This window comes from Bubalus kerabau, chromosome 11, assembly GCF_029407905.1.
Source record: "Bubalus kerabau isolate K-KA32 ecotype Philippines breed swamp buffalo chromosome 11, PCC_UOA_SB_1v2, whole genome shotgun sequence".
NCBI classification, from domain to species: domain Eukaryota; kingdom Metazoa; phylum Chordata; class Mammalia; order Artiodactyla; family Bovidae; genus Bubalus; species Bubalus kerabau.
Window position 1 is genome coordinate 3,700,076 of NC_073634.1, and position 70,697 is coordinate 3,770,772.

The 70,697-nt window shown below is 48.0% G+C and overlaps 1 protein-coding gene and 3 long non-coding RNA genes across 5 annotated transcripts; 3 read left to right on the top strand and 1 right to left on the bottom strand.

The window, feature by feature from the left end:
• The first annotated feature begins 1,414 nt into the window (after positions 1–1,414).
• LOC129622322 (uncharacterized) lies at positions 1,415–19,928 on the top strand. Its single transcript, XR_008699900.1, has 3 exons — positions 1,415–1,670; positions 17,558–17,601; positions 18,376–19,928. It is a non-coding gene; the product is annotated as an uncharacterized LOC129622322 (long non-coding RNA).
• A 12,029-nt stretch (positions 19,929–31,957) lies between these two features.
• Positions 31,958–32,859, bottom strand: LOC129622723 (uncharacterized). The gene is made up of 2 exons (XR_008700114.1): positions 32,703–32,859; positions 31,958–32,193 (listed from the first exon to the last, which is right to left on the bottom strand). It is a non-coding gene; the product is annotated as an uncharacterized LOC129622723 (long non-coding RNA).
• A 7-nt stretch (positions 32,860–32,866) lies between these two features.
• Positions 32,867–49,876, top strand: LOC129622722 (uncharacterized). Its single transcript, XR_008700113.1, has 2 exons — positions 32,867–32,996; positions 49,617–49,876. It is a non-coding gene; the product is annotated as an uncharacterized LOC129622722 (long non-coding RNA).
• Positions 49,877–60,680: 10,804 nt separating this feature from the next.
• Positions 60,681–67,246, top strand: LOC129622323 (CLAVATA3/ESR (CLE)-related protein 4A-1-like). 2 transcript variants are annotated; one of them, XR_008699901.1, is made up of 2 exons: positions 60,681–60,779; positions 64,174–64,294. XR_008699901.1 is itself a non-coding variant. In XM_055539053.1 (2 exons), the coding sequence occupies exons 1-2, from the start codon at positions 60,699–60,701 to the stop codon at positions 67,164–67,166; spliced, it is 786 nt and encodes a 261-aa protein (XP_055395028.1). In that variant the 5' UTR covers positions 60,686–60,698; the 3' UTR covers positions 67,167–67,246. The 2 variants fall into 2 exon arrangements, 1 of the variants encoding a protein (XP_055395028.1); XM_055539053.1 differs by lacking the exon at positions 64,174–64,294 and adding an exon at positions 66,462–67,246 and having other exon boundaries at positions 60,686–60,779.
• The last annotated feature ends 3,451 nt before the right edge of the window (positions 67,247–70,697 follow it).

Sequence of the window (70,697 nt, forward strand, 5' to 3'; positions counted from 1 at the left end):
ATTGGCTGATGCATGATGGGTTTGCAAATTCCTTAGACCTTAGCCAGGTGAGTATCAGGCGCCAATGGTGCTTAGGACGTGCTTAGGTTGACTTACAGTGCCCCCTGCTGAGAGGAAGCCTGAACAGCAACACAGAGCATCTTGGTTGCCGGGCAAAAGTTCTCCCGGCCAGTGTACTCAACCTCTTTAGTGGACATAAATGCTTAAGGGATTTAAAATTTAAATGTACTTTAAAATTTAAAATGTACTTTAAAATTATTGTGAAAAATCACCGTCTTAAATTGTTAATGTGCTCAGTTGCTAGGTCATGTCTGACGCTTAGCGACCCGCTGAACTGTGGCCCACCAGGCTCCTCTGTCCATCAGATTCTCCGAGGAAAGAATACAGGAGTGGGTAGCCATTTCCTCTCCAGGGGATCTTCCCTACCCAGGGATTGAGCCTGTGTCTCCTGCGTCTCCTGCATTGGCAGGCAGATTCTTACCACTTGAGCTACCTGGGAAGCCCTAAATTGCTAAGATGCAGGGATTGTGTTTATTATTTTGCACATGTCTCTTGAGGGGCTGCCATGGTAACTTATGGAGAGTGTCTTGAGAGTGGAAAGGTCACATGACTTGAGAAGTTTGTAACATTTTAATTTGAAATAATGTGCAGTGTTTATGGGATAACATTAGAAGCTCAAATGTATTTATGGATATTGATTAATCTAAATACCACTTCTGTTTGAGAGAAGTTGTTAAGTATTTTTTATCTTGTCGATAGAGATTGGGTCTATGCTAATGTTCCCTCTTCAGTGGGTTTTTAGGTTAAACGAAGCTGTGCTTCGGTCCTGGAGTGCGCTGGCTGGACCGTGCAGTCCAGTGTTCCTGTGTAGTGGATGCAGAAATGCAGGGGGTCTGTGAGGTACAGGGTCAGCGAGCAGGGCCAAAGAGAGGGCCACTGAAAGGCATGGTCATAGCTGTGGTCAGAAAGGACATCACTTCCTCAGATACAAAGTTGTTTCCTCTCTGACTACTGTTAAGCACTGATGGGGCAGGAAGACCAAGGTTTTAGTTGATTTGGCCCTTTATTTACTTAAACTAAGAAAACGTTTGTTTAAAGAGCTGACGTCAAGTGCCTGGGTTTATATCAGTTCACTTCAGTCGCTCAGTCGTGTCCGACTCTTTGCGACCCCATGGACAGCAGCACCCCAGGCTTCCCAGTCCATTACCAACTCCTGGAGCTTGCTCAAACTCATGTCCATCGAGTCGGTGATACCATCCAACCATCTCATCGTCTGTTGTCCCCTTCTCCTCCTGCCCTCAATCTTTCCCAGCATCAGCGTCTTTTCCAATGAGTCAGCTCTTCACATCAGGTGGGCAAAATATTTATATGCGTGAAATGAGTTCAGTTTCTACATGCAGGCTTCTTATAAAAGCTGTAGAGGAAGGAGGAGGAGATGGAGATGAAGAGGAAGAAGAAGAAAGAGGAGACGGAGGGAAAGGAAGAAGAAGGCCGGCACCCAGAAATCACCATAAAAGCGAATCACGGTCTCAAGATGGCATTTGGCAAGAGTTCCCACAAGGGGGCAGTGCGTCCATAGAGCAGAGAGGGAACAGGTAGTGAGCACGCATTCTGATAAACAAGGCAGCTGTGCAGACCTCTGGGGTCGACTGCAAGGACCCCGAGACTCGGTGAGTGTGGGCGAAAGAAGGGAATGTGGGAGGTAAAGGTGGAGGACACAGCCCAGAACGCAGTGGGTCTGCCAGAGGGGACGGGGGCTGGGTCAGGTTGTGGGGGCTGCAGGCAGCCACACGCGGTGGGCACATGGGAACCAGGCCGGGGCGCTGGGGTGCTGTGGTGGCTGTCCTCGTCCCCCCGACCTGGCTGTGGCGATGATCAAATGCTTTCACACATGGCTCTTGAGAAGGCAGGAAAGTGGCCGCTGGGCGGGCCTGGAGGAGGGGCAGAAAATGAGAGAAGAGCCCCCTGTCTTTCCCCTGCCTGCCTGCTTCTCCCTGAGTCTCCCTCCTCTGCAGCTGCCTCTGCGCCAGGCAGGTCTGTGCGGCCGGTGAAGGCCGGTGACTGCAGTGGCCCGATCACCTGTCTTTCTGGAGGCCAGAAGTCCCAGGGTCTTGCTGGATCTCAGGATATCAGCCCACCAGGATGATGGTGCCAGCAGAGTCCTATTTCAGGGCCTGGGCTCAGATCCCTCACACCCTCACTGCCCCTGGAAGCTGTTTTGCCCTGGGCTCCTGCCACCCAGCCACTCCCCCTGGTGGTCACCTAGGAGAACATGAAGTGAAGTGAAGTGAAGTTGCTCAGTCCTGTCTGACTCTTTGCCACCCCATGGACTGTAGCCTACCAGGCTCCTCCCTCCATGGGATTCTCCAGGCAAGAGTACTGGAGTGGGTTGCCATTTCCTTCTCCAGGGGATCTTCCCTACCCAGGGATCGAACCCAGGTCTCCCGCGTTCCAGGCAAATGCTTTAACCTCTGAGCCACCAGGGAAGCCCATGGAGAACATGATCTGCTTCCAATTCTTTGTGAACAGGCTTCAGAGCATGAATATCCTCTGAGTTGGCAAAGTTTCATTATTTAACATTAGTCTGTATTTGGGAAATAGCCAAACTTTTACTGGCCTCAAGAGTGCCCCCTATCATAAGGTCAGTGATGGAGTAGTTAGTAGTTGAACCCAGAAGAGGGTCAACCCGTGTTTGTTGACGTGAACCAAGAGATGGAATGGTGGTTACAAAGGTACAGATGCTTCATTTGCTTGTGGAACTTTCAAGTGAGATCTTCCAAGCTGTTAAGAGGATGCTCAGATATCATTATGTTGGTGTGTTTACTTGGGAAAATAGACGATGGATTACAATTGTGTTGTAGTTCAGCTTCCCAACAAGTACGCCAAGAATGCTTCACTTTTCTCTCTCTGTAACAGAAAGGTAATTAACCCAGTGATCAAACCCCTCTGTGCCCTGGTTTCCTCACTTCTAAAATAAGAACAAACCTGATGCGGCTGGGTTGAGGATTAGAAGAGGTACCTTTGTCAAATGCTGCTGGGGAAGATTGAAGGCAGGAGGAGAAGGGGACGACAGAGGATGTGATGGTTGGATGGCATCACCGACTCAATCAATGGACATGAGTTTGGGTGAATTCCAGGAGTTGGTGATGGACAAGGAAGCCTGGTGTGCTGCGGTTCATGGGGTCGCAAAGAGTCACAACTGAGCGACTGAACTGAACTGAAATGCACTGCTGGGCTCAGATGATTGCATAAAGAGGATGTGGTACATTTATACTGTGGATATTACTCAGCCATAAAAGGGAAAGAAAGTAGGTTCTTTGTAGAGATGTCGATGGACCTAGAGTCTGTCATACAGATTGAAGTAAGTCAGAAAAACAAATACTGTATATTAATGTACATTAATTGTAGAATCTAGAAAAATGGTACAGATGAACCTATCTGCAGGGCAGGAATAGAGACACAGATGTAGAGAGGGGACCTGTGGACGCGCTGAGGGAAGGAAAGGCTGGGATAAATGGAGAGAGTAGAACTGGCCTATTATATGCTGCCATGCGTAAAACAGAGGGCTGGCGGGGAAGCTGCCTACGGCACCGGGGGCGGCTGGGCGCTCTGCGGTGTCTGGACGGGCGGGATGGGGGTGGCAGGGAGGGACTTTCACGAGGGAAGGGATATGTGTGTATGTATAGCCGATTCACTTCATTGTACAGCAGAGACTAATACAACATCGTAAAGCAACTAGACCTCCCCCCACCAAAAAAGTTACCTGGCGAGTTGTATAAAGTTGCAGACCATAGTGGCGCGCACGCCCCTCATCCCCAAGTCTAAACATGCAGGTGTTGAGTCATGCTGTCTTGTGAGTTCCCCTTGTCCTGGAGTGCCCTTCAACTGGCAGCGGGAGACCCAAGGGGCTGCCTCTTAGACACTAGCTCAGGGGCTTGGAGCCCTTTGCTAGGGAGTACAGGTCTGGAAATCAGCTCCAGTGTGGGACAGCTGGTTGGTGGCATTTCCCAGTCCCCACTGTCCTGCCTACCCTGTCCATCCCGTGGGCAATTGCTATGTGATCCCAGCAGAGGCCAGCAGGTGGCAGAAGACACACACCATGGCCCCCACTCGGCCCCCCGTTCGGCTTTTCCCAGAAGGAAAGGTCTATTTCTAACCCAGCTTGGCTTTATGGCAGTGCCTAATGACATGGAAAGGAACATGCAATAACTACTGGTATTTCTGCAAATACACATGCCTAGAGCAGCTGCCCCTTCAGGGTGAGGACAGAGGGAACGCTCAGCGAGAGGGCTCCTGAGGACAGTCTATAAAAGGAAAACTTTGTGGGTTTTTAATTGAAGAGCCTCTCAGCTAACCTTTGTGACTCATCAAAAGAAATATTTTGAACCCGGAAGGAGAGTAATAATACACTTTTTGGGTTGTAACTTGGTCCTCCCTTGCCCTGCCCATCCTCCTGCCCCCCACCCCACCCCCCACCAACAAGGGCAGATTTCAGAAGGACCAGCCTGTGGGGCAGAGCCCGCACTTCCCGAACTGATGTTGCTTACTTTCCTGTCCTTTGGTCCTGGCAAGTTGCCTGCTTCTTGGGTTTGTCTTTTCTCTGCAAGACAGTCGATTTGAATCTCATTCTGCCATTAATAAAACGTATACTCAATGGATGTGAACCTGAAGAGGAGACACATCACAGCAAAGCAAAAAATGTCATTTGTCAATGAGGGAGCAGTGAGGATTGGACAGTTAGAACCTTACATGGAACAACGGACGGGTTCAAAACTGGGAAAGAAGTACGTCAAGGCTGTATCTTGTCACCTTGTTTATTTAACTTAATGGCACCCCACTCCAGTACTTTTGCCTAGAAAATCCCACGGACGGAGGAGCCTGGTAGGCTGCAATCCACGGGGTCGCTAGAGTCGGGCACGACTGAGCGACTTCACTTTCACGCATTGGAGAAGGAAATGGCAGCCCACTCCAGTGTTCTTGCCCAGAGAATCCCAGGGACGGGAAGCCTGGTGGGCTGCCGTGTATGGGGTCGCACAGAGTCGGATACGACTAAAGCGATGCAGCAGCAGCAGAGCACATCATGCGAAGTGCTGGGCTGGATGAATCCCAAGCTGGAATCAAGATTGCCGGGAGAAATATCAACAACCTCAGACATGCAGATAATGCTACTCTAATGATCACTTCATGGGAAATATATGGGGAAACAGTGGAAAGAGTGTCAGACTTCATTTTGGGGGGCTCCAAAATCACTGCAGATGGTGACTACAGCCATGAAATTAAAAGATGCTTACTCCTTGGAAGAAAAGTTATGACCAACCTAGATAGCATATTGAAAAGCAGAGACATTACTTTGCCAACAAAGGTCTGTCTAGTCAAGGCTATGGTTTTTCCAGTGGTCATGTATGAATGTGAGAGTTGGACTATAAAGAAAGCTGAGCACAGAAGAATTGATGCTTTTGAACTGTGGTGTTGGAGAACACTCTTGAGACTCCCTTGGACTGCAAGGAGATCCAACCAGTCCATCCTAAAGGAGATCAGCCTGGGTGATCATTGGAAGGACTGATGTTGAAGCTGAAACTCCAATATTTTGGCCACCTGATGCGAATACCCAGCTCATTGGAAAAGACCCTGATGCTGGGAAAGACTGAAGGCAAAAGAAGAGGGTAGCAGAGGATGAGGTGGTTCCATAGCATCGCCAACTCAGTGGACATGAATTTAGGCAAACACCAGGAGACAGTGAGGGACAGGGAAGCCTGGAGTGCTGCAGTCCACAGCGTCGCAGAGGTCAGACATTCCTTAGTGACTGAACGCCAACAATTTTAATATGTGTGGACACTTTAAAACACTGTAGTGAAATACACAGCAAAAAGTTGACCATCTTAAGCCTTTTAAGTGTATGTGTGTGTTACTTGGTCAGTCGTGTTGGACACTTTGTGATCCCATGGACTGTAGCCCACCAGGATCCTCTGTCCATGGGATTCTCCAGGCAAGGATACTGGGGAGTGGGTTGCCATGCCCTTCTCCAAGGGATCTTCTTGACCCAGGGATCGAACCTGTGTCTCCTGCATTACAGGCGGATTCTTTACTTTCTGAGCCACCAGGGAAGCCCTTTAAGTGTATAGTTTGGTGGCATTTAATACATTTTTAAAGCAACTGTTTATTTTTTTCAAAAATTAGTACTTTAAAATTTTTATTTATTTTTGGCTGCTCTTCAGTGTAACCATCTCTATCATCCATCTCCCCAGGTTTTCCTCTCGTAAAATAGAAACTCTGTATCCATTAAACCCTAAACTCGCCATTGTCCTCTCCCGTGAACCCTGGCAACCACCGCCCCACTTGCCGTCTCTGTGAGTCCGATTACTCTAAAAGCCTTGTGTAAGGGCAGTCACACAGGGCTTGTTCTTGTCTGGCTCCTTTCATTTAGCACAGTGTCCTCAGGGTTCATCCATCCTGTAGCAGGTGTCAGAACTTCCTTCCTTTTGGTGGGTGAGTGATACTCCACTGCACATGTAGACCACATTCTGTTTATCTATTCCTCTGCCGATGGATGCTTGGATGGTTCCCACATTTTGGCTATTGTGAATGAGGCTGCAATGAACACGGGTGGGCAGATACCTCTGCTGAGACCTGCTTTCAATTCTTTTGGGTCTATGCTCCCACGTGGGATGGCTGGACATGTGGTCGTTTTATTTTTAATCTTTTGAGCAGCTGCTCTACTGTGTTCCACAATGGCTGCCCCATTTTACGTTCCCAACAACAGTGCATATGCGTTCCAATTTCTCCACATCCTTCCCAACACGTGTTATTTCTGTTTCTTTTTTTCTGGATAGTAGCCATCCTAATGGGTGTGAGCTGGTGTGTAGACACTAGACACTGTTCTTTTTTTTTTTTTTTCCTAGTACTTGCTCCTGAGTTGGCTGTGTGTGCATGCTAAGTTGCTTCAGTTGTGTCTGACTCTTTGCAGCCCCACAGGCTGTATTCTGCCAGGCTCCTCTGTCCATGGGGTTCTCCAGGCAAGAATACTGGAGTGGGTTGCCATTTCCTCCTCCAGGGCATCTTCTTGGCCCAGGGATTGAACCCATGTCTCCTGCATCTCCTGCATTGGCAGGCGGATTCTTTACCACTAGCAGCACCTGGGCAGCCTAGGCAGATTGATATCTTCTTATGACGGTGGTCTTGCGATAGATAGCTCTCCCCCGTGCCACCTTCTGGAGCCTCCGCCCACAGAGCCCTTCGATTGTGGGTACTTCTAAGTCCGGCCTTGCTACCCCAGGGACCCACTTGAAAGCAGCTTCATTTGGCCCAATGTCAGGTCACTGGGATTTCGTGAGGTGCCCCCAGGCCACTGCTGAAGAGGACACAACTGCAGGCCCTCTAGGGACAGGAACAAGGCAGGCTGGTTTGTGAACTGCACAGTGTGACCCTCCTGCCACACACGGCTGGACGGTTCCAGGAGTTCTTTCCTTGCTGAGCCTCTCCCTGGGATGGGGCCGAAGAGGTCGGGAAACTTGAAGCTCTCTTCCTGGCCAGCACGCCTCAAGGCCTCGACAATAACATCCAGTAACACTGCCAGCAACTTGGCGCCTGCCCATTTGTCCAAAAGCAGCAGAAACACCAGAGGTGTTGGCCCACCGTGCCCTCAGTCACCCGCAGCATTCTCTGAGGGTCAACTGCCGTCTGTTGGTGGGTTAGTCTCTTATTTCTAGATTTGTTTACTTTTAAAACTTTCTTGCACATCCCCTAAGAGCTACACTGTGGCAGACACAAGTCAGGAAGAGGCAGTCTGCCCCCACAGAGCTGAGCTTGACGGAGGAGGGGGAGACCCCAGGGCACAGTGTGGCAAGCTTCTGCAGGAAGGATCGGGGTGCTGGCTGTGGTGGTGGATGACCTGGGTGGTGCCCTCGGGCTGGCCTGCACCCGAGTCCCAGGTTGGCCACTTATTTGCTCTGTGTCCTGGGCAAAAACAAAAGTGAGGATAGCTATCTTGGAGTTGGGGGAAGGTTTGGACAAGCTATTGATAAGTATGGGCTTTTCACGTGGCGCTATGGTGAAGCATTTGTCTGCCAATGCAGGAGACTTTGGTTGAATCCCTGGGTCAGGAAGATCCTCTGGAGAAGGAAATGGCACCCCACTCCAGTACTCTTGCCTGGGAAATCCAGTGGACAGATGAGCCTGGTGGGTCCTCTGGGGTTGCATGAGTTGGACACGACTGAAATGACTTAGCATGCAATGATGGATAGAGAAGGCCTCTGGGACAGAAGCAGAGGTGCTTGTCAGTGTTCTTGTTGCCAGGTCCAAGCTCACCCTGCTTGCCGCAGGCCAAGCCAATGAATCCAAGAGATGAGGGGTTGAGGCAAGGGAAACGACTTCAGTCGGGCAGCTGGCTGACCAAGAAGAGGGCAGGCTAGAGCCTCAAAATAACCATCTTATTGGGGTCTGGATGCCAGGTTCTTTTCTAGACCAGAGATGGGAGAAGGTGAAGAAGCAAAGTAAAAAGGCCATTAGTTCTAGGATGTCAAGCCTCAGGCGGGGGATGTGTTCATTTCTTCCTTCCTGCCATCCACAGGTGGACAAGTTCTGAAGAGAGGCTCTCTAACAGTCAGGCAGAGGGGCAGGGTCCTCTGAGGCAGGCCATTCTGTGTGACTGTAACAGCGAAAACAACGAAAAGCGAGTCAGAGAGTCTTCTCTGCACCCTTCTCACTCTTTCCCCTCTGGCTGTCTGCTTAGCACGAGATGGGAGAGAGAGGAGCAAGGTCAGGGTGTGAGACTGGGAGCCTCGGTCCTCTGGTGGAACCCAGCAGACAGACAACAGCAACTCCCTGGCAGACAGACAGGCAGACGTGCTCCCTGCAGTGGGGAGGGGAGAGGGAGGCAGCCCTCCCCGCTCGGGTCATCGATAAGTCCCCACACAGGAGCGGCCACTGTCTGACTCAACTGGTACTTGGACTTCGGAAGGGCTCAGCTTCCCAGCTGAAGGCTCTGCCCAGATTTCTGCTCTGTTCCTGCATTCAGCCAATGGCCAGGCTGCCCAGGGCAGGTACAATTCATTCAAGAGCAGGAGAGTTCCAGTTTTATTATGAAAACAAATCACAGCATTCATTAAGCGTTGTAAGGTTTAAGATGTTTGTTGGCTGATAATTAATGGGTTATTCATGAGTAATGGTTTTTATTAAGTGGAAGCTTATAACTTGGTTCTTAGTAGTCATCTTGGTTAACTGTTTATAGTTTGAAATACAGTAATTCCACTACATTTGAACCTTCAAGTTGCAAATTTTCAAAGGTGCGAATCACGTGAGTTAGTCCATGTTTCTGCTGTATGTTGTCGTGTGCTTGCATCCTCCTCTACAAGGGGTTGTGCTTTTGTGTACTTTACTGTACAGGACTGTATCAGTTCAGTTCAGTCGCTCGGTCGCGTCCGACTGTTTGTGACCCCACAGACTGCAGCATGCCACGGTGATCCCATGGCCTCCCTATCCATTACCAATTCCTGGGGTTTACTCAAACACAGGTCTACTGAGTCGGTGATGCCATCCAGCCATCTCATCCTCTCTTGTCCCCTTCTCCCGCCCTCAATCTTTTCCAGCATCAGGCTCTATTCAAATGAGTCAGTTCTTTGCATCAGGTGGACAAAGTATTAGAGTTTCAGCATCAGTCCTTCCAATGAATAGTCAGGGCTGATTTTCTTTAGGACGGACCGGTTGGATCTCCTTGCAGTCCAAGGGACTCTCAAGAGTCTTCTCCAACACCACAGTTCAAAAGCATCAATTCTTCACTGCTCAACTTTCTTCACAGTCCAACTCTCACATCCATACATGACTATTGGAAAAACCATAGCTTTGATTAGATGGATCTTTTGAAAAAGCATGCCTTTGATTAGATGGTCTTTGTTGGCATAGAGTACAGTCATGCAGTGCAGTCCTACAGTATTGGTTTAACCCCAGGATGTCTGGAAACATGAGGATAAGTAGCAGTGACATAGCTGGTACAACTGTTCTTTTCAAGGCACAGAACTGTAAGATTAAAAATGTTTTCTTATTTTTTGTGTTTTTTAAAAATAATCTTTACTTTTACTTATTTATTTGGCTGCGCTGGGTCTTAGTTGCAGCATGTGGGATCTAGCTCCCTGACCAGGGATCAAACCCTGGGCCCCTTCATTGGGAGCGCGGAGTCTTAGCCCATGGACCACCAGGGAAGCCCCTGTGTTGTTTTTTATGGATTATTTGTGCAAAAAGTATGATAAACCTATTACAGTACACTCCTATATAGCCGGTTGTGTTAGTTGGGTACCTAGGCTAACTTTGCTGGACTTAATGAAGAAGTTGGACTTATGAAGGAACTCAGAAAGGAACTCATGTGCACACAGGGGACTTAACTGTATCTAATAAACCCTGCCAGAGACATGGCGTATGCACGTTTATCCAAAGGGAGCAGGAGTATCCCGTTTGCTGACTTCATTCTTTTTTTGTGACACACCCATGTGACAGCACAGTGCCCGGATGATAGCCGGGGAGACAGGGCTGAGACTAAGGGTGCAGGGAGGCTGCAGGGGGCCGTGAGGGGCAGGCCCGGGGGCCGTGAGGGGCAGGCCCGGGGGCCGTGAGGACAGCTCATTTTGGTCATGGCTTCCCACAGCACATGCATCCCAAGTCCTGGTCAGTCGACCTCTGTTTTTGGCACTAGTTCTGTTGATCTGAAATAAACAAATGGCCAGATATTTCTCCAGCAAAAATGAGTTTATTGCAGAGAATTGCAATTTGGGGTTTGCAACCACGGTGAGCCACACATAGAAGTGAAGAGGCAGTTGGCATGGTTATAGTAAATAGGCGTCTGTGGCTTCTCACCGGCTATGCCGTGCCCAGGAACGAAGAGGAGTCCTTGTTCTCCCGTCAGGCTCTGCTGTGGCTGCAGGATGTGAGGGCGCTCTCTTCTGGTCTCCTGTCTCTACTTAATTCAGGTTTCTGTTTTTTTTTTTTTTTTTCCTCTTTACAGCTTTAAAAAGAAATCAGTTTCACGTCTTCTTTTTTTAATGGATTCTTCAGTCCAGTTCAGTTCAGTCGCTCAGTCATGTCCGACTCTTTGCAACCCCATGAATCGCAGCACGCCAGGCCTCCCTGTCCGTCACCAACTCCCGGAGTTCACTCAGGCTCACGTCCATCGAGTCAGTGATGCCATCCAGCCATCTCATCCTCTGTCATCCCCTTCTCCTCCTGCCCCCAATCCCTCCCAGCATCAGAGTCTTTTCCAATGAGTCAACTCTTCGCATGAGGTGGCCAAAGTACTGCAGTTTCAGCTTCCGCATCATTCCCTCCAAAGAAATCCCAGGGCTGATCTCCTTCAGAATGGACTGGTTGGATCTCCTTGCAGTCCAAGGGACTCTCAAGAGTCTTCTCCAACACCACAGTTCAAAAGCATCAATTCTTCAGCGCTCAGCCTTCTTCACAGTCCAACTCTCACATCCATACATGACCACAGGAAAAACCATAGCCTCGACTAGACATACCTTTGTTGGCAAAGTAATGTCTCTGCTTTTGAATATGCTATCTAGGTTGGTCATAACTTTCCTTCCAAGCAGTAAGCGTCTTTTAATTTCATGGCTGCAGTCACCATCTGCAGTGATTTTGGAACCCAGAAAAATAGTCTGACACTGTTTCCACTGTTTCCCTATCTATTTCCCATGAAGTTATAGGACCGGATGCCATGATCTTCGTTTTCTGAATGTTGAGCTTTAAGCCAACTTTTTCACTCTCCACTTTTACTTTCATCAAGAGGCTTTTTAGTTCATCTTCACTTTCTTTTATTTATTTTGAATGTTTGTTTATTTCACTGCACTCGGTCTCAGTTACAGCACGTAGGATGTTTAGTGCTAACTCTTAGCTGTGGCATGTGGGATCTCGTTCCTTGACTAGGTATCCAACTTGGGCCCCCTGCACTGGGAGCTCGGGTGTCTTAGCCACATGGACCACCAGGGAAGTCCTCATTTGTTCACAGTTCTGAGATACACTTGCTGGTGTTTGAGAAGCTCTTTTTGCCGGAGAGAAGTTCACCTTTGGGGCAGGTGATTTAAAATGCAAACTCGTTGTATCTATGGGTGTGGAAGGCAGGAGAGGATGACCAATGCTGATCCCATTTGGCCACTCATGAGCTAACGACTCTGCCCACTTTCCCCTGTAGGTTATGTCTTCCCCTTTGTCATGGCTCTTCTTCCAAACTCAGCACGGGCAGGGTCTGCCTGGCCTTTTCTTCTCCTGGAAGGGTTACTGAGTGTGGAGAACCCGCCTCCCTCCCAAAGATGAGAAGCACAACCCTTGGGAGGAAGAAGGACAGAAAGTGAGGTCAGCTTGTCTGACCGGGAGCCTGAGAAACTCGAAGGCTGTAGAATCTTTGCTGAGTCGGGGCATTAGCTAGCCTCCTCTATTTGTGCAAATTCCTTGGAGTTTGGTTGCAAACGGTCGGGCACCTTCTTGTGGCTTGTGAAATGGGGAATGTGGGCAGTGTTCAGCAGAGAGCGAGGGCCACGGCTGGGCGAGCCTCCGTGGTCCTTTCATGCCTGGCCGTTGCAACCTTTAATTTGGGGGCAGCTGTGGCATGGTTGGTGTTATTCGGGGTTTGGGCTTTAAGAGAATCTGGGCTGATGTCTTTGTTATTTCACAGAAACTGGCAGCCACGGCTGGCACGTCCGGGGGTGCTGATCATCCTGGGTTTGCCCACACCTTTCCAGGACAGTGGGGTCGGGGAAGGGAGTGTGGTCAGCTTGCTGACCTGCAAACACCAGCTGTGGGTGCCTCGCATGCCTGGTCAAGAATTTTCCCAGGCTCAGGGCATGTGTCCCTTTGACAGAATAACACAGGTGACCTTCACCGCTTGCCCCCTAAAGAAGCAGCTTCCTGGCCTGTTTTCTAGTGAGGAATAAAGAGAAATTTGGTCCTCTAGAATCTGGCTAGGCCCTGCAGGGTGACACACGTCTGTACTCACGTCTGCAGTGTCCCTTCCCTCTGACTCTGACAGACTCATCTGTCTCCATTGAATGACTGCTCATGGCTCATCAGGGGTCCTTCAACTTATTTCCGGGTAATCTCTAACCATCACGCTGGCCTTTCTTGGGCAGTCCGGGAACTCACAGGGTTGATCCTTGGGGCAATGTTTCCCCCTGGGGAACCTGTCCTCTGTGGGGTCCCCTCCTCTGTGGGGGGATGGAATGCATCTGTCTGGGGTGGAATGCTTTACGTCTGTCTGTTTCTCCAGGGATGTCCCAGAGTCCAGGTTATGGGTCCCATTCCGGCTTTTTGATGGTGTGTCCTGATACAGACCCCCTTGTTCTAGAAGTGATGGGATACCAGGGAATCCCTCCTGGCCTCTGATTCCATGTAACCACAATCTTCTGCCGGAACAGAGGTGCAGACAACATGTTCAATAAAGAAGGACAGGGACTGAGATGTAGACACAATTTTTTATAGAACAGAGGTGAAGAACTTTTAAAGGTATTTAGATAAAATTTGTGTGAAAGATAAGGTGGCCTTAATGAATTTTGGTAATTGTGTGTAGTTATGTGGCTTTCCAGGTGGCCCTAGTGGTAAAGAAACCACCTGCCAGTGCAGGAGATGTAAGAGACACAGCTTCGATCTCTGGGTGGGCATCGAGGAGGGCCTGGCAGCCCACTCCAGCATTCTTACTTGGAGAATCCCATGGACAGAGGAGCCTGGTGGGCTAGGTCTGTGGGGTCGCACAGAGTCGGACACGCCTGAGTGACGACATGTTGCACATACGTGGCTGTGTGATCACCACCCAAAGCCTCCCTTTCCATCTCTTTGCAGCCACCCCCACCCCTTGGCCCCGGAACCCCGTGATCTGTTTTCTATCACGATGGTTTTGCCTTTTCTAGAACTTCAGATAGGGGCTTCCCTGATGGCTCTGGTTAAGAATCTGCCTGCAACGCAGGAGACCTGGGTTCAATCCCTGGGTCAGAAAGATGCCCTGGAGAAGAGAATGGCTAGCCACTCCAGTATTCTTGCCTGGAGAATCCCACAGACAGAGGAGCCTGGCAGGCTACTGTCCGTGGAGTCGAAAAGAGTCGCTCATGACTGAGTGACTAACAGCAGCACTGGGGCCCACTGAAACAAGAGAAGCCGTCACAAAGGGAAGCTCTCGCTGCACAGCAACAAGGGCCCAGCACAGCCAGAAATAAAATACATACACAGGATCAAACAGTGTGCAGTCTCTGCATCTGGCTTCCTTCCTTTAGCAGAATCTGTTTGGGTCTTGTCCCTGTCCTTGATGCTTTTGAACTGTGGTGTTGGAGAAGACTCTTGAGAGTCCCTTGGACTGCAAGGAGATCCAACCAGTCCATTCTGAAGGAGATCAGCCCTGGGATTTCTTTGGAGGGAAAGATGCGGAAGCTGAAACTCCAGTACTTTGGCCACCTCATGCGAAGAGCTGACTCATTGGAAAAGACTCTGATGCTAGGAGGGATTGGGGGCAGGAGGAGAAGGGGACGACAGAGGATGAGATGGCTGGATGGCATCACTGACTCGATGGACGTGAGTCTGAGTGAACTCCGGGAGTTGATGATGGACAGGGAGGCCCGGCGTGCTGCGATTCATGGGGTCGCAAAGAGTCGGACACGACTGAGCGACTGAACTGAACTGAACCTGTCCTCGTGGGTGTCAGCAGTGGGTCCTCGTTATTGCTGGGTGGCTTTGCCCTGTATGAATGTACCACCACTCGCCTTCTTTACTCACCAGATAATGGACGTTAAAGGTGTTTCCAGTTTGGGGTGATTGGGAATAAAGCTGTTGAGGGCATTCACGTACAGGTCTTTGTGAGGACTTCTCTCTTCATTTTTCTCGGGTCTGCTGGATCCCAGGGTAGATGTTATGTTTAATTTTGTAAGATAATGCCTAACTGTTTTCCAAGGTGACTGGAACAATTTGTTTCCCAAATGGGTACTTATAGTCCAGGACATGTAACTGGTCTTCCTGACATCCACGGGTTTCTATCTGTGCAATGATTTGCGAGAAGTTTATCGGATCCCACATGTAATTAAGTATGTGGCTTTTAGGGAAAAGATGATTACATATCTCTGGATGTCTTGAACTCTGAGTGTTGAACTCTGAGTGCTGTACGAATGTCTGTGTTGTCCTCCCAAGGGAACCAAAGACTTCTCGCCACAGTCCGAGTATGAGTCAGGCCTTATGAGGATCCTTCCAGCACTCACGTGTCCGCTTTGTGTGTGTGCCTCAAATGAGAGTTTCAAGTTCATCCTTGTTGAGATCATGCCTGCGGGCGAGAGGGAAAAATATCTGAGGCTGTCAAATCAGGTGGGAAGTGATGTCTTGCTGAACTGTTTTGTTTCCTGACCTTTATCTCATGTGAGGTGGGGGCAGGCTGGGTCAAGTTTAAATCCAAGATGACAAGTGTCTGAGGCTAAGCAAGGTTTCTGCTAAGTGCTTGCTTGGGGTCAATGACTCTGTGTCTCACACCTGGTGAAAACTGACTCCCAGTTGAAAAAAAGAGCTATGGGCCCGAAACACTTGACTTGGCTTTGGACCTGAGTGCCTGGCTGTTTTACAGAGCCCTTGGGGGACGCTGGGATCCTGTTTGTCTGCTGTATTTTGTTTCCTGGCGCTCGGGCTTAGTTGCTCCACGGCACATGGATCTTCCGAGATCAGGGATCAAATCCAAGTCTCCCGCATGGGCAGGTGGATTCTTCGCCATTGAGCCACCAGGGAAACCTCAGGCACTGTATTTTGGAAGCCGCTTGCACATCGTGTCTTTCTGCCTTCCAAAGTGTGAAATGGTTGCTTCTTTTGAAATCAGTTTTGCCAATTCATTTGATGACTTAAAAAAAAGTTACGGGACTTCCCTGTGGTCCAGTGGTTGCCTCCACTGCAGGCATGGGTTTGATCTCTGGTCAGGGAACTAAGATCCTGCTGGCAGCATAATGTGGCCAAGAAAAAAAATGTATTGGCTCAAGTAACTGAAAAGTTAAAGGGAGATTTAACCCAAGTTGATCCAAGAGTTTGAGTGGATATTTCCTCCTCTTCATTGCTAACTCTGAGCCAGCTTATTGTTTGTTTGTTTGTTTTAGCTTAGAAATATTTTATTATTTTTGTTATTGTGATTAAAATATACATAACTCAAATTTGCCATTTTAACCATGTTTAAGTGTACAGTTCAGTGATATTAAGTACATTCACATTGTTCTGTAGCCACTGTGCATGCATGCTAAGTCACTTCTGCTGGGTCCAACTCTTTGTGACCCCGTGAACTGTAGCTGGCCAGGCTCCTCTGTCCATGGGATTCTCCAGGCAAGATTACTGGAGTGGGTTGTCATGACCTCCTCCAGGGGTCTTCCTGATCCAGGGATTGAACCACTATCTCTTATATCTCCTGCATTGGCAGGTGGGTTCTTTACCACTAGGGCCGCCGGGGAAGCCCATCACCACAATCCAACTCCAGTACTTTTTCCTCTTCCTGAACCGAAATCCTACTCATGCAACAATAACTTGCATATTTCATGGCAGCGTGAGCTGTGTCTGTGGTCCTGTTATGTCTTCCGATCACGTGACTTGTGGCATTTAGACAGCATCACTTATTCATCACTAGGTAAAATTTGGCCTCAAAAAAAAGGATTTTTCATATTATCCTAAATTCTCAGGATGCTGCCTCACATTTTCACCATTTCTGAGCTGTGGTTGCTGTTGAACCCCTAGTTTATCTGTGAGTGCTCTGGAGTGGGAGTCCAGGCATCTTTGGGGGACACACATGGAGGTTAAGACCCATGGTCAAGTTTAGGTAAGGGTCACTCCATCTAAAGCCTTGTTTGGGGTGGGAAGAGAGGAACGTCTCTATTTTCCCACTGAGAACAGTGAGTCGACACCAGGAAATATCACACCACAAACCTCTGGACTTCAGCTCATTGTTTTTCTTCCTTTCTGAACTTCATGCCTTTTACTTCTTATTTTTAAACTTTTTATTTTGTATTGGGTATAGTCAATTGACAATGTTGTGATAATTTCAGATGGACAACGAAGCCATACATACAAGTGTATCCATTCTCCCCCAAAGCCCCCTCTCCTCCCATCCAGGCTGCCACATAACATTGAGCAGGGTTCCCTGTGCTACACAGTAGGGCTTTGTTGATTACCCATTTTAAGTACAGCAGTGTGCACATGTCCATTCCACACTCCCTAATTATCCTTTCCCCCCATCTGTCCCCCTGGCAACCATAAGTTTGTTCTCTAAGTCTGTGAATCTCTTTCTGGAATACAGCTCATGTTAGAAAAGGTATGGGGGTCCTGTCCCAAGGTTAGAAGGTCCTGGGAGGCCCCTGCATCGGCCCTGTGGCGATGGGAGGCTATCCCTAGCACACGGCCCTCCCGCCTCTAGGTGCCAGTCTTTCATGGGGTCAACTTTTCCCATCATCTTCGTGGGCTCAAGGGCCCTGCCTGCCGTGCTGTGTACGTTCACAAGCAGCTGCCTTGCTGAAAACCTGGCTTTCAAAATCTCTCTGAAAGAGAACAGCATTCAAGATTTTTAATTTGTCTTTGGTCTTCCCAGGTGGCTCTAGTGGTAAAGAACCTGCCTGCCAATGCAGGTTAGAGGTAAGAGACGTGGGTTCAATCCCTGGGTCAGGAAGATCCCCTGGAGGAGGGCATGGCAACCCACTCCAGTGTTCTTGCCTGGAGAACCCCACAGATGAGAGGAGCCTGGTGTCCATGGGGTTGCAAAGAGCTGGACACGACTGAGTGATTTAGCACACGTGTGTGCATACACACACACACACACACACACACACACACAATTTATCTTTAATCCAATGGTCCCAGGACAATTCTGGAGAGTAAAGCACTCCCCTCTATGCACCCTGGTTTATTCTGTAAAGACCATGTTGGGAAACGGCAGTGTTTTTCTGTTTTAAAATAAGTAGGTTTGGAAGGAGCTGGGAAACTGTGGGGTTTAGTTACAAAATGACTGTAATTGTGGGGGAAGTATTTTCTTTCAATTTTGAAATGCATTAAACAAGATATACAGTTTAGAAATAATTTGCTGTTGGAGGAAGGCTCTTTCATCCTCGAGGGAGGGAAGGGTGGTCGTGGGCACGGGGGCAGGGGACCCCAGGAGAACTTGATCTTGTTCTTGCCCAAATTCAAAGCTGCCAAGAGGGGTGAAGTAATGGTGTGGGAGGAGAAAGCCCCTGCTTTTTCTCTCATAAGGAGCAGGAGGGTGCTGGGCTGAGCACAGCTTATCAGGAAGAGAAAATAATCCTGTTGTCAGACTCCCTTGCTGCAGCTGCCCGTGGATGCTGGGGGCAGCCACCTAGGGGCAGGGGTCACCGAGGACACCATGATGGATGGCCCTTCTCTTTGTCTACACAGCTCTCATCAGCGTCATGAACGAAGGTCCACTGAATGCCACGCAATGCCAAGCACCAGGGAAGCCAGGACACAAAGATTCATTCTCACCCTCGAAAGGAGAGAGACAGAGTTCCTGTACAGGATGACACATGAGTGGTGCCTGGTCAGTGGTCAAAGCCAGAGGTCCCAGCCTGCCCTTGGGAGGGGATATCATGGGGGGACTCCATCGGGCAGGAGTTATTGTTGTTTAGTTGCTAAGTTGTGCCTGACTTTGTGAGCCCATGGGCTATAGCCCCCCAGGCTCCTCTGTCCATGGGATTTCTCAGGCAAGAACACTGGAGTGGGTTGCCATTTCCTTCTCCAGGGGATCTTTCCAAGCCAGGGATTGAACCCTGTCTCCTGCATTGGCAGGCAGATTCTTTACCACTGAGCCACCAGGGAAGCCTGGGGTAAGGGTTATAGCAGTGCTTATGGGAAGCACGGGGCTTAGACAGTCTTAGTTGGAATGAGTCAAGCAGAAAGAGCACCCCAGTATAGACCCGCCTACAGAGGACAATCGGGCACTGGGGGTGGGGTGGGCATGGTGTGAGGGGGCAGTGGGGCTGGGACTGGCCTGGTGGAGGCTCCATGAAGGAGAAGGGAAGAGGGCCTGTGAGGCTGGAGGATGAGCAGACTCTGCTCCAAGCGTTTGGACAATGGATGTCTAGGATGGTTCTGGGGGTGAATAGCTGAAGCTTTGTTTCAGACAAACATGCTAGAGGTCCCCAGGCTCATTCATAGAGCCTGCTCCTCCTTCTCTGCTCACTGTCTAGTGACCGGCTGAGTCTGGTTTTACATTCCTTCTCAGGGCTGTCGGCTTGCATCTGCCCACCAGCAGACATCTCTGTTCTGTCAGTGGTCCAAGTGTCAGGCACATATTTGGCTGCTTCTAGAATGACAAGGAGATTGGCAGGCAGTATGTGACTTCTCAGTTTGCTCCTCAGTGTCCCTGGATTTGGGCTTCCCAGATAAAGAACCCATCTGCCAGTGCAGGAGATGTGGGAGACATGGGCTCAATCCCTGGGTCAGTAAGACCCCTTGGAGGAGGAAATGACAACTCACTCCACTATTCTTGCCTGGAAAAATCTCATGGACAGAGGAGACTGCTGGGCTGTAGTCCGGGGGGTTGCAAAGAGTCAGGCATGACTTAGTGACTTGGATTCGGCTAACCTCAGGTTGTGGAGTACTGTAGTGTGTATTTGTTGAAAAAAAAATCTGTGTATACATGGACTTGTGCAGTTCAAATCCATGTTGTTCGTGTCAACTGTACTATTACCACTGTAGTGTGTGTGTGTGTGCGCACGTGCACCCACATGCAAAACATCAGATACCCACACCGCCTGGAGTAGGAAATGGCAGCCCACTCCAGTGTTCTTGCCAGATAATCCCATGGACAGAGGAGCCTGGCAGGCTACAGTCCATGGTCACAAAGAGTAGCATGGGGTTTACCAACACTATCCTATAACACTAACACTTTCACACCCAGGATGGATTTTCTAGCTCCAAGTCACCCTTCGAGGAACTGCCTCATTCTGCACTGCTTTGTATAAATAAAGACTATTGTTTAAGACCAAAAATAAAAAAAAAATACCAACTACACACTGTCTTCCATCCTGTATAAGCCTTCAGTCTGGAGTCTCTCCTGAACTCCAGACACTCCAGCCAGCTGCCTGCTTTACGTCTCCTCCACCTGGACCTCAGTCATGGTGAACTCGACACACCCCAGAGTGAGCTCTCTCCCCAGCCTGTTCTTCCTGCAGCCCACCTCCCACCACTGCATTCTCCCAGCTACTCAAGGTGAAAACTCTGAGTCATCTCTGGTACTTTTTTTTCTTTCACAACTGACACCTGGCCCATCAGTGATTCTGTTGGTTTCACCTTTGCGGTATATCCAGAATCCATCTGCTTCTCTCCACCTGGCACTCAAAGCCATCCTTATACCCTGTCTGGACCACTGCAAGTGATACCCAGCCGGACTCCCCGTGTCTCTCCTCCCTCCCACCCCCCCACCCCCCGCAGGCTGTCCTCAGCATCCTCTGCAAACAAGTCAGGTCATTCCACTTCTCTGCTCAAAACTATCAAATAGTTCCCCATTCTTCTCAGTCTGATATTCCTAGTGTTTTTTATGGCTTACAAGGCTCTCCATGGTCTGGTCTGTGGTACCTCTGTAACTTCACTTCTAACCCAGATCACTCTGCTCACTTTCTCCTTCTTTATCAGACTGCTCGACATCCCTCAATCAAAGAGTATGCACCTGCCCCAGGGCCTTTGCACTCACTGTTTTCTCTGCCTGGAACACTTGTCTTCTGATATCTGCATGGCTAGCTTTTTCATCCCCTTCAGGTCCCTTCTTATGGAGGCTTTCCAGGGCTACTCTGTATAAGAATAGTACCTTTGTCTCCATCAGTTTTTTTTTTTTTTTTTTTTGGCCAAACAGCATGTGGGATCTAATTCCCTAGCAGGGATTGAATCTGCAGCCCTTGCATTGGAAGCATGGAGTCTTAACTATTAGACTTCCAGGGAAGTTCACCTTTTTTAAAAAAAACTTTTATTTATCTATTTTTCACTGTGCTAGGTAGGCCCTTGTTGCTGTGCAGGCTTTTCTCTAGTTGTGAGAAGGGGCTACCCTCTAGTGGCCATGTGCAGGCTCCTCACTGTAGTGGCCTCTCTCGTTGCAGAGCACAGGTTCTAGGGATTGAGGGCTTCAGTAGTTGCAGCTACTGGGCACTAGAGCACAGGCTCAGTAGTTGTAGTGCATGGGCTTAGTTGCTTTGCAGTATGTGGGATCTGCCAGATCAGGGATCGAACCAGTGTCTCCTGCATTGGCAGGTGGATTCTTTACCACTGAGCCACCAGGAAAGCCCCTCATTTTTTTTTTTGATAACCAAGAAATAAGCTTCATATCATGGGGCCTTTATTAAAATATCGAAGTTTAGGAAAGCTTTTAAACAAAACATTTCTATTCCAGGGACTTGCCCGAGCTTTTAAAATAAATTTCTAGCTCACTGGAGTTTACAGAAGAATTTCATCTGCCTTTACAGTGATGAGGATTAGAAGCCTGTTGTTATCTACGACATTTTGTGAGCAATTGCCATAACATAACCCTCTGTCGTTCTTTATTCCTTAACTAACCCTGCTTATTTCTGTTTTACTTATCACCACTTGACATTACTCTTGCGAATTGTTTCCTTGCTTTTAAGGAGATACGTGAGAGCAAAGAACTTTGCTTGTCTTATTTTTCTGATTAGCACCAGGACTTTGAACCGTTCTGGCACTTGGAAGCTTCTCAGTAAGCGTTTGCTGAATGAATTAATTTCTTAGAGATACTGGGGCAGGGGGACTGGCCTGGGAAGACGTTGTATAGTACTGTGGTGATCTTCATAGGGCATGGTAAAGGCCTAGACTAGAGGGGTGGCCTCAGGGCCATAAAGGAAGGAATAAACAGAGGAAGGGCATTTATTTATTTATCGTTTTCCATTATGGTTTATTACAGGATATCAAATACAGTTCCCTGTGCTGTACAGTAGGACCTTGTTTTTTGTCCATTCTATTTATAATAGCTTGCATCTGCTAATCCCAAACTCCCCATCTTTCCCTGCCCTACCCTTTACCTCCGTGGCAACCACAAGTATGTTCTCTCTGAGTCTGTTTCTGTTTCACTGAGAAGTTCATTTGTGTCATAGTTTAGATTCCACATATAAATGATATCGTATGGTATTTGTCTTTCTCTTTCTGACTTACTTCACTTAGTATGACTATTTTTGGGTCCATCTATACTGTTGCACATGGCATTATTTCATTCTTTTTTATGGCCGGGTAATATTCCATCATATATATGTACCATAACTTTATCCATTCATCAGCTTGGTGGAAAACATTACCCTGGGTGGGGGGCAGGGGGATGGAGAAGGAACTACCATTTTTGAAATAACCAGCTAGACTCACCTCTGTAGGTAGAATGCATCTTTTCATATTAAGCACAGATGGACTGAGACAGTTTACACATAATGTGATAAATGCAGTGGGAACAATTTCTATCGCCTTCCTCACTCCTTCCTGGGACCTTCATGCATATATCTGCAACACACGCTCACAGAGGACTTTTTTTTAACCTTTTATTTTATATTGGAGCATAGCTGGTGAACAATGTTGTGGCCGTTTCAGGTGGACAGCAAAGGGGCTCAGCCATACATATACATGCATCCATTCTCCCCCAGACTCCCCTCCCCTGGAGGCTGCTGTATAATACTGAGCAGACTTCCCTGTGCTATACTGTACAGTAGGTCCTTGTTGAATATCCATCCTAAATACAGCAGCGTGTACATGTCCATTCCAAACTCCCTAACAGTCTGCCCCCCCCACCCTTCCCCCATAACCATAAGTTCTTTACACAAGCGGCCACTTTGGACATACGACTCAAGACCACGAAGAAGCCTTTCTAGCAGGAGAACACAGGAACCCTGCCCCCCTGAGTTTAATTTTGCAGTCTGATTGTCTTGTGGTTACTCTACCCTGAAGCCAGACCACAGCAAGCGCCTCCCCCGCCCCCACCGACCACACCAAAGTGGGGGAAGGGGCCACGGAGAACAAAGGAGCTTCCCCCAGCACCCATGCGAGGGTGACCACAGGAGCCTGGCTTGGGATGGGTGACTTCCAGCTCCTACCCCGGCCGTACCTGTGGATTCTGCCAGGGATGGAACATCTGGCCTGACATGAAGAAAGGGGATAGCTCTGCATACCTTTGGACGCTGAGAGTACTTGAGTAACCACCAGTAACCACGGGAGAGGGTTACTGCTCCCCTCGCCCCCGCCTCACTCCCCACTGGAGGCAGCGTGCTTGGTGACACGGCCGGCCCTCCAGACACATTTCCAACAAGCAGCCCTGCGAGTGGGGAACATTGATTTGGCCTCTAGCCCACTTCTCCCCACTTCCTGGCTGTCACCACCTATCCATCTCTCTAGCAATGAGTCCCGTGAGTCTGTGATTGGAAACTGTGGATTCAGTGAAAAAGGCAGATTTCTGGGTTTTGATCGTCTTTCTTGCTCTTTTTCAGAAGAATGGAATAACTCATTATAGGATGAGAGCTGACTGACTACGTAGGTTCTGTAGTTGGAGGGTCAGACTGGCGTGGGTTGGGATGCTGGCCTTCCCCGGGGCCTTCTGTTGCTTCCTTTGACTGTCGGAAACCATCGTTTTGCGTCTGCTCCACTAGAAGAGCACTAAGCCCTGGGTCTGGCCCCTGGGGGAGGGAGTTCTAGTCCCTGGAGGTCATCACTACCGTGTTACCGGGGGAAACGGTATAGCACGCGTTGGAGGAAGACCTGGACTGAGCCTTGATCGAGAGAAGAGAGGAGCAGCGAGCTCCGGGCACCAGCTCAACCAGGAAGATAGGGGCTGGACACTCAGGGGGCGGGCCTCTCTGGGAGCTCCGCCTCCTTGGTCCAAATCAGTTATCAACGTGCATCACAGGGCAGAGGATGACTCAGGGGACTGGCTTGGGGTAGACGTGCAGGACCACTGCCAAGAATAAAAGAGGGCAGGGGAGTAGGGAATACAGGCCCTGATGCCTCTCCGTGGGTTTTGAGATCGGTGGGTAAACTATTTGGGTTTTGGGGATTTGTCATTTGACTCTGGTGGTCTTAGAAATTCAGCCCTGCCTCTCTGGCCTCAATGGGCTCTTGAATTTCGTGAGTGACTAGATCACAGACTTCTAATAGAATACTTTGGAGGCAGGCTTAGTAAATGCTGCGTGCATTGTTCAGGGCGGGTGAGATGCGAGCGGTGAGGCCACGCCCTCGGGAAGCGCCGGGCCTGTCCATCCTGGACTCGCCCTGACATCTTCAAAGCTGAGACCCCTGGAGGAATGTTTGGGCTTCAGCTGGAAGCATCTGCCTTTAACTTAGCCCTGTAGGGACTTAAAATCTAATTCTTTATCGAGTTTCCCCCCAGAAATTTCGGATATCCTTGAAAACATGACATAGACGTAGTAGGTACTTTCCTTGCCATGAGCTACCCCCCAAAACACAAAGCCAATCCTACACATAAAAACTTCTGTTGAATCTGACATGAAGAAATCACATGTTCTGAAAACCTCAAGTTTTTTTTATAACCTTCCAGCCCTGATAACTACGTCAGTTATCATATGTCATATATAAGTCATATGTCATATATATATATGTCATATATAAGTATGACAACTTTTTCTTGTCAGCACTGTTTTCTAATTTCCTTCATCATCATGGGCTTCATCACTGGCAATTTTCCTTTCTTTCTTTCTTTTTTTTAAACTTTTTATCTTGTATTGGGGTACAAGCGATTAACCATGTTGTGATAGTCTCAGGTGAACAGCAAAGGGGCTCAGCCGTACATGTACGTGTAGCCATTCTCCCCTAAACTTTCCTCTACTCCAGGCTCATTGGCAATTTTTCTTAATCAGCCTTCAGGTTTACAAAACTCTCCTTTACATTTTAGTGGAGACATGTCCACAGTGCAAGGAAAAGAATCCAGATCAAAAGAATGTTAGAGGAGTCTCTAAAGAGAAAAAAAAAAGAAGAAAAAGAATGTTAGAGGAGTCTCTAAAGAGAAAAAAAAGAATGTTAGATGAGTCTCACGATGCTTTTGATTTTTTGTCTCGATTTTTTCCAATGCTTTTTCATGATAATCTTCCTTTGTTTTCATCAGTGCATTGCCTTATTCTCATATACTTTTTAAAAAAAATCAAGCTACTAGACTGATAGAAGACTGTCCTGAACACAGAGGTTCTCTTGGAGTAGTTTCATCATTTAACTATTTGCTGTTGATAAACTTATCACAACCAAGTTCTTCTATCAGAGAACTAGTAACTTGGGACGCAATCAGAGCTATAGTAAATGTGAAAATATAAAAATCCATCCTCGGAGGGTTCTTCTGATATTTGGCATCAAACACTGCTCTACAGGCCTCTGCAGAGTGCCTGCAGCCTCCTCCAAGCTCCCAGATTCTGCCTGGAGCAATCGGGTAATTAATTCCTAAGACGCTAAGTGGGTGATGGAGGCTGCGATTCTGCCAAGTGGCCAGGCCTGGGTGCTTCAGGGACCTGGGCCTGGGTGTGTCCTCTGGCCCCTCTGCCCCCGCCGTCAGGCCTCCCCTGACAGCCTCTGGCCGCCCTGTGTGGGCTCTCGCCTGCCTCTGCTTCCTGCTTGTTGGATGTTGCTCTCTACAGGCAGCTCACACCTTGGGTTCAGCTTGGCCCCTCCCAGAATAATTAGTATAAAATGACAGCATGTGTGTGGGTGTGCCCTGGCGCATCTCTGTACACTTCTGTAATGTTTGCATGAATGAGGACTTATCTATTACTTGAGTATTTAATTAATACATGATAAGAAAACAATAGTACAAGAATGAAGGGAGAGAGTATTGTAGCAGGCCCAGCAGTGAGTTGAGTTTCCCTGGGTGAGTTCCCTTCCAGAGTTGGTCTTCCATTTCTGGGAAGCCTGTGATCAGGGATCAGACCCGTGTCCCCTGCATTGGAAGGCAGATTCTTAACCACTGGACCATCAGGGAAGTCCTTGATGCTCATTTTTTGCTGCGGCTGGTGCTGTCCTGGAGCACGTGGAGCCTGACTGTGGAGTGAAAGTGAAATTGTTAGTCACTCAGTCTTGTCTGACTCTTTGTGACCCCATGAACAGTAGCCCACCAGGCTCCTCTGTCCATGAGATTTTCCAGGCAAGAACACTGGAGTGGGTTGCCATTCCCTACTCTAGGGAATCTTCCCGACTCAGGTTATCTATTGAACCTGGGTCTCCTGCGTTGCAGGCAGATTTCTTCACTGTCTGAGCCACCAGGGAAGACCGTAGAGTGGAGGAGGCTTATTCCTTAAGGCATCTCCGCCTCTCCTCCTGCACTCACCCACCCAACCAGGGTGGTTTCTCTGAGAACCCAAGTAAAGTGCTGGCCCAGCTCCACTGGAGTGGCAGAGGGTCTGCATAGCCTGCCTGACAAGCCGTGGGCCTGGGTTAAGAGCTGTGTCTCAGGGAAGTACCTGCTCCCTGAGCAATGAGATGTGTTCTCTGCCCTCCTTCACCCAGCCACGAGCAGCTGGGAACCCCCAGAAGGACAAAGTGGGCCTGGTGGTGCTCAAGGTGAAGGAGGGACGGTCCTGGCCCCCAGAGGTGGCTGGAGCTGAAGGGTGGCTGCTGCTGGCAGGGTTCCAGGTGACTACAGAGTCATGGGGAGACAGGAGCACAGAGCTGGGGGTCCCTGAATGCCCAGCTGAGTGAAGGACACTAGGCAGTTCCTACACACACTAGGCACTTCTGCTAAACCTTCCAACCTGCTGACAGCAACTCATCAGCTGGCAGAGGGCACATTATGGTTGGGCCCAGGGATTGGGAGGGGCTTCCTTGGTGGCTCAATGGTAAAGAATCTGCCTGCCAATGCAGGAGACGCTGGTTCGATCCCTGGAACAGGAAGATCCCCTGGAGGAGAAAATGGCAACCCACTCCCGTATTCTTGCCTGGAGAATCCCATGGACAGAGGAGCCTGTCCGTGGGGTTGCAAAAGAGTTGGACACACCTGAGGGACTAAACAACAGCAGCAACCAGGGTCTGGGAGACAGTGTCTGCCCCTCTTCGCGGGTCTTTCTCCTTCTGCTCCTTTCTCTCTCTCCAGCCTGAGTTGCTGTTGCATCACAGGAGTTATAGACCCTTGGTTTTGTCCTGAACAAAGTCTGGAGTGGCTTCGTGATGTTTTGCCATGCTGCTGGCATTTGGAGTGACAGGGCTCTCTGCCCCTCCAGCTTGGTCATGGCCCGTGTTGGCTGTGGCTATCTGGGCTGTTCCTGTGTCTACTTGGCATTAGAAGGAGGTCCTCTGCTGACACATTTCCGGGCAGCGGGGAGGCCAAGAGCCCAGGATTTGGAGACAGCCTGATCTATCCTCAGATTTGAGGCATTTACCTGCTGGCTGACCCTCCAGCTCCTTGTCAATCAGAGGGGGTAACAGTAGAAGCCGTGGTACGAGGCTACTGAGCATGAAAGGAGCTCCCTGTTTCAGAGTTTAGTTTAGTCAGAAATACACTGACCCTAAATGCCTAAACCCTCATCACAGCTGGTGACTGCTGGGCGCACAGCAATGGAGTCGTCAGCTGTGCTGAGGATTTAGCAAGATTAGGGTTGGTGTATTTCTGACTCATTCCTCTGGGCAGGATTGCCTCTCAGTTTGCCCGCTTCCTTCTCATCTCTAGACACAGACTTTTCTTTGAAAACTTGGAATGGGGTTATTTACTAATAGGAGCTGAGTCTGATGCATCAGCAAACTTCTTTTTTTAAGTTATTTGTTTTTGGCTGTGCAGGGTCTTCACTGCTGCTCAGCTTTGCTCTAGCTGTGGCGAGTGGGCCTCTCACGGTGGTGGCCTCTCTGGTTGCGGCTCCTGGGCTCTAGGCATGCAGGCTCCGTGGTCGTGGCACCTGGGGCTTAGTTGCCTTGTGGTGTGTGGGATCTTCCTGGACCCGGGACTGCATCTGTGTGTGCTGCATTGGCAGATGGATTCTTGACCACTGGACCACCAAGGAAGTCCCCAGACTTCTTCATTAAACCCAGTGCTGGCTGACAGACACCATGGTGACCGCTCAGTCATCCCGGAGCCCATCTCCACGGGGGCCCCGGGGGGTGGGTGTGCACTGGCCGTTAGTCGAGTCCTCAGGCTGGGAGGAGAGGCTCCTGTGACCTTGTCAGCGTGGCAGGGCAGGGCAGGAGGACTGTGTTAGGACCCGTGTGACCTGAGCCTGCTGCCACTTGACTTGGTGGGGGTGGGGGCAGCTGTCTCTTTCCCTGGCAAGTTCTTTGCAAGTCTGAGGAGTGGAATAAAGACTCTGCACATAGCTCTCCCCGCGCTGACTCACCTGTGGTTTCTGCTCCCAGAACCTCCTCCGTGGTGTGAGCCTCGTGGGCCCTGCTTCTCCCACGGCTGAGCTGGGCCCTGCCCACCCTTCACCTGTCCTTTCAGGGAACCCTTCTGGGTGTGTGGTGTGCCCTTTCCTAGTGGTTAAGAAAAGAAATGGAGAGGGATTGTGCTCTTTTGCATCATTTCAAACATTTTTAGTTCAAGAAAAACAACCACAGCAGAACCAACCTTCTAGAATCCTTGTGCCCTGCGGAGTCCACCACACCCAGATCCTGACTCCAGGCACTCTGCACACAACCTCTGTGCTCACCTGGCTCTCAGCCGGGCCTTCCCTGCCCGCGAATCCTCCCACCCGCACTGGCCAGGGCAGCAGTTTACATCTTCCTTTTTTAAAATTTGAAGTATAGTTGACTGACTGTTGTGTTCGTTTCAGGTGTACAGCAAAGTGAGTTGGTTATACACAGACATACATATTCTTTTTCAGATTTTTTTCCATTATGGCTTACTCCAGGACATTGGATATAGTTCCCTGTGCTATACAGTAGGATCTTGTTGTTTAACTAGTTTTTGTACGGTAGTTTGTATTCGTTAATCCTAAACTCCTCGTTTACCCTTTTCTCCCACTTTCCCGTTTAGTAACTGTAAGTTTGTTTTCTATGTCTGAATCTGTATGCATTTTGTAAATAAGTTCATTTGTATCATATGTTAGATTGAACAAATAAGTGTATCATATGGTGTTTGCTTTTCTCTGACTTATGCCATTTATATGACACTCTCTAGGTCCATTTGTGTTGCTGCAAATGGCATTATTTCATTCTTTTTTGTGGCTGAGTGATATTCCATTACAATACACCGCATCTTTATCCATCCCCTTGCCGATGGACATTTAGGGTGCCTCCGTGTCTTGGCTCTTGTAAACAGTGCTGCCGTGAGCATTGTGGGCCATGTTACATCTCCCTTTTTATTAGTTTATGGCATATTGCCCCAACTGGACTATGATAAACTCTGACCTTTTCAAAAGGCCTCTGTAAAAGCAAATCATACTCACCATAAATGAAAATAATTCCAACAGGAAAATGCAAGGCAGAGCATCCATTTGGGTTGAAATCCAGCCCCAGAGACAAGCACTGCCCGTGTTCACTGCCCAACCATTGCATAGATGGGGCCACGCCAACTATGGCTTTGTGGGAGCTCACCAGGGCCATGCTTCTGTATTTCTTCCCTACTTCCCCGTCTTGACTCTGGGGTCAAACATTCAGTATAATCTTTTTCAAAAAGTAGGTTTCTAGCAAGCTTTGATTAACGGCCTCAATGCATGATTTGACACATATTCCTTGAGAGGCAGAATGATGAGTGTGGTTACAAACACCAGTTCGGTAGCCAAACTTCCAGGGTTTGGAGCCTGACTCTACCTGTCTGAGCTGGGCAAGAAACATAAACTCTCAGTGCCTTGATTTCCTCATCTCCAAAACGGGGATCAATCACTGTGCCTACACCCTACATTTAGGCTGGTGCTCAGTTGTGTTTTAAACAGTGCTTGGCACGTGGCAAAGGTTTGGTGAGACTGGTGCCACGTAACATTAGAGCATGCTTAAATAACCATGTTTCCACATCATTAAATAGCCTTGAAAAACATCATCTCGGACTTGTTGCTGTTTCTTCCATCTTATGGATGTAAACATAATTTATGTAGCCATTCCCAACTTATAGGACAAATATACAGTGCCAACTTTTTTACAACTATATATAAAGCTCCAGTGAATGTCTTTGCAGATCAATCCAAGTTTGTGAAGAGAGGTCAAGATATGACTGGTTACTTAAAGAGCTCTAGGCCAAAAAGCAGAAAGAAAATGCATGAATATTAAGAATTTACCTGGTGTCCCACCCTGTGGAAACAACAGTGAGTATGATGCTCAAACAAATATCACAGTTTAATGCATATATGTGGAATCCAGAAAAATGGTGCCGATAAACCTATTTCCAGGGCAGGAACAGAAATGAAGACATAGAGAATGAACCTGTGGATGCAGATGCGGGGCGGAGGGAAGGTGAGGCTGGAATGAGTCAGCAGAGTAGTACTGACATGAGTACACTGCCATGTGTGAAACACACAGCTAGGGGGAAGCTGCTGTGTGGCACAGGGAGCTCAGCTTGGTGCTCCGTGATGACCTCGCGGGATGGGAAGGAGAGCCAGGAGGGAGGGAGTAACTGTATACTCACACCTGAGTCACTTCGCTGTACAGCAGCAACTAACACAACACTGTACAGTAATTATGCACCAATTAACACAAATGCTCATTTGATGTAAAAAAAATAAAAAGCCAATGAACAGCAGAGTTAAGGAGCTCTTTTCTAGAACGTTCCACAAACTTTCTTGGCTTCATTAAGTCTTCACTAAAATCTTTATTATTTTCACCTGTAGGGCCACCAGGTTTTAAAGACTATCTATCCAGGTAAAAGTCATGCACATCACCTAAGTTGCGATAAGCGGTCATGGCCAGTGGATGTGCAGACCTTTGGACAATAGTCATTATGACTCCTGGCTTTTCTCTCTTTCTGGTCACCGGCCAGCATGTCCTGTGCCTCGTGGGGCCTGGCTGCACGCTCCCCTCCAAGGAGCGTCAAAGTTGTCACTTTACACATCATTCTAAGTCTGTAGACGCCGAAGGAGGCAGTCTTAAGGTGAGCAGAGGGGGGTCTTGGCTTTTTGGAGTGATTTTTTTCTCTTTCCTTGAGATTCAGAGGATTTTTTTTTCCTGCTGATGGCTGGGTTTGGAGCCTCAGGGGGGAGATAGACTCTGAGTGCTGCAGAAATGGAACATTACGACTCTCAAATTCAAGGTTATTTCTTTTCAATACCCATAAAAAAGATTTGTAGAAATGTCTTGGCTAAAGACATGGCTGCATGTGTGCAGCCGGCCATACAGCAGCCAACACCTGTGATGCTGACGAGAGGCGCCAGAGGGTGCCTGGGGAGGCTGCTCAAAGATGCCCTCCAGGAGAAGACCCTCTGGACTGCTCCACCCCCACGTTCTCCCGGAGATGCCCAGAGCCGAGGGCCACCCTGTGGCAGAGGCTCAAGCATTAGACCCTGCAGATCCTTTTTCTCCAGGGCACTGGCCTTTGCCAGGTGCAGCTGGAAAGTGAGAAGCTGTGTGTTCCTCCCGCCGCCTGCGTGTGTGACTGCAGGCCAGCAACGGACAGTTCTGATGCCTTTGGATGGGACTGGTGGCCCTACCGCTGCCCATAAGGCCCTGAACACATTACATCATCTCCTTCAGCTTCAGCTTCTTCATCCATTCTTGTTGTTCAGTCACTCAGTTGTGTCTGACACTTTGTGAGCCCATGGACTGCAGCACGCCAGGGTTCCCTGTCCTTCACCATCTCCCAGAATTTGCTCAAACTCATGTCCATTGAGTCGATGATGCCATCCAACTATTTCATCCTCTGTTGCCCCCTTCACCTCTTGCCCTCAATCTTTCCCAGCATCAGCTTCAGCTTCAGCATCAATCCTTCCAATGAATATTCAGGGTTGTTTTCCTTTAGGATTGACTGGTTTGGTCTCCTTGCTGTCCAAAGGACTCTCAAGAGTCTTCTCTAACTTCTTAAGAGTCTTCAAACCACAGTTTGAAAGCATCAGTTCTTTGGCTCTCAATCTTCTTTATGGTCTAATTCTCACATCCATCCATGAATACTGGAAAAACCATAGCTTTGACTATACAGACCTTTGTCAGCAAAGTGATATCTCTGCTTTTTAATGTGCTGACCAGGTTTGTCATAGCTTTTCTCCCAAGAAGCAAGTGTCTTTTAATTAAAATGGGCAAAACTCTCCACCTTTTAAGTTGGCTGGGATCCTATTGAAACAAGCTGGGACCTTTGCTGCAGTGATGCAATGCTTGCACCTGGATACACCTCTCCTGGAGCAACAAAATACAAAGAAACTGTATGTGATTAATGCCTGCATGTGCAGTTGGGGCAAATTGAGGACATTGAGATACAAAGATACCAAAAAGCCCAATTTGGAGTGAAAGTGAAAGTCACTCAGACAACTCTTTGGGACTCCATGAACTATACAGTCTGTGGAATTCTCCGGGCCAGAATTCTGGAGTGGGTAGCCTTTCACTTCTCCAGGGGAATCTTCCCAACCCAGGGATCGAACCCTGGTCTCCCGCACTGCAGGCAGATTCTTTACCAGCTGAGCCACAAGGGAAGCCCAACTTGGAGAGCTGGGAGCAAAAGCAGGGTACTGCGCATGCCCCCTGCACCCAACAAGCCACCCCTCTAGACCGACCCCTGGACACACCCCTACCCTCACCGCAAATAAGGAATCAGCTCAATGCCCCGCCTTGGGGAGGGAGCAAACCAGGAAGCCTGTTGCTGGTTCTCAGCCCCCTCTGCTGCTGCAGGGGCCCCCCTAAAGCCTTACCTGAATTTCTTGCCTGGCCTCTGATCAGTTTCTATTGATTAAAGAGGCCAAGCACTCTGGTCCGTAACACTGTATTGAAATCTAGTGAGAATGCTTAGCAGGCCCTTGGTGAATGTTAGTTTCTTGTGCCTCATCCCAGGAAACAATCAACTGAGAGGCAGAGGTAACAAGCTCCACCTGGGAGGCGGGGAGTGAATGGAGGGGGTTCCCAGTACCTGGAGCGACCTCCGGAGGAGATGTTTTTCTTTGAGCAGTCAGATTTCCTCGTGCCCTAGGCTGACGCTCACATGACACGTATGTAGTGGGGTAGCTCTTGCAGGTGAGGTTTTGACCCCCAGCCCCTGCTCACCCAGGGCCCCAGACAGCTCCATACGCCTGCGCTTTGTTTCTTCTTTGAGTCCCAGCTGTTACCTCACTGTGAGGTCCTGAGCACCCGACTCTCGCTGGCTTACAGGGAAGCCCCTGGGAGTCTGAGTGGGCTGGGCCCCCAGGAGCCCCCAGGGGCCCAAAACAAGAGTAGGCACAGCAGGGCAGCTGGGTGGAGGCTCTGGGCACCCAAGAGCAGTGCTGGGCAGAGGGCAGGTGGAGGTGGGGCTGTCCCCTCTTATGCCACCTCAAGGTTCCGGTAGGACCCCGAAGGGGAAATGAATGGAGTAGATGGTCCCAGTCCTCCCCTGCCCCGCTGCCCTCCTTGGGGGTGGCATGGGGAACAGGCAACCTCACAGCGCACTGAGCCTGTAGTCCTGCCCGAGGACGGCAGCCTGGGCTTGGGGGCCAGGCCCTGTTCCCTACAGGTGTGACCACATGCTCTGAGCTGTGTACATATAGTGTGACAAGTCCAGGAGGGCTCTGGGGCCTGGCTGGCCCGGTGCTCTGGTGGACACTGGACTCTTGGCTAGTGCAGGGCCCTGCTTGCCAGAAAAGGGCCTTGACTTGTGTCTGGCATGTGCCAGACCCTCTGCTCATGGTGGGTCACAGGATCCCAGACTGAGTTAGAGCTTTCTGACACAAGTTTCCAGAATTGGGTGAATGTTGTGCTGAATATTTTCTTGTTTAAAGACAAAAAAAAAAAAAAAAAGTGTATTTCTCAGGCTGTAGAAGTCAGTCTCACAGCTATTCCTGGTGCGTAGGAGAGTGAGCTTTCTCAATGTTTTCTTGAAGTTTTCTTAAAGGAAACCTCTCACTGGTTCTCTCAGGTGTGGCGCTTGGCTGCTGGGAACAGACATAGTTTATCTTACAGAGAACACTGTTTTGCAAGAGGTTTCCCACAATTATGGTCTGAGGGAGGGTCCCTGCCAGCTTGTCTTAGTCACTTGAGCTTAAGGGAAAGTTGGGTGGTTTTTTTTTTGGCTGTTGTTCTTTTATTCTTTCTTTTTTTTTTTTTTTTTTAAATCTGAAAGCAAGAGCCGTCTGGGAGCAGGCACACGAGGGTACTCACCCCCAGTTAGGGAAACAGAAGGACTGCTGACTGGCGTTCCTGTGCCCCCAAAGGTGGCTGACGGCTTTGGGTGGAATGTCACAAAGCAGTCAGACTGGGGGTGAGTCAGAAATCCTTGGGTCACTTGTGGTTTTCTTCATGGTTTTGGTGTGACTATTAACTTGTTTTTACTTCACAAGAAAAACAGGTGTTTGGGTGTCTGTTTGAAATTCTGCCATCTTGCTCATGTCCCAGTCCCACGGCTGCCCCAGGTTGGTACTAATAGGTAACTTGAGAACTGGGCACCACCAGCAAACCCTTTAGACAGACGGGGCGTCCCTGGGCACTGATGCTGCCTTAAACCCCAGATCCTGTGATGTTCGTGAAGGGGAAGGTGCGTTTGCAGTAACCAGTGGTGCTCACTCGTCAGATCCCTCTGGAGCGAGTGCCCACTTTGGAAGCGTATGCTCTGACCTTGGCCTTGATTTTCTACCTGTCACCTGGATGAGCTGACAGTTCTCACCTTGAGTTCTGTTGCTTTTTGGATGGAAATCAAGGTAGCACATTTGTCCAAACGCTGCTCTGGGTTTTCTTTCTACCTGGCCAGACATTGCGTCATCTCCACATCTGCTGATGTCCATTTTTATGCGCTCTGCATCGGGGGTACCAGGAGACTCCCCTACTTCCACCACCTTCCCTGTTCCCAGGCTGCAGTTGCCTTCAGCTTCCCTGGGGCCCTCAAGCCTGAAAGAATGGATGTGAAGCTTTCCAGCTCAGATCTTCAGAAAGGAGAACAGTTGGCTCCAATCAAGCCTGTTTTGTTCACAGACTTGTGAAGGGGGAGGGGCACACCAGTTTGAACCCTCGATTCTGGGACTGGAGGTGTCTGGGATCTGCTAGAAAAAGATAAGGGGCCTTAAAAAAACCAACAAGAGTTAAATGTGGCCCCGAGTGTCCCCCTTTTGCCCCATCCTCTTGTCCCTGCCTTATAGCTGATCTGTGGCCCTTAGATGTGAGATTCTGCGAGACTGGGGTTTTCATCTGCAGCTCGGAGCAGGGGTGGTTGGTCTGCCAAACCATGACTGTCCAGCTTGTCCCTTTCCTGTACTCTGCCACCAAGCCAGGCTCCAAGGCTGTGGGGACCACAAGCAATCATGGACATTCCTGTCAATGACAAAAAGCTTCAAAAATTTGCAGCTGGCAGGAAGAATCAGGGCAGCCGGTGAGTCAGAGGCTCGGGATTTGTTAGAAATAAATGTCATTTCCGAGGGAGATGGCGGTGCAGCGGGAGAAACAGCTGCTCCCAGTCGCCTTTGCTCTCTTTCTTGCTGTGTCCACAGTCCTTGAATTTGCCTGATGCTAGCAGCTGGATGACTTCATTCTTCACTATTTGGGAGGTAAGAGGCAGTGCAGGGTGGAATGCTAGGTGCAACGCAGTCTCTGTCAGGGCCATCTTTTACCTTCTCTTCCCACATATAACTATTGAGGGGACCTGGAGGGGTGTAATCAAGAAGTTTTACACCATCAGATTGGGGTTCCAGGGTGCCCTCCCTGGCTGGGATGGACTTCCTGCGGGAGGCAGACCGGGAGCCAGGAGTGGGGATAGGGGATGCCAGCTTGTGGATAAAGTGTTCTCTCCAGCCCTTCCTCACCAGAGGGTGAAACTTCATCAGGATGAAGCCCAGCACCGGCCGGAAGCTGCCTTTGTGGCAAATGAGAGATTCCTTCTGTCTCTGAAATTCTCATGCTCAGGGGGAGCTGTCCCTCCAAGGCCTGTGGTCAAGAGAGGGGACTGTGTGTTGAGGGTGTGTGGGGAGCGGCAGAGGCTCATCTCCCAGGCAAGGAAGCCAGAACAAGCTACAGTGCAAAAGGCCTTTGGAAAGATTGGACAGTTCTCAGGTGCTGGGGACCTGGTAGATTTCCAAGCTGTGGATGAGGCTGCTCAGTGAGGCCTCTGCCCCACAGACCACACTCATCTAGTGCAGAGATGGTCTGCTAGTCTTCTGGCCACTCAGGAGGTGTTTGTCATACTAGTGGGGACCATGAAAACCCTGAAACCCAAAGGCTCAGGCCCAGAGGTGGACAAGAGTCTTAAAATGCACAAGAGTGCCTCCCAAGTTTTTCTTTGATTTGACAAGCATTGACCAGCACCTGTTATACCAGGGGAACTGCACGTGTGTGCGCGCCAAGTTCTTCTGTCCAGTCCGACTCTTTGTGACCCTATGGACTGTAGCCCGCTAGGTTCCTCTGTCCATGAGATTCTCCAGGCAAGAATACTGGAATGGGTTGCCATCGTCCTCCAGGGAATCTTCCTGACACAGGGATCCAACCTCATCTCCTGCAGCTCCTGCATTGCAAGCGGATTCTTTACTGCTGAGCCACTGGGGATGCTCAAGGGGAACTGCACCAGCCTCTAGAAGATGTAGCTGTCGCTGGTAACACGAGATGAAAAGTCCAAATGGGAGCTGCTGTCGTATTCCCCAGGGCCCAAAGGTGTTCCTAGAGAAACGGGGGAGGAAGTGGTCCTCAGAAACTGCCAATATTTAAAAAATCCTATTCTTTTGGATTTGTTTTTCTTCATGCTGTCAAACTAGCATTAATGTTTATTGGGAAGCATTTATTGGGAAAATCATGTTTTATCGAAGATTTTATTAGAAAAAAATTTTATTATTAGGGAAAAACAGGAAGTTCATTGTGTATGGAACTAAAAACCAGCACACACAGTGTCTCAGTGGTAAAGAATCCACCTGCAGTGCAGGAGACTTGCAGGAGATAAGGGTTCCATCCCTGGGTCAGGAAGATCCCCTGGAGGAGGAAACAGCAACCCACTCCAGTATTTGTGCCTAAACAATCCCATGGACAGAGGAGCCTGGTGGGCTACAGTCCATTCGATTGCAGAGGAGTCAGACATGACTGAGCGACTAAACAAACAGTGTGCTCACCTTTGTTTTAATAAAAATAGCCACAACTGTGCTCTGGCTGCCTGCACCCAGCTGAAGGAAGATGAAGGTCATTCCAAATTAGAAAAAGATCTAGTTAAATATTACTCTGATTAGTTAAGTTAGTTTAAAAATTTTCAGACTCTGTGATGTGGATATAGCTTAGCTGAGGAATTCTCTCTGCTCACAGATGATTTTTGCTGGGTATTATCAATGATTTAAAGGCAGATAAGGGACCTGACCAGTGTATGTGCCTTTTGAAGGTGACTTGTGAGGATTTGAGGCAGGAGGAAAAAAACTTCTTTGGAGCCATGATTCCTAGCTTTGTCCTTTTTGTTGATTTTACTGTCATTGTAGAAAAAGCATTCATGACCCGTCACAAAAATAAACATTGGAAACCATTTTTCACATGGCCTGGGGGTGACCGGAGTCAAGCTTAATGTATCAGCGAGTAAGACATGTCCAGTGCCTCCATCTTCCTCCCCAGTCAGTGTTCCACCAGGATGAGTGCTCATTTTGTGCAAAGCAGTGTGTGGCCAGGGGAGAGATGAGCCAGGTCTGACCTGGCCTCAGAGAGAAAGGGGACCAGTGGGCCCTGCTCAGACTCTCCCAGCTCAAGCCAGTGCTCCCTCTCTGAGCAGGTCTTGAGTTGTGGACACGTGGGGCACATTCTTCATTATCTGGGTCTCTCTTGTGAGCATCAGTGAGCTCAGAGTGCGCTGTAAAAACAACTTTAACACAGAGGCCTTGTGGGGAATGGTGGACCAATTGTACCCCAGATCCTTTAAGATGATGTCTGATGTATGCATGCATGCTCAGTCGTGTTTGACTCTTTGCAACCCCATGGACTGCAGGCCACCAGGCTCATCTGTCCATGGAATTCTCCAGGCAAGAATACTGCAGTGGGTTGCCATTTCTTCCTCCGTGGGATCTTCCTGACCCAGGGATTGAACCCACGTCTCCTGCTTCTCCTGTGTTGGCAGGCGGATTCTTTACCACCAAGCCACCTGGGATGTTAATATGATGTCTAGGTGGGAATTTTCTTCCCCTCTTCTCAAGGTCACCTTGAGGGGAGGAACTTCCTCTTCCCCCCTTCCTGGAGGATTGGGTTGAACCCTTTGTTTTTCTCCATCCAACTTGCTGACCTGAACCCAGAGACGAGCTGAGTTGCGTCTGACCGGGGAGGCTGGTGAGAGCCTGACAGGCCTGGGGCCACACGTGCCAGTAAAGTGGCCACCACGTTGTTCTCGATGATGCTCTCGTGACCCGTGTGCCCACCTCCTAAGTCTCACCCCTTAGAAGGAGTAGCCAAGGCCACTCTGTTCTCTTTCTGGAGCACATGCACAACTGGAGGAGAACCAGTCTCTCTTGACAGCCATCTGGGGACTTAGGGGCCAGCACTTAGCTGACCCAACTCTCCCTTTGACCTTCACTTGGGTGGTAATGCTGGGAGTCTCCAGCTGGGCCTCTGAGATCAACCAAGTTCCCTAATCCAGCCTTTCCACAGAGCTTTGAGCTTTGTGAGTTTTGGGTTATTTTGTCTTCATTTTCAAGTTTCTTTCAGGGAAATGCAAGTTTTCTTGAGCACTTACTATTCACAAATACTCTTCAAAGCGACAACACTCATCAGAGAGCTTGTCCTCCATGTCCTTGTTGTCATAACACTTCATGAGCCGCATCGGCCCCCTTGGCCAGTCTCCACGATGTCTGGGGACTCAGCTGGGGATACAGAGAGGCTGAGACCTAGAATCATCTAAAGGCTTGCCTGTGTTTGTGGCGGCTGCTGCTGACAGCTGGAACTTTCAGCCAGAACACCTATACACGGCCTGAGCATCTCCTCAGCATGGGGGCCTCAGTGAGGTCATCCTTCTCAGGGATTCCAGCTGCCAGGTAGAAATGGCCTCAGATTTTATGAGCTAGCTTTGGAAACCACGTGTGACACTTTTGCTACACTCTTGACTGTAAGCAAGTTCCAGGCTGGTCAGGATCAAGGCAAGAGGACTTAGACCCCACCTCTTGGTGAAGAATGCCAGGTTCAGGGACAGCAGGTAAGATTGGAGGTATTCTTGTGACCACTTTCTGAAAACACAAGCATCCTGTTTTACTGGCAGATACAAGATGGAGAACAATGGAAGCTGGAGGAAGGTTCTCAGGAACAGCCAGCAATGGAGAGGGGTGGGTTTCTCCTACATTGGACCAGGAAATACCTGTGCAGGACAGGGGCGCAGGGACCCTCGCTGTGGGACACTGCTTGCTGGCTCCATACACTGATCTGAATCCTTTTATTTTTTAAATACTTTTATTCACTTATTTATTTGTGGTTTTGCTGGGTCTTCCTTGCTTGCAGGCTTTTCTCCAGTTGTGGTGAGCGGGGGCTATTCTGTAGTTGCGGTACACAGGCTCTAGGGCATGAGAGCTTCTGTAATTGCAGCTCCCGGGCTCCAGAGCACAGGCTCAGTGGTTGTGGTGCACGGGCTTAGTTGCTCTGTGGCTTGTGGGATCTTCCCAGATCAGGGAGCTAACCCATGTCTCCTGGACTGGCAGGTGGATTCTCTACCACGGAGCCACCTTGAACCTAAGCTCTCACAATGAGTAGCTGTCATTTGTCCTCTTGTCATTCCCTTTGGGCTAAAAATGCTGCCATGAAGGAGTGGGGACAGTTCTCTATCAAAGTGCTCCATGTAGGGCTGCAATCTAGTACATGCTCAATAAACAAGGTTGTTGTTACCACCCGACTTTCTCATAACCTTTACTGAGGACCCCATGCAGCGGACTACTGGGTCCTTTCTCTTCTTCAGACCTATCTGAAGATGGACTATATATGGGCAGAAGATTTCTACCTGACTACTGCCTTGAAGGTTTAAAAGTCGACCCTCACCCTTTGCAGATTAAGTTTCTAAGTGGTAAGGAGGTTTGGGATAATAATTTGATTATTACAGTATTTGTTCAAATGGATAGGAAACTGCCTTATTATTTTTTTAATTGAAGTATAGTTGATTTGAAGTATAGTCAAATTGATGCTTTCGACTTTTGGCCACTTAATGCGAAGAGCTGAGTCATTGAAAAAGACCCTGATGCTGGGAAAGATTGAAGGCAGGAGCAGAAGGGGATGACAGAGCATGAGATGGTTGGATGGCATCACCGACTCGATGGACATGAGTTTGAGCAAATTCCAGGAGATGGTGAAGGGCAGGGAAGCCTGGTGTGCTGTAGTCCATGGGGTCATGAAGAGTCAGACAGGACTTAGTAACTAAAGAACAATAATAACAAACAATAGTTGATTTACAATGTTGTAAGTTAGTGTGGGGCAAAGTGACTCAGTTATATATATATATATAATATAAATATTATATATTTATTTTCAAATTTTTTCCATTATAGTTTATTATAAGATACTGAAGATAGTTCCCTGTGCTGTACAGTAGGGCCTTGTTGTTTATCCATTTTATATATAGTAGTGTGTATCTGCTAATCTCAAGTTTATCCCTCCCTGAACTTTCCCCTTTGGTAGCCATAAATCTGTTTGCTCTGTCTGCCAGTTTGAATGCCAAGATCAAGTAAGCAGATGGTCCTGGCAATGTTTGCAGCCATTAAAAATCATGTTTTCCAAGAATATGTAATGACAGAGGGAAATATGATCTCATGTTAAGTGAATTGCTTCAATATTCCAAACTGTGTACCCAGCATGGTCTGGTGAGTCAGCTGTAATAACCACAGGCGGGCTGAGGAGCCAGCCAAACCCTGCTTTTTCACTCTCATGGGAGGGGAGGTGGGAAGGAGGTCTCAAGAGAAGGTGCTTCTTCTGGTGGGGGTGCTCAGTTAAAACCTGGCCAACAGGGTTGGAGGGAAATGAAGATCTTGCGGGGCAAGAGGGAGGGGGAGAAAGGACCGGGGCGCCATGGACAGAGCCCCTCTCTGTGGCTGTGTCCCACGAGCCAGTCTGGCCCTGCTACCCCAGACTGGGCCTACCCTTTGACTGGACTCCGTTGATTGTGAACCTCTTGTTTGGCAGGTCCTTTAGATTCTCCTAAGGTCCTGTCTAGATGGTTCTTATTTTGATTTGACTTTATTTTTTAGCTGCTATTTTTGGTTGCTCTATGAGGTTTGCAGGATCTTAGTTCCCTGACCAAGAATTGAACCTGGGCCCACAGCAGTGAAAGCACTAAGTCCTAATGTTGCAGTGAAAAGGAAAGAAGAGGAATGTGTTTTTCTCTTTCCCTTTCCTGAGAACAAAGACGATAAAGAGAACAGTGATCAGGCCTGAATATTCCTAGTTTTTTTTCACTTTAACTGTTCCTAACTCTGAATGTCTATAACTAAGTTTGCTTTTCTGCCCCCTAATTCTTCAAGAGCTACAATTCACATTTTCCTCCTTTGACTCTACACTAAATACACCCTATATCTGGTATTTACCCATACAACACCCTTCCCCGTGTACTTACATATCAGAAGGAAGACTGCAGAGCAACCGAACTGCCATACTCAATTATTGGGTTACTGACGCCAGTTCAAGACTGTCTTTAAAACACTCAAGAGGAAGAAATCAAGACCCTATCACCTTTGTCCCTCATTACTCCTGACTGGAAGCCCTTGCCTTGCCTCTAGAGTCCTCGTGGAGGGAGGGCACAGTTCTTGAGGCATGAGCCTACTATATTCCCCCCTCCACCTGCTGGGAATTAAAGCCAGCTCTTTATTTTCTAAACTCTGTCTCCATGTTTTTAATTTAGCTTTGGTGGGCAGAGAGGGTCAAGATTTTGGCCAGCAACACTACCATTGGACTGCCAGAGAATTCCCTTATTTTGACTGTTGAAGACTATTTTAAAAGCAATGTGAATGCAGTCTAGTCCCATAACTAGAGGATCAGCTTCAGTGAATCTATGTGGCTTCAAAAATAAAGTGCACATGTATTTTTCAATTATCGCCATTAATAGTTATAAATAACTTGCTTGGGAAGGCTTGTTCATCTCTGGGGCTTACTATGGTCATATGAAAGGAGTATGTGAACACAGATTGGGTGGCCTTTGAAGACCATGATGTTGACTTATTTATGGCTGTTGGCTTAGATAGAAATGGAAAGAAAGGAAATTGTCTTAAAAGGTGAACAAATGGAAAAGAACAATTTCTGGTTCAGAAGGACCACTTTGGATGTGCCACTGGCCCATCATGGGAGCTGCTACAAGCCCAAGACCACGTAAGAGGAGGGTGAGAAGGAAGTGGGTAGTTCAGGCTTTAGGAGCCTCACAGTTGGGGTTTGTTCACCTTGGTGGCTTCTTGGTATTCAGGCAGACAGCATCCTAAGCCTTGCTCCCTTCCTGGCTTCCTCCCATAGGCACGAACAGGCATCACTTCATTCACTGGTACTTGTCTAAATTCATTCTGAAGGAAAAGTTTTGGACATTCTTGTTAAAAAAAAAAACAACCAAGAACCAGGAAAAAGATTTTAAAAAGCATGTGTCTATTCAGAGGAATACATGTTTACTATTGAAAATCTGCATATTGACTCTGCTATAAATCCTCTGGTTCTTTCTTTTTTAAACATTTTTTATTCTGAAATCATTATAGATTCACAGGACATTGCATAGATGGTGCAGAGAAGCCCTGTGTGCCCTCCATCACTTAGGCCCCCAGTTAAAACTTACATAATTATGGTCCAGAATCAAAACCAGGAAACTGGCCTTGGCACAATGTGTGTGTACAGTTTTTTGCCAGTTTGTAACAGGTGTAGATTGGAGAAGGCCATGGCACCCCACTCCAGTACTCTTGCCTGGAAAACCCCATGGACGGAGGGGCCTGGTGGGCTGCAGTCCATGGGGTCGCGAAGAGTCAGACACGACTGAGCGACTTCCCTTTCACTTTTCACTTTCATGCAGTGGAGAAGGAAATGGCAACCCACTCCAGTGCTCTTGCCTGGAGACTCCCAGGGACGGGGGAGCCTGGTGGGCTGCCGTCTGTGGGGTCGCACAGAGTCGGACACGGCTGGAGCGACTGCGCAGCAGCAGCAGCGGCAGCAGGTGTAGAGGTGCTTGAAAGCACTGCTGCCGTCAAGGTGCAGGGCTGCTCCATCACTGTAAAGAGTCCCTCGCGTTTCCCCTGCAGTCACCCCTTCTCTCCCACCAACCACTAATTTGTTTTCCATGTCTGTATTTTGGTTATTTAAAAGATGTTATGTAAATTGAACCATATAGTATGTGGCCTTTTAAGACTGTATTTTATTTTCACTCAGCAGAATTCCCCTGAGACCTGTGCAAGTGTATCAACAATCTGTTCCTTTTTTATCGCCGAGTAGTACTCCACTGTGGGAGAAGGCAATGGCACCCCACTCCAGTACTGTTGCCTGGAAAATCCCATGGATGGAGGAGCCTGGTAGGCTGCAGGCCATGGGGTCGCACAGAGTCGGACATGAGTGAGCGACTTAGCAGCAGCAGCAGCACCAGGACTCCACTGTAATGTTAATTTCATGTGTTAACTTGGGTAGATCATGGTTCCCAGGCATTTGGCCAAACATTATTCTATTTTGTTCCTGCAAAGATACCTTTTAAGAGGAGATTAACATTTAAATCAGTAGAATTTGTAAATAAGTAATTGATGGACTCAATAGAAAAAAACCTGACTTCTCTCAAGGAAGATGGTCAGTCAGCAGACTGACTTCAGATTTGACCTACCACATCTACTCTTCCCTGAGTCTCCAGCTTGCTCATCTATTCTGAAGATTTTAGATTGACAGTCTCCACAATTATACAAGCCGATTTCTTAAAATCTATCTATCATCTACCTAACTCTAGAGAATGCTTGCTAGTACATTCATAGTATGGTTCTATCAGTATGTTTAACCATTCATCCATTCATTAAAGGACATTTTGCTTGTTTCCAGCTTAGGAATATTATAAAAGAAATAAGGCAATAATAAAAATGTGTATAAAAGATTTTGTGTGGACATAAGTTTTTACTTATCTGAGATGAATACTCAGGCCTGCAGTGCTCTACTATTTTACATTCCCACCAACAGTGGATGAGAGATCCAGTTCCTCAGAATCCTCACCAGCATTTGGTATGGTCATTATTTTCAATTTAGCTGTTCCGATAGGGGTGTAGTGATATCTCATTGTGGTCTTTAATTCGCTCTTCTCTAAGGGCTAGTATTATTCATCATCTTTTTACGTGTTTACTTGCCATTTGTGTATCCTCTTTAGTGACTCTGCCTGTTTTCTAGGCATGAGTCCTTGGTCAGATATAGGATTTTTCAAGTAAGTTCTCCAAGTCTCTGGTAGGCATAATCTCAAAGATTTCCCCACCAAGATTCCTGTTCCCTGACTATTCACTCAAACATTAGATACTGCTGTGAAGGGGGTTTTCAGATGCAATTAAGATTACTAAGTGAGTGATTTTTAAACAGGGAAATTATCATTAGTTATCTGGCTCAATATAAGTATGTGCTTGCATGGATGCTAAGTTGCTTTAGTTGTGATGGGCTCAATAAAGGACAGAAATGGTATGGACCTAAGAGAAGCAGAAGATATTAAGAAGTGGCAAGAATACACAGAAGAACTATGCAAAAAAGATCTTCATGACCCAGACAATCACAATGGTGTGATCACTCACCTAGAGCCAGACATCCTGGAATGTGAAGTCAAGTGGGCCTTAGAAAGCATCACTATGAACAAAGCTAGTGGAGGTGATGGAATTCCAGTTGAGCTATTTCAAATCCTGAAAGATGATGCTGTGAAAGTGCTGTGCTCAATACACCAGCAAATTTGGAAAACTCAGCAGTGGTCACAGGACTGGAAAAGGTCAGTTTTCATTTTAATCCCAAAGAAAGGCAATGCCAAAGAATGCTCAAACTACTGCACAATTGCACTCATCTCACATGCTAGCAAAGTAATGCTTAAAATTCTCCAAGCCAGGCTTCAGCAATACGTGAACCATGAACTTCCAGATGTTCAAGCTGGTTTTAGAAAAGGCAGAGGAACCAGAAATCAAATCGAGTTCTCTAGTTCAAAACATCCGCTGGATCATGGAAAAAGCAAGAGAGTTCCATAAAAACATCTATTTCTGCTTTATTGACTATGCCAAAGCCTTTGACTGTGTGGATCACAATAAACTGTGGAAAATTCTGAAAGAGATGGGAATGCCAGACCACCTGACCTGCCTCTTGAGAAATCTATATGCAGGTCAGGAAGCAACAGTTAGAACTGGACATGGGACAACAGACTGGTTCCAAATAGGAAAAGGAGTACATCAAGGCTGTATATTGTCACCCTGCTTATTTAACTTATATGCAGAGTACAACATGAGAAACGCTGGGCTGGAGGAAGCACAAGCTGGAATCAAGATTGCCAGGAGAAATATCAATAACCTTAGATATGCAGATGACACCACCGTTATGGCAGAAAGTGAAGAGGAACTAAAAAGCCTCTTGATGAAAGTGAAAGAGGAGAGTGAAAAAGTTGGCTTAAAGTTCAACATTCAGAAAACAAAGATCATGGCATCTGGTCCCATCACTTCATCGGAAATAGATGGGGAAACAGTGGAAACAATGTCAGACTCTATTTTTCTGGGCTCCAAAATCAGTGCAGATGGTGACTACGGCCATGAAATTAAAAGACGCTTACTCCTTGGAAGGAAAGTTATGACCAACCTAGATAGCATATTCAAAAGCAGAGACATTAAGGTCCATCTAGTCAAGGCTATGGTTTTTCCAGTAGTCATGTATGGATGTGAGAGTTGGACTGTGAAGAAAGCTGAGCACCGAAGAATTGATGCTTTTGAACTGTGGTGTTGGAGAAGACTCTTGAGAGTCCCTTGGACTGCAAGGAGATCCAATCAGCCCATTGTAAAGGAGATCAGTCCTGGGTGTTTTTTGGAAGGAATGATGCTGAAGCTAAAACTGCAGTACTTTGGCCACCTCATGCGAAGAGTTGACTCATTGGAAAAGACTCTGATGCTGGGAGGGATTGGGGGCAGGAGGAGAAGGGGACGACAGAGGATGAGATGGCTGGATGGCATCACTGACTTGATGGACATGAGTCTGAGTGAACTCCGGGAGTTGGTGATGGACAGGGAGGCCTGGCGTGCTGCAATTCATAGGGTCGTGAAGAGTCGGACACGACTGAGCGACTGAACTGAACTGAACTGAACCGAGGAAGAATAGAGGAGAATTTCCTCAATTTGACAAGCAACATCTACCAAAAGCTATATGTAGCTAGCAGCAAACTTGATGAAAGAGTGCTTTCCACCTAAGACGAAGAACAAGATAAGAATGCCTACTCTTCTGTGGCAGATTCATATTGATGTATGGCAAAACCGATACAATATTATAAAGTAATTAGCCTCTAATTAAATAAATTAAAAAAAAAAAGAATCTGAAAAAAAAAAAAGAATGTCTACTCTTACTATTATTAGCAACATAGTAGTGGAAGTTTTCCCTGGAGAAGGAAATGGAAACTGACTCCAGTATTCTTGTCTGGAAAGTCCCATGGACAGTGAAGCCTAGAGGGCTACAGTCCATGGGGTTGCAAAAGGGTCAGACACTTTCATCAAGAGGCTTTTTAGTTCCTCTTCACTTTCTGCCGTAACGGTGGTGTCATCTGCATATCTGAGGTTATTGATATTTCTCCTGGCAATCTTGATTCCAGCTTGTGCTTCCTCCAGCCCACCGTTTCTCATGATGTACTCTGCATATAAGTTAAATAAGCAGGGTGACAATATACAGCCTTGATGTACTCCTTTTCCTATTTGGAACCAGTCTGTTGTCCCATGTCCAGTTCTAACTGTTGCTTCCTGACCTGCATATAGATTTCTCAAGAGGCAGGTCAGGTGGTCTGGTATTCCCATCTCTTTCAGAATTTTCCACAGTTTATTGTGATCCACACAGTCAAAGGCTTTGGCATAGTCAATAAAGCAGAAATAGATGTTTTTATGGAACTCTCTTGCTTTTTCCATGATCCAGCGGATGTTTTGAACTAGAGAACTCGATTTGATTTCTGGTTCCTCTGCCTTTTCTAAAACCAGCTTGAACATCTGGAAGTTCATGGTTCACGTATTGCTGAAGCCTGGCTTGGAGAATTTTAAGCATTACTTTGCTAGCATGTGAGATGAGTGCAATTATGCGGTAGTTTGAGCATTCTTTGGCATTGCCTTTCTTTGGGATTAAAATGAAAACTGACCTTTTCCAGTCCTGTGACCACTGCTGAGTTTTCCAAATTTGCTGGTGTATTGAGCACAGCACTTTCACAGCATCATCTTTCAGGATTTGAAATAGCTCAACTGGAAATCCATCACCTCCACTAGCTTTGTTCATAGTGATGCTTTCTAAGGCCCACTTGACTTCACATTCCAGGATGTCTGGCTTTAGGTGAGTGACCACACCATTGTGATTATCTGGGTCATGAAGATCTTTTTTGCATAGTTCTTCTGTGTATTCTTGCCACCTCTTCTTAGTCTTCTGCTTCTGTAGGTCCATACCATTTTTGTCCTTTATCGAGCCCATCTTTGCATGAAATGTTCCCTCAGTATCTCTAGTTTTCTTGAAGAGATCTCTAGTCTTTCCCATTCTGTTGTTTTCCTCCATTTCTTTGCACTGCTCGCTGAGGAAGGCTTTCTTATCTCTCCTTGTTATTCTCTGGAACTCTCCCTTCAGATGGGAATATCTTTCCTTTTCTCCTTTGCTTTTTGCTTCTCTTCATTTCACAGCTACTTGTAAGGCCTCCTCAGACAGCCATTTTGCTTTTTTGCATTTCTTTTCCATGGGGATGGTCTTGATCCCTTTCTCCTGTACAATGTCACGAACCTCTGTCCATAGTTCATCAGGCACTCTGTCTATCAGATCTAGTCCCTTAAATCTATTTCTCGCTTCTACTGTATAATCATAAGGGATTTGATTTAGGTCATACCTGAATGGTCTAGTGGTTTTCCCTACTTTCTTCAATTTCAGTCTGAATTTGGCAATAAGGAGTTCATGATCTGAGCCACAGTCAGCTCCTGGTCTTGTTTTTGCTGACTGTATAGAGCTTCTCCATGTTTGGCTGCAAAGAATATAATCAATCTGATTTCGGTGTTGACCATCTGGTGATGGCCATGTGTAGAGTCTTCTCTTGTGTTGTTGGAAGAGGGTGTTTGCTATGACCAGTGTGTTCTCTTGGCAAAACTCTATTAGCCTTTGCCCTGCTTCATTCCGTACTCCAAGGCCAAATTTGCCTGTTACTCCAGGTGTTTCTTGAGTTCCTACTTTTGCATTCCAGTCCCCTATAATGAAACTGCTACTGCTGCTAAGTCGCTTCAGTCATGTCCGACTCTGTGTGACCCCCTAGACGCCAGCCTACCAGGCTCCTCCATCCTTGGGATTTTCCAGGCAAGAACGCTGGAGTGGGTTGCCATTGCCTTCTCCACTGCATGAAAGTGAAAAGTGAAAGTGAAGTCTCTCAGTCGTGTCCAACTGTTCGTGACCTCATGGACTGCGGCCTACCAGGCTCCTCCGTCCATGGGAGTTTCCAGGCAAGAGTACTGGAGTGGGTTGCCATTGCCTTCTCCCCTATAATGAAAAGGACATCTTTTTGGGGTGTTAGTTCTAAAAGGTCTTCTAGTCTTCCCATAACCGTTCAACTTCAGCTTCTTCAGCGTTACTGGTTGGAGCATAGGCTTGGATTACTGTGATATTGAATGGTTTGCCTTGGAAACGAACAGAGATCATTCTGTCATTTTTGAGATTGCATTCAAGTACTGCATTTTGGACTCTTTTGTTGAGCATCATGGCTACTCTATTTCTTCTAAGGGATTCCTGCCCACAGTAGTAGATATAATGGTCATCTGAGTTAAATTCACCCATTCCAGTCCATTTCAGTTCACTGATTCCTAGACTGTAGATATTCACTCTTGCTCAGTCGCTTAGCCGTGTCCAAATCTTTGTGATCCCATGGACTGTAGCCTGCCAGGCTCCTCTATCCATGGGGATTCTCCAGGCAAGAAAACTGGAGTGGCTTGCCACACCCTCCTCCAGGGGATCTTGTAGTTACTAATTTTCAAGGAATTTGTTAATTTCATCTAAATTGTCAAATTTATGCATGTAGTGTTTTTCCTAATATTTCCTTATTAACCATGTGATGCCTGTTATATTTGTTGCTTTATCCCATTTCCTTGTTGAAACTGGTAATTTGTATCTTCTCTTTTTTGCCAGTCTTGCCAGAGGTTTGTTAATTTTATTGATCTTTTCAAATAACCAATTTTTGCTTTCATTGGTTTTCTCTATTGCCCTGTTTTCAATTTTAATGATTTCTGCTTTTCTGATTTCTGGTACAACTAATACCTCCCCAGCCCTACCCCCTCCCACCCCACCTCCACCCTCCTGTTTTCCCCCTCGCCCCCACCCAGGGCACAGGAAAGATTTGAATTGGGTCATGGAGGTGAAAGTGGAGAAGTGGGTGGGGGTGAGGAAGTTATTTGTTTTCATCCTTACATTTGGAGAGTTGCTGACAGGAGGAGCGGGTAGGTGACAGGGAACAGCCCAAGGAATGGAGAAGGGGTGTTCCAGAAGGTTTCGTGTGTTTGCTCTCCTTCTGTCTGCAGGATGCATGTGAAGTGAGCTGGAGGCTGTGAGGGGCCAGACCACACCAGGCCCTGTGGAATGGAATCCTGAATCCAGCAATGCTCTGGGCACTGGAGAACACAGTCCCTTTAAACCGTGTAACCCCGTCACAGAGAAATGGAAGAGGAAATTGAGACTCTGTTGGCCTCTGGATCTTGGAGTATGCCCTTCCCACTTTTATCACTAACCTGGAGAATTCTGGAGACACTTCATTTGCATTTAAAGGAATGTTTGCATAGGAGGATTCTTTCTGAAATTGTTTGCATCCGGGGACTCAAATTGCCTAATTGGGTTCAGGAGTACTTTCTTATTTGTGCGGTGAGGTGGCCTGGATAGAGCCCCCCTGACCTCCTGCCCTGAAGTGGGATTTGTCTGCTCAGGTTGTCAAGGGTGTGTGTGGGGGTGGGGGTGGGGCAGGGCGGGGGGGGGGGGGTGGTGAGCATCGCCTGTAGCACAGCAGGGCACTCCATCTGCTTAGGAAGTCCCAGGCTGCCTTTCCATGTAACTGCGCCAAGGGAAAGCTTCCCAGACCCTTTGGAGTTCAAACAGCTCTTGTAAAATGGCATTTTGATGAGCTGAGCATAAATGAATTGGAAATGTTCAGATAATGTTTCCCCAGGGTTTAAAAACCAAGGAGAAACGTGCTTGGCAAAGGGTCTAAGGGGCTGGGCCAAGAGTTTGAAAAGTGATTTGAGATGCTGTGATGAACCCAAATTACCACCAGTTTCTCCCATCTTTGCTGGTGCAGAGGGCCTGGGGGAAGGGGCCTCAGGCAGGAGGAAAGAGCTCCTTTCTCCACCAGGGAGATGGGAGAGCAGCTTTGACACCATGGTCATCTAATGTGGGGCTTTCTCTATGGGCTGAGTTCACTATCAGATCTGTCTACCCATCTCTGCATCCATTATTCCATCCATCCTTTCATCCATCTATTCATCATTCCATCCATCCATTCATTCATCCATCATTCCATCCATCCTTCTGTCCACCTATCCATCTAATGAATACTTACTAAGCACGCACTGTGTACATGACTCTGAGAAGACAGAAGATAATGAGCCTCAGTCCCTGACCTTTCAGATCTCAGTGTTCTGGTGGGAGAAACTTGAGGACAGGCAGGGGCTACAGGAGTCAGGGTAAGAATGGTACCCCTTTGAGACTTCCAGAGTGACAACTTTGCCAAAGTTTCCAATGACACCCTGGTGGGGTGATAGGATGCCTCCAAGTTGGACCAGGGACCCCCAAGATGAGATGCCATTTGGAATGGAAAGTGAAGGAAGGGGTTCACTGTACACTTGAGCCCAAAGCGGCACCAAAACTACTCCAGGTCAGTGGATTCTAGAGATGGCAGCAGTGGAAGGGTCATCGGCGCCAGAGGAGAGCCTTATCCCTCTAAACACTGTCCTAGGGCCACTGCTCATTACCCCATGCAGCTCCCACAGCAACCCCGGAAGATACTCCTGTCCTCCCTTAGAAAAAAGAGGATTTTAGGGTGGGGACTTAGCCCACGGTTACCTGGATGGAAGGCTGGGAACTGGTGCCTCCATCTGCACTGGGTGATGAGGCTCCTTTCTAGAGGAAAGCAGAACCAGGACACCAGCGGCCACAAACTCCAGGGTATGCCACCAGGCTGGGGATGCAGTGTTGACCTTAGCCAGGAAGAGAAATTGTTTAGAATGGCAAGTCTGAAGCTGCAAGGATACGCCAGCCCAGGGAAGTCTCTTGATGCACCTAAATTCTTCTTGGTGCAGAAGACAGAATCTTGGAAGAGATTTGGAGACCATTGGATCTGATTTCTAATTATGTTGACCCATCCTGTCCCAAAAGGGAACTTTTTTTCATTAATAAAAAACTCTTTATTTTGTACTGGAGTATAGCTGGTTAATGCTTCCTAGGTGGTGCAGTGGTAAAGAGTCTGCCTGACAATGCAGGGAAATGCAGGCTACATTGGTTTGATCCCTGTGTTGGGAAGATCCCCTGGAGGAGGAAATGGCAACCCACTCCAGTATTCTTGCCTGGAAAATCCCATGGACAGAGGAGTCACAAAGAGTCAGACACGACTGAACGAGCACTGGTACTGGCTTAGCTGGTTAACAATCTTATGATAGTTTCAGGTGGACGCTGGAGGGACTCAGTCATACATATACATGTATCCATCCTCCTACAAACTCCCCTCCCATCCAGGCTGTCACAGAAAATTGAGCAGAATTCCTCAAAGGGAACTTATATATGGACTTTGTTTTTTTTCTTTCTTAGACATGATTATGCTTAGTGTCTGAGGTATAGACTTAAGTACTGAGGAACCTAAGATGTACATTTCAGCCTTTTCTTTGTCACTTACCCTCGCCAACATGCACTGCTGGGCGAAGACATGTGCACGCTGGCCTGCTTCTAAATATAGAATCACTGCAAGCGCAACATACAAAGGCAGACCAGAGCCGGGGTGTGGTGCCGGTAATGGAAACACCTGGAAGGCACTGCTGTTTGTGTTCTAATTGTCCAGACTGAAGAATGGCTCTTGGAAAAACTCCAAGCCAATCTAAGTACTGTACAGACTTTTCTTGATGTGTGCAGTGGATGGCATTACTGAGAGAGTCAGTGTATTTTAAACCATGTTTGTTTAAAAAAAAAAAAACAACTCAACACAATATTTGCACGTCATACGGGGTTCCGTCCAGGCTCAGATAATAATGAACGGATTGTTAGCTACACAGATGTCAAGAATGAAGTTTGAAAATCACATGAGATGTGATGTGATTATTTGTTGTGAAGGACTTTCCCCGAGTTGTATCTGACAAATGCTATCAGAGTCCCTCCCCCATCATGGTGACATCAGAATAGAAACCCCCCCTAACATCTTAAATGTCCCCAAGGAGGCCTCGCCCCCCTTGATGAAACCCACTAGCATGAGCAGACATTTTGGAAAGCATTCTAAAGTGGACTACAAACACCACAGCCTCTGATATAGGAAGGCATCTCTCTTCCCACCTGAGAATGCATGACTGTTTTAGAAATCTAGAAACTTCTGAGAACCCATCCAAAATTAGCTGCTTTGAAACACAACTCGTTACAATGGTTTTCCTGGCCAGGTGATGTTTTTCTTCGTGTATTGCTCGAAATGAGAAAATGACTATCACATTCCAAAACAACAAGCAACAAAAATATCTTGTAAGGCAAACTGGTGCTCTTGAAGGGCCAGTTGCTGTTGAGCAACAAAACTCATACAAAGGTTGCCAGCTTCTAAATATGCGTGTGTGAAAAATCATATGCTTTAGGAGACCTGAGCACCATATGGATAAAGGCAAAATTCTGTCTTTACTGTCCTTGGCATGCCCTCTCATGTCAACAGACTCGTCGGGCACAGTGTCTGAGTGATGATGCCCTCCCACGAGAAAGTGCTCAGGCTCTTTTGGGGGCAACAGTTCTGGGGGTTCTTCTTTTTCTGGCTGTGGCATGTGGGGTCTTAGTTCCCCCACCAGGGATTGAACCTGTGCCCCCTGCACCGGGAAGGTAGAATCTTAACCACTGGACAGCTAGGGAAGTCCCAGTTCTGGGGATTCTGAGGAACCTCCGTGCATAGGTGGATCTGAGAGTGGAGGGATAAGGAACCCTGTCCTTGGCCAGGCTGGGGCACCCACTCACTCCTGGTGTCCCCAGCAGGGACTGGAGGCCAAGCTGGGGCACAGTCAGTATGCTCCGCTCTAGATCTGGTTTCAGCCCAGTTAAGAATCCCAACCTTCCTGGGAACTAGCCCTTCCTCATCAGGAAGTTTGTTTGCCTATTAGACAAACTTAGAGCCCCTGCTTCTGGCCTGGTGATAAGGGCCCAGCAGAGCAGGTAAGAAGAGGAAGGTGGTTCCTCACAGGAAGAACACCTGAAAGTGACCCAGTGGTTCTCTGGGCCTGCCTGGGCCATGGACTGTGCTTTTATTTTTTCTGGCTGTACTGCACCGCTTGTGAGATCCTAGTTCCCCGACCAGGAATTGAACCCATGCTCCCTATGCTAGAAGCTAGTAGTCTTAACCACTGGACCACCAGGGAACCTCTGCACTGTGCTTTCGAGGCACTCTAATGGTCCTAGCTACAGGTGCTTAGGGCCGTTCACAATCACGGGCATCCAGGATGCAAAAGGTGTGCCAGCAAGTGTGCAGCATGAGGAGTTGGGTAGTGACGGTCATACCTTTAGTCCCTACAACCCTTAATCTTCTCCTAATCCTTATTCGTCTTCTCTCTCCCCCTAGTCTTGGAGGGAGATGCTATGAAGGCCTTCTCGTTACACACCAGGAAATAAGGCCCAAGAAGGTTAAGTGACTTGTTGAAAACCACCCCCACTCTAAGGAAAGGCATCAAGATGCAGCCCCTTTCCCAGCCCGCAGCAGCTTGCGCTCTTTGGAACCTGGCAGAATGAGTGTGTCTGATGAAGACAAACCTGGAGACCCAGGTTCTGGGACCTGCTGGCTGGGGGAAATCCCTCAGAAAGCCACAAGACTTCCCCAGCCCAGCAGCTCTGAGTTCTGCCAGGGAAGCCCCAACTTCCTGCTGCCTGGGGAAATAAGAAACCTGAGGGTCAATCCAGGCCTTTCCAAGGCCCAGAAGGAGCCCAGAGAGTGGGGAGAGCAAGTTGGTGCTGGCACTGAGTGCTGAGGCCACGTGGCACCTGGCACCCACATCGCCTGTCAGAAAACCTGCCGATAGCAAAGGGCCCCAGAGTGCCCTGAGAAAGAGAAGTGGGGTGGCTGCAAGGGGACTTCAGGGGGCCATTCACACAGTCTCCATCAGCCTTTCCCAACAGTGGGCACGCAAGCTATGTGAACCTGAATGGTTGGAGCGCTTCACTTCCGGTGTGGATGGCAGGCATTTCCGGCCCGTAGCTGTTCGGGGCGGGAAGGGGAGTAGGACATGTGACCAGTGCCGGCCAATAAGCTGTGAGCCAGTTCACTAAGTGTTGGTGCCCGCGGCTGCAACACAGAGGCGGGTAACATTCAAGGTGGTGGGGTGGGGGTCCCTCTGTCAGGTCCATGAGTGACTCCAGTGAGCCTCTCAGGTTGGGGCTACAGTTGAAAAATCGAAGCCCTCCCAACTGTGGGTACTTCTTGGGTATCTGGCAGGGAAAACCAGGCAGAGAATTGGGCACCCAAGGAAAGAGTTATTCAGAGAGATGGGAGTGATTTTAGGGAATCACTGCTTGAATCATGAGATTCCCCTCGCGTGGCTGGATGCAGCGTGGATGGAAGTCATTATAAAGGCTCAGTCAGTGCAGGGACCAAGTGGACTTGGATGGGGGAGGGGGTAACATGTTCGGTCTTTGCAGGGTTTTGCAGAATGAGTTATTTCTGGTCCTTGGGCGTGTAGTTTACACCAGGGCTCCTCAAACTCAACTCTGCACATCGATTCTCCAGAATCTTGTCGAAAGGCAGAGACTGTTTCTGCAGATCAGGGATGGGGCCCGAGAGTCCACATTTCCTCTAAGCTCACAGGTTGGCCCAGTTTTTGGGCAGGCAGGACTACATTTTGAGAGGTGAGGATTTAGACACCAGAGCTCCTGCTAAGAGCATGAGTGGGGGTCAGACCAGAGATCAGGCCCACCTGCTGCAGGCCCCTGTGGTTCCCCGGGGCACCACTTGATAGTTAGGGGTGCTTAGGGTCTTCTGATGGTGCTAATAGCTGATGAGAGACTTTACCCCTGAGCCTGCACAAACAGGTTTCAGAGTAGGCTGGGTTTTATTTTGGTCTCTGAAATTTCGCCAATTTGGCCACAGAATAGATTGTCAGTTCCAAAATGATTCATTTTCTGGCATGTGGAAATAATTAGAAGTAAGAAATCTTTTCCTGCTCTTTGTGAATAAAGAAGATAATGAGGCTGGTGAGCAAAAGCCAAGGCATTGTGGTAGGTGGAATCCAAAGATGGCTCCCAAGATCCCTCGCTCCCTCCCCGCCCCCGCCCCCGCCCCCACCCCCTACCCCTACCACGCACTTTCTCCCAGCTCTTCAATCAAACACCAACCTAGGTGTTTTTCTGTGAAGGGATTCTGCAGATGCAATTAAGGTCTGTAATCAGTTGACTTTGGGGCTTCCCTGGTGGCTCAGATAGCAAAGAATCTGCCTGCATGCTGGAGATCAGGGTTCGATCCCTGGGTCAGGAAGATCCACTGGAGAAGGGAATGATTACCCACTCCAGTATTCTTGCCTGGAGAGTTCCATGGACAGAGGAGCCTGGCAGGCTACAGTCCATGGGTTTGCAAAAAGTCAGATACAACTGAGCGACTAACACTTTCACACTAGGGAAAGGAGATCAACCTGGGTAAGCCTGGCTTAAACAAATGAAGCCTTAGAAGAAAGATTTGATGTGAGAGGGACTCAACTTTTGCTGGTTTTAAAGATAGAGGCGGCTGTGTGGCAGGGAATGCAGCTGGCCTCTTAGAGCAGATAGTGACCCCTGGCCGATAACCAGGAAAGAAACAGGGATGTCAGTCCTACAACCTCAGTCATTCAACCACCAGAATGAGCTTGACTCTTTGCTAGCACCTCCAGAAAAGAAGGCACACATTCTGCATGTGATTTCAGTCTTGGAAGACCCTGGGCAGGGAACCCAACCAATGTCAGCCATGGACATCTCACCTAATGAGCTGTAAGTGGACCAATGAGTGTTATCTTAAGCTGTTTGGTTTGGGATAATTTGATATCCCAAATGGTCTGACATAGAAATCTAATACAGTCACAAGAGGAGATCTTTATGACCTTGAAAACTTTATGGTGGCCCTGGGCACAGGGGAAAGTCATTTTCATCTTTTTATACAGACTTTATGGGTCAGAACTGTCACGGATCAAGTGCTTGGAATCTGAATGGCACCATTTGTCTACCTTAAAGCTAACTTTGTGTGTAAAATTCGGTGTCTTCTTTTTTTCCTGTAGGAAAAAACATAATCTGTATGTAAAGGGAAGAACTATTGTTTTCTTAAAATGATGGTGCCTGGTAAAGACAATTGTAGTATTTTAAGTATGGTATTTGTGTTTTTCTTGTTCAATAGGGAAAATGCAGTTTGAAAATATTTGGTAACCACTTATGCTCACAGAGGGAGGTGGGGGTGGGGAACGGAGGCGGGGATGCCAGAGATGGCTCAGAATGTTGTCATAACGTTTTGTTGACTTTTTCTGGTTAAGTGTTATTCAAGTTTCTAAAGGAGATCTCAGTTGCTTTCTTAGTCAGTCAGGGCTGCCATAACAAAATACCATAGACATAGGTTAGGCAACACACATTTATTTCTCATGCTTCTGAAGACTGAGAAGTCAAGATCAAGGTGCCAGCAAATTCTTTTCCTGATGGGGACTCTGTTCCCTACTTGAAGATGACTGTCTTCCTGCTGCATCCTCGTGTGGCCTTTTCTTGGTGTGTGCTAGTGGGGAGGGGAGGGTTGATGGGGAAGGGAGAGGGGAAAGAGAGAGTGGAAGGGGCAAGGAAGAAGAAGGAAGAGGAGGGGGAGGAGGGGTAGGAGAGAGGAATGGAGAGAATGAGGACGAGGGTGGGAGGTGAGGGAGAAGAGGAAGAAGGAAGAGGAGGAGGAAAAGAAGAAGGAGGGCAAGAAGAAGAGGGAGAGAAAAATGGAGGAAGAGGCAGCAGGAGAGGGGAGGGAGGAGGCAGACAGATGGGGCTCTCCTGTCTCTTCCTCTTCTTGTAAGGGATCATCATGAGGGCACCACTTGATGACCTGATCCAAACTTAATCACCTCCCAAAGACCCCCACCTCCAAAACCTGTCACACTGGGGTTTGGAACATCAGCATCTTAAGTTGGGAGTTTGTGTGCTCAGTTGCTCGGTTGTGTTCAACTGCTCGTGACCTCATGGACTGTAGCCCACCAGGCTCCTCTGTCCATGGGATTCTCCAGGCAAGAGTACTGGAGTGGGTTGCCATTTCCTTCTCCAGGGGATCTTCCTGACCCAGAGATAGAACCCACGTCTCTTGTGTCTCCTGCACTGGTGGGCAGATTCTAAACTGGGGGTGGGGGAACACAAACATTCCGTCTCTAACAGTGGCTTGGCATAGTATAGTATCACCCAGGTGTGTTGGAGTAGTGTTTTAAATGAGAGCTTCTAAGAAAGACTCCTTGGAGGCCCATCTTATTCCTCTGGGTCCCCAACTGCAGTCAACAGGGAACTCTGACATGGTTGATATGAGGCTTAGAAGTCCTGAAGAGAGCAATGATGGGAATTTTCATGGATGATCTCCCTAACACAGTTTTCCAATAGCCCAACATCACTGATTATTATTACCATTTCATAATTGCCACATGATTCATATTTACATGGGGGCATGGATGGCTGATTTAGAGGAGAGTCTATGTTTTTTATTATTTAATTCTGAGTTCAACTTTTTCAACAGAACTGCCTTACTTTGGGGGAACCCTGTGACCCCCTCTTTGTTATCTCTCCTCCATCTCAGCTCTCTCAACTATTAGAGGCGGCAGAGGTTGGACCCACGTTTGGGACATTGTGAGGGATCACGTAGGTAAAAATCCATGCTGAGTGCTTGACTTGTGTGTTGTTGAGGGATCTATCTAGACCCATCTTATCAACAGAAGGTTGAGGGAAGTTGGAGAAGGGGTTATGTGGCCCAATTTGAGTTGTAGCAAGCCCTGTGTCCCAGGTGGCGCTAGCGGTAAAGAATCCACCTGCCAATGCACGAGACACAAGAGATGCGGGTTCAATCCCTGGGTTGGGAAGATCAACTGGAGAAGGGAACGGCAACCCACTCCAGTATTCTTGCCTGGGAAATTCCATGGACAGAGGAGCCTGGCAGGCTACAGTCCATGGGGTCGCAAAGAGTCAGACATGCCTGAGCGACTAAACGATAGCTAAACACTGCACTCTGTGCAGCGGAGTGCAGGAGCATTGCCCGTGGAAGGGACCGCAGAGGCTGGGGAGCATGAGGTTAGCTTCAGGGAGGGTGAACTGGGAGGCAGGAGTGAGTGACTGGGTGGTAGATTTGATGTGGGTGGTGCAGAGGGCAGAGGAAGCTGGGGTGAAAGCAAGGCTCCCAGCCAGGACACATGGGCAGATGGAGAGAGGAGCAAGGGGTGGACACAGCAGAGAGAGGTGGCTGGAGGAGGTGTGGCTTAGGCTCCAGACTTGTACTGGATGCTTCTGGGTGATTTTCAAATGATGATGGAAGCATGTGGTTTTTGATCCTCATGTCCATTTAAGTTGATGTCATCTTAATTATGGTCACTTTTCTTTGGAATGGAATAGTGCTTTCGTATACTTTATAAAGCATAAGTTATTTTGGCAACTTCATTCACTGATTAATTTATTTGAGTATTTATTGAGCAGTTACCTTGTACCAGGAACTGTTAGAAACCCAAGAAACTAGCAGGAAATGAAACAACCCTCAAGGTTGGGGTTTTTTTTTCCACTCTGTAATTAAGGTGTAGTTACGTTTATACTATTTCTTCTCACCTTCAGGTTTGCCTTCTGCAGGGGTGTGGGATGCTGGGAGCAGGTGGCTACTTTGGAGGCTGGCAGACTAGACAAGGATCCTGCTTCTTTCCCTGAGTTTTCCCTGAGGGGTGGGTGTCATGTGGCTGCTGCCCACCAGTCTGTGTATGCAGGATGAATAATCAGAGAGAACCTGTCCTGAATCACTTAGTTTGTGTGAATTATGCAAGACTATTTTTGCATTTTACTAATTAGCTCAGGTTAGTGTGAATTAATCAGTCTTTCTGGTTTATACCTTAAAAAAAAATCACTCCATTTCCCAAAGCCATAGCATCCTGGTACCTCTGCCCCCGAACTTGCTTCCTTCTTCTTGGGCTCACCAATCCAAACCCTTAACTCAGCACCATCAGATAGCAGATAAAGCACAAGCTGGGGACCCCCGACTGCTTTGGAGAAGGCAAACTGAGGACTACTTTCAGAGGGAGGCTGGGCAGCGGAGGGCCAGCAGTTAAGCCACCCACAAAGGTCAAAAGCAAAACTTTTGTCTCCATTTCAGCACAGAACCACTTTTGTGGATTTTCTTGAGGCTCATGTTTATACTTACAGGGCTAAGGTGTGGACATTTTCACATTTGCATTTGCTGATTTAAATCAAAGAAGAGGGACTTCCCTGGTGGTCCAGTGGTTAAGAGTTCAAGCTCCCAATGCAAGATCCCTGGACATGGAACTAGATCCCACATGCCTCAACTAAGAGTTCACATGCTGCAACTGAAGATTTTGTATGCTGCTGCTAAAAGGTCCTGCCTGCCACAACTAAGAACAAAGATTCCTATACTGCATCTAAGACCTGGTGCAGCCAAATAATTAAATATTAAAAAATAAAATTGGAAAAGATGGCTATTGTTAAAGCAATCAGAATGTGGTCATTCCAGCTGTGATTACTCTACACAGTTGAAAACATTTCTTCCCATTTGGCTAGGGCTCCATCACTGAATGCTCCCAGTGGGTCGGAGATGTTTGCATAACCTTGAACTGGTTAGCCTCATTTGCTACACATGATGATATCCATCTCCCAAATACAATTTTGCCAGCACTTGACTCTATGTGGGTAGCCAGAATTTCAATCCCTGTTCCACGTCAAGATGTTATGAATGAAGAATAGGTGAAATCTGATTGTCCCCAAAAGTACTCCACTCACTTTGAGTTGCTAAGTCTTTAAATATTTTTTAGACTTACATTTTCTGATGATAAAAGTGATACCCACCTTCCAAATGTGGAAATTAACAAAGCACTAAAAAAGAGGTTAACATTACGGGACGTCCCCGGCGGTTCAGTGGCTAAGACTACATGTTCCCAACACAGGGGGCCCAGTTTCGATCCCTGGTCAGGGAACTAGATACAACCACATGATTCAACTAAGAGTTCACATGCTGCAATGAAGATCAAAAATTCCGCGTGCCACAACTCAGACCTGGAGCAGACAAATAAATTCTAAAAAATAAAAGGTCAGCATCTCATATTATCCCAGGTAGGATTTGCTCTCTCACCAGCTTTATTTTGGGTGTCCTTAATCCACTAAGACATTTCCCCCCTTCTCCCTCTTTCTTTTTAGAGCAGTAATTCTTCACTGTTCCTTCCATGGAATCTCCTGGATGCCTTTGTCCTCTCTCTGAGGATGTTCTTGCTGTAGAAACTGAAGAAGAGCCTTATGTCAGAGAGGTGAGATTTGGGACAAGGCTATGTGGGACCCACCCCAGACCCGCAGGGAAGGCAGACCTTCTTAAATCAGGACACTCAGGGCAGTTCCCAAGGGCAGAAGGCGGGGGAACCTTGGAGGACACGCCTGTAATAATAGTTGGGGTCTCCATGTGGCAAGCCTGGGTCCCAGTGCTTGGTGAGGATGAACTGGGGCCCCTGCTAGCACGGCGATGCCCCATTGCCAATACCACGGGAGGGGTGAAGATGCTGAACACCCAGTTTGGGGCTTCCTGGGACAGGTTTGGCCAGCTGGGACAATGCCTAGCTGTGTACCCTGGCATCAGCCACTATTTTATGGTACTTGAGTGCCTGGCAAAGAGTAGGGACCTGACAGTTTTTTAATAGGCTAAATGTATGGTGCTTTTAAATGCTAATCACTATTGTAAGAAATGCTGTTCATCCTAAAGAGGTAAGTCCCTATGCTCCCCCAGCCCTGGAGGTCCGGCTGCAAAATCCTTTCTCTGGGCCCCTTCATTCACGTCTGAGCAGCATGGCCAACTGTCTGGGCTTCTCAGGGTCTGTCACCGTATTTGTGTCACACGCCTGTGTGGGGTTCCGCACCCACATGGTGCTCCAGGGTTCACGGCAGTCTGGCGGTCAGTGCCCGCCGAAGCCCACGTCACCTGCAAAGTCAGGTGCCTGGCTCCCGCACCCGCTCCCTGAGCTGGGTTCTCAGGTCTCTGTGGGATGTTTCTTTCGATGAGTTCTGCAAGCTCTTGCTTTTACCTTTCTTTGACTTATATTTTAAAACCATTTGAGAACTAAAATATCAGCTGCCATACCATTAAACAAAGATGTTCCAGCCATCAAACCTTCACATTACAACCACTGGGATGGTGAGCCCTGAGGGGACTCAGGATGAGAAAGCACAGGATGCTGGCCCCAGAGAGCTGAGGCGCAGTCACAGGAATGACTTGAGCGAGCCCAGACTCTTGCATCTTCCCATACATAGAAAAGGGCTAAATTTCTTAAGATATTTGGTTTTCCCTTAGTAACACTCATCTTTTGATGTTCCAAACACTTAGTCTTCTGTTGCAAAAACTTGGAGATCAAACCAGTTATTCCTAAAGGAAATCAACTCTGATATTCACTGGAAGAACTGATACTCCAATAGTTTGGCCACCTGTTGTGAAGCGCCGACTCACTGGAAAAGCCTCTGATGCTGGGACAGATTGAGGGCAGGAGGAGAAGGGGAGGACAGAGGAGGAGATGGCTGGATGGCATCACCGACTCAGTGGACATGAGTTTGAGCAGACTTGGAAAGATAGTGAAGGACTGGGAGGCCTGGCGCGCTGCAGTCCATGGAATGGCAAAGAGTTGGACATGACTGAGCAACTGAACAATAGCCTATATATTCTAGCTCCCTTGCTTTGCCTCTTTGTAACAGTTTTCTCAGCATTACCTGAGGTGCTGTGTCCTGAGTTTGAAGTCCTCAGAAAGTCTGCGGAATAAAACATAACTCTCAACTTGTGCATTTTTTTTTCAGGTGACACATTTTTATTTTTAAAAAATTTAAAAAATATGCAGACATATAGAGGACTCATAAATGTCTGTGATCACAGCATGCAGAGTGGGTAGTTAGAACTATTTTGTCATTATTGCCCTAAGTGGCTGCTTTTTAAAAATTAATTAATTTTAAAGTTTACTCATTTCTGGCTGCACCAGGCCTTGGTTGCGGCAGGTGGGCTCTTTGTTGTGGCTTCTCTCTCCGTGTAGCACACAGGCTTGGTTGCTTCCTGGCATGAGGGATCTTAGTTCCCTGGCTAGGGATTGAGCCCGTGTGCCCTGAAGCGGAGGGTGCATTCTGAACCACTGAACCACCAGGGAAGTCCCTGCCTATGAGGCGAGAGGAACGAGGACTCAGGCGGGGCTCTCTGCCCACTGCCCCAGGCTCGTCTCTGTCCCACGAGATGCCACCTTCGGTTCTGACGTGTTTCCTTCCAGCCCGCTTCTTACACTTCTGCCCGCAGTTCACCTACATAGCCAAAGGAGTACAGAAGTTTGCACTGAAAGACCGTCTTCTGTCACAGCATTGGTGGCTGATATGATTTCACTGGATTTCCTTATAATTCTTTCCTTCCTCTCTGCTGAGGTGTTTGATACCACAGCCGGGTCACCCTGTGGTGAGATATATACACAGCTGTTTCGCCCTGATGGCTGTGTATATGCAGTGCTCAAATGCACAGACTTTGGAAAAACAGAACGAGAAAGCTGCTCTTCAGTGTAATAAAGTTAGCAACTATTCCTCATCATCGAACACCCACTCCAGAATTAGATTTCCCCAATTATCTCAAAAATGTCTTCGAGTTGGTATGTTTGAGTCAGGGCCCCTATGTATGGAGGACTGCTTTTCTTGCATTTAAAACAATTTTTTATTAAAGCGTAGTTGATTTACAATGTGTTAATTGCTGTTGTACAGCCAAGTGATTCAGTTTTACATATATATGTATATATACATACACACACATTCTTTACCGTATTGTTTTCCATTTTGGCTATCATAGGATATTGAATATAGTTCTCTGTGCTGTACAGTAGGACCTTGTTGTTTATCTACCTTCTCCTGCATTTTTTATTTTATTTTATTTTTTTTGTGCTACAAGCATGAGGAAGCCAGATCACTTGCCTGGAGAACATTCTGAGGTTCCTTTGTCTTCTGGGGGCCATCAGAGAACCCTGTCTTGGTCCACTCAGGCTGCTGTAAGGCAACTCCGCAGCCTGAGCTGCTTAGACGTGGATCTGGGGCCTGAAGTCTGAGATCAGAGGGCCGGCGAGCCCAGGGGAGGGCGTGCTTCTGTGCCGCAGGCATCTCCTGTCCTCACATGGTGCAAGGGCAGAGGAGCTCTGTGGGGCTTCCTGTGTGTGTGTGTGTGTGTGTTAGTTAGTGATGTCTGACTCTCTGTGGCCCCATAGACTGTAGCCTACCAGGCTCCTGTGTCCATGGGGTTCTCCAGGCAAGAATACTGGAGTGGTTGCCATTCCCTTCTCCAGGGGCTCTTCCTGACCCAAGGGTCAAATCCAGGTCTTCTGTATCACAGGCAGACTCTTTAGCACTGAGCCACCAGCAAAGTGGGGCCTTCCTTATGAGGGCACTGATCCCATTTTTGAGGGCTCTGCCCTCTGGACCAAATCACTCCAAAGTCCCACCTCCTTATACCATCACCTTGGACATGAGGTTTTCAACATATGAATTTTGTGGGGGACGCAAACATACAGACCATGGTAAACCTTACCTACCATTGTTTTCCCAACCAATGGATGTTCTTGTAAAGGCTGGGCTAGAGGGTCCATTTCTCTGGCAAGAATTCTTGGTAGATGGAGGTTTTTTTTTTGTTTGTTTGTTTGTTTTTTAAAGATTCATCACTGTTTTGTGTATCTAAGAGCTTGATCTAGTGAGCAAGACTTTAACCGCTGAACAAGCTGTGTTCTTTGACATCTCCACTGGGCCGTCCTTGGACACTGGCTTGATCCCACCCTTCTGCCTTCAAGCCAAGCTGTAGCACACACTCTTGTGTCTGCTTCCTTACACATGTGTACAAGAGGGTCTTTGGGGTTTTGCTCAGGTATGTATCAATAATTGCTATGAATAATCTCTTTTTACTGGAAATAAAAATCCCTCCCTATTTATGATAACTAAGTCCATAGCACTCAGTGAACCCAAACATCACTGTTTATTTTTCAAACAGTGGATAATTTTTAAGTTTCACTTTCAAATAGTATATGCTAGTAACAAAAGAATCAATAGCTTCATTTATAAAGTAAAAAATCACCCTGAAATCTTCTCTTGCTGTCACCATGATTAATAATTTGTTGACTATCCTTCCAAATATTTTTCTATTCACACTTGAACATAAATATATGCACATCTCATACAACACAATAGGAATGCTAATATACATATTTTTATGGCCAAGTTTCTTTTTTTAAAATGTATGTTTCATGAGCATCTTTCCACATGAATATGCTCACATCTAAATAATTTCTTTTAACAGCTGGACAGCATTCAATGGCCTAGGGATGGTGTGATGGTTAATTTTATGTGTCATCTTGACTGGCCATGGGATGCTCAGATAAAGTGTTATTTCTGGCTGTGTGTGTGGGTGTTTTCAGTTGAGATTAGCATTTGAATCAGTGGGCTCAGGAGTGGGCGATGGGAGGCTGGGGCTGGTATCTGTACTTGAGGGTGCGGGTAGCTGGGAGCCTCTGGTTTAAAGGGCAGTTGACTCATAGGGAACTGTGTCAAGTTCAGACTCCAGAGTCACTCATCCAAAATGTGAAGCACCCATTCTATGCCCAGGCACATGCCTTGTCCTGAGCAGTTGCTGCTGCTGCTGCTAAGTCACTTCAGTCATGTCTGACTCTGTGTGACCCCATACACAGCAGCCCACCAGGCTCCCCTGTCCCTGGGATTCTCCAGGCAAGGACACTGGAGTAGGTTGCCATTTCCTTCTCCAGTGCATGAAAGTGAAAAGTGAAAGTGAAGTCGCTCAGTCGTGTCCGACTCGTAGCGACCCCATGGACTGCAGCCTACCAGGCTCCTCCGTCCATGGGATTTTCCAGGCAGGAGTACTGGAGTGGGGTGCCATTGCCTTCTCTGCCTGAGCAGTTGAAATCAAAACAAATTACAAAAAAATCCCAGCTTAACTTAAAATTATTAACAGGTGCAGTTTTGTATACAGGGCCCTGGCATGCTGCCTCAGTTGGTTGCTTTGTTGTTCAGTCACTCAGCTGTGTCCGGCTCTTTGCGACCCCATGGATTGCAGCACACCAGGCTGCAGTTTTCATTATCCCTGTTTTTCACTATCTCCTGGAGTTTGCTCAGACTCACGTCCATTGAGTCGATGATGCCATCCAGCCATCTCATCCTCGGTCGTCCCCTTCTCCTCCTGCCTTTGATCTTTCCCAGCATCAGGGTCTCTTCCAATGAGTCAGCTCTTCCCATGAGGTGGCCAAAGTAGTAGAACTTCAGCTTCAGCATCAGTCCTTCCAATGAATGTTCAGGGTTGATTTCCTTTAGGGTGGACTGGTTTGATCTTGCTGTCCAAGGGACTCTCAAGTCTTCCCCAGCACCACAGAGCATCAGTTTTTCAACACTCAGTCTTCTTTATGGGTGAGCCTTTCTTGGCTGCTAGGTTATGTCTTATTGACCCTAATACATAAGTGTTTACTTTTTGGGACACAGAACAGTGCAGTAGAGAGTCTGCCAGCCACCTCTGTCCTTGTTGAATCAGGTCCCTCTGAAGTAGGCTGAGTCTTCAGCACGGTTCCTGGCCTGCTGCTCCAGCTTGACACATGGTTACGACTCTTCCTGCCCCTCGGCTGCAGGCTCACCTCTTGAAGCCTTGTCTCCGGGGAGGGAATGTCTTAATGGTGGCTGCCCTTTGGGCGGAAGGCACTCACTGAATCAGGAGTGCCTTTCCTGGTTGCCCTGTGTTGTGAGTATCACAGTGCCTGCTGAAACACCACTCCCCGCCCTGGAACAGCTCAGGGATCTTCAGTGCTTGAGATGGGCTCCAACAAAAGAATAGGAAGACGCTTTTCAACAAGGTGTTTACCTTCTTATTTTCCTTACCACAGTACCTAAAATTGACATAATTATAATAAACCCTTTGTTCCAATAGGATTGTTTGTCTGTTACTATAGATGGTGCAACACCTCCATCACCAGATCACCACCTCATCACCACAGCATCAGCTCCACCAAAGCCATGGCACACACAACCCCACCACCATCGCCAGATCACTGCCACCATCACCAGATCACCACCACCATCACCAGATCACCGCCACCATCGCCAGATCACCGCCACCATCACCAGATCACCGCCACCATCACCAGATCACCGCCACCATCGCCAGATCACCTCCACCATCTCCAGATCACCACCACCATCACCAGATCACCGCCACCATCGCCAGATCACCGCCACCATCACCAGATCACCGCCACCATCGCCAGATCACCGCCACCATCTCCAGATCACCGCCACCATCACCAGATCACTGCCACCATCACCAGATCACCGCCACCATCACCAGATCACCACCTCATCACCACAGCATCAGCTCCACCATAGCCATGGCACACACAACCCCACCACCATCGCCAGATCACCGCCACCATCGCCAGATCACCGCCACCATCTCCAGATCACCACCACCATCACCAGATCACCGCCACCATCTCCAGATCACCGCCACCATCACCAGATCACTGCCACCATCACCAGATCACCGCCACCATCTCCAGATCACCGCCACCATCGCCAGATCACCGCCACCATCGCCAGATCACCAGCACCATCGCCAGATCACCAGCACCATCGCCAGATCACCGCCGACACTGTGATCAAAACCCCCAGTACTACTATGGTCACTGCAGTCACAAGCACGGACTCTAGTGCCACCACCACCACCGTGATCACGTCACTACTAGCACCCCCAACCCACGCCCCACCGTTGCCCCCGTCAGCAGTGCCGCCGTGGCCGCCAGCGCCAGCACCGTCACCAGCATCGCCTCCAGCCACGTTCCCGTCACCAGCGCCACCGCTGCACACCACACGCCATCGTCACCAGCGCTGCCCAGGCCAGCACCACCGTCACCGCCAACACCCTCACGCCACATACGGGCAAGACTTCGCTGCAGAGGTCTTCAAGTCACATTTGGGAAACCCTCAGACTCTGATGAACCCCTGAGGGGTGGAGTGGAAGTGGAGACAGAAGCCACTAAGCAGACGTGGGTCCCGCTCATCCTCTTCCACTCAGGCTTCAATCTGAGACAGCGCCATTATCTGCTTTTCCTGTTGGAGTTCCTCCTAAAATGCCACCAAGGTTCCCAGATCTTAAAACCCACTGAAGCCACGGTGTGCATAGTGCTTTATCCCACCAAGGAATTTTTTCCAGGAAGTGTTTAGGAAAGTGCAAATGCCCGAGGAGGGCACACACGCAAAGGAGAAACACTGGGTGTTTTTATCACGGAGAACGGGGTCGCCACGGGTGGTGCTGAGGAGAGAGGCCTGGACCCCACACTCGTGGGCTTGTGTCATGGAAGACAGCTGGAAGGGAGTGGAAAGGGAGAAGCAAAGGCAAAGCCCGCCTTTGTTTCTGATGTGCATTCAGGACATGATAGGTTAATCCAAGCTTGGCACAGCCAGGAGGCTGTGTGGTTTCCTGCAGGACTGTGCGTGATGACAGGTTTTCCCTTTCACTGCCTGGCCTCTCTGCCCCCTGTGCCCGGCCAGGAAGGTTTTCTGGAAGGGTTTCTCCCTCCACACTCATACTGGAATGTCTTATCCTTGGCGTTGGGGGAGTCTTCTCTCTTTGGGATGAAAAGTGTTGGAGAGCTTTATTGGATAATTCCTCCCTTGAAATTGTACTCTCATTAGATAGGAAGCACATCATGTTTTGTTAAAATCCAGCCTGGAAACAGATCTGAAACTCCCAAGTGGGCTGGCTTTGAGGACGAATTCTTCATCTTTTTTAATATTTGAAAATTTATTTTTAGTTGTTTGGTTGTACCTTGTGACTTGTGGGATCTTAGTTGCCCCACCAGGGACCAAACCTGTGCCCCTTGCATTGGAAATGAGGAGTCTTTTTAAAAAAAACCTTTAATTTTGTCTTGTGGTATAGCCCATCAACAATGTTGTAATAGTTTCAGGTAACGAGCAAAGGAACTCAGCCATACATATATGTGTATCCATTCTCCCCCAAACTCCCCTCTCATCCAGGCTGCCACATAACATTGAGCAGAATTCCATGTGCTATACAGTAGGTCCTTATTTGTTATCCATTTTAAATACAGCAGTGTGTATACAGGTCTACCCCAAACTCTCTAATCCCTTCCCGTCATCCTTCCCCTGCTGGGAAACATAAGCTCATTCTTGAAGTCTGTGAGTCTGTTCCTGTTTTGTAAGTTCATTTTTATCATTTCTTTTTAGATTCCTGGATGTCATAGGATATTTCTCCTTCTCTGCTGACTTATTTCACTCAGTATGACACTCTCTAGGTCCATCCATGTTGCTGCAAACAGCATTATTTCATTCTTTTAAATGGCGGAGTAATATTCCTTTGTATATATGTACCACATCTTCTTCATCCATTCCTCTGTTGATGGACATTTAGGTTGGGTGGGGAGCCTTAACCACTGGGCTGCCAGGCAAGTCCCAACAAACCCGTCGTTAATCTTATCAACAATTCACTCCCTTGTCCTGCTGTATCACATGACAGAACCGTGAGGCCAGCAGAGCATCGTCTGCATTCTAGATGCTCGCCCAACGTGCTTTTCTGTTTCTGCTCCAAGGAGCAACTAGATGGGCATAGAGGTGAGGATGTGGGACTGAAGCCAGAGAGGGATGTGTATTGAGAGGACCAGACTCCAAAGTCTGCTTCTGGGATGTGAGCTCACATCTCAACAGGCAGACAGGTGCTGGTGGGCACAGAGGGCAGCTGTCAGTTGGGGTGCGGAGCTGAGGGCATGTGGCACTCTTGACCTCTTTCGAAGGAATGAAGCCACTTGGCTCTGGCCGGTCCTCACCACGGAAAAATGAGAGCCATGGTTGCCAGATGGTCTGAGCCCCACCACCCCCACAAGATAAACTAGAGTTTTTAAAATGCAAAAATGCCTGATCTTTCAGTGTCTACAACATATTAATTTAAAAAAATGATGATGCTGTGCAGGTCAAATGAACACATATGGGAATAGTATCTGGCCTCTAGATACCTGGTCTGCTTTCTGTCTCTGGTTTATCTAATAAAGGACTCCTGGTCTCCAAGTGAAGGTACAAAAAATGTCAGAATCCACAGCTAAAGAAGGTGGAGTGCCAAAGAATTGATGCTTTTGAACTGTGGTGCTGGAGAAGATTCTCGAGAGTCCCTTGGACAGCAAGGAGTTCAAACCAGTCAATCCTAAAGGAAATCAGCCCTGAATATTCATTGAAAGGGCTGATGCTGAAGCTCTAATACTTTGGCCACCTGATGCGAAGAGCTGACTTATTGGAAAAGATCCTGATGCTGGGGAAGATTGAAGGCAAAAGGAAAAGGGGGTGACAGAGGATGAGATGGTTAGATGGCATCACTGACTCAATGGACGTGAATTTGAACAAGCTCTGAGTGATGGTGGAGGACAGAGGAGACTGGTGAGCTGCAGTCCAAGGGGTTGCAAAGAGTTGGGACATGTCTTCGCAACTGAACAACAGCAGCTACGAGAGGACTTGACTGGTGTAGATACATTTTTCTTCTACATCGGGAAATTTTTAAGAATGCACAGTGGAGCAGCTCTGATCCAAGATGCTCCCGGTTGGGTGTTTGAGGTCCTTTCCCAAGGCTGTCAAGCACTGTGCTCAGACCACTGGTTATGGGTCTGGGGGCTGGTGTTTTAACTGTTGCCAATGCAGATTGCCCCTGTCCATCACCCATTTATTACCTGTAAAATGAGAAGTGGATGGGGTGTGGGGATTTTAAAATGTGTGTGTGTGTTTAACACTCTTATTTAAAACTCAGGAATTCCCTGGTGGTAGGTCCAGTAGTTAGGATTCAGCGCTTATACTGATAAAGGCCCAGGTTCAATCCCTGGTCAGAGAACTAAGATCCTCACCAGCCACTTGGCAAGGTAGAACAAAAACAAAGCAAAACACCAAAAACAGAAACAGAAAACCCCCTCAAAACGAAACAAATGAAGCAGATGAGTGAAGTGCTGCAGCCTCAAACTCACCCCCGCTCCCAGGCCATATGTCTTCCAGAACCTTCATGCCATTTCCCTCATGCTCCTCTAAGAGCCAGGCTGGGGGACACACGTCTGGACGGATGCCTTTAAAGAGGGGGAACTTGGCCAGAGCTGCTTCTCACTTAGAGACGAAAGTGAAAAATCCAGAACTCCAGGCAG

Bases quoted from the DNA above. Each gene is read 5' to 3' on its own strand.
- LOC129622323 (XM_055539053.1), top strand. From the start codon at position 60,699: ATGGAATCTCCTGGATGCCTTTGTCCTCTCTCTGAGGATGTTCTTGCT. The intron at 60,780-66,461 runs GTGAGATTTGGG...CTGTTACTATAG, and splicing joins AAGAGCCTTATGTCAGAGAG to ATGGTGCAACACCTCCATCA.